Here is a 72,089-nt window from a genome sequence, read left to right on the forward strand (position 1 = left end):
GGTGGCATAATAGTCAACTTTTAGTAGTAATTATTGACCATGTCGGGCACAGCAAGGAGAAAATAATTTCTTCATAATCATATAAATACTTATAATAATATCATTTTTTGTAAACTACCTATTTCAAATATTTTTCATTTTGATTTTGCTTATAAACTAACATGCAAACGATGTTGGATCTACTTACCAACAGTACCAACCGACCTACCTACATATAACAACTCTCACACCTATGTTTAACAAATGAATCAATCTAATTCTGTTTCTATAGCTATATGAGGTAGAGATACCTGATTCACTTACATCACAGCATTGTAAAGAACCATCCCTGTATGAAATTCCACGCACGTAATAAAACAGACGCCAATCCTTTTAGCCACTCAGTTATAATGATCAACACACGGCCGGTATCATCGTATCTCAACTCATTAATCTCTGTATGAACAGGGCTGATCCCTATCTAATTAGTGCGGTGCCAGTGATTTAATTAACGATATAATCTTAATTAGTTATCAACCCTCGTGATAACACTTCCCTGGATGTGTGATTTTCTTTCTAGAATAGTAGAAGTTAATTAAAGTGCGCTGAAAGTTGTCTTAATTGCAACTTTGTTGCTGTAAAGTTCAAATTGAGTGGTAAATGTTAGGAGATTGGTTTTCTTAGTAGTGTAGGTATTGGCAAAACTGGTGATTGAATTAAAACAACTTGTGATTGATTGTAGAGCTATATACGTATAAGATGGTAAATTTGTATCAACAACTCATGGTATTTTTTTTCTATTCACAAAACATAAACGATTGGGGAAAAAATGCGGAATTGGTCATGAGTAGGTACAGATATACACACATATATCATGTCTCTGTGTAAATCTGAACGTAAAACAAAAACATACTGATATAGTTAAAGAGGTAGGTACCAAGCTAACACCTTCGTAGACCTTTAAGCAACATGTTTCCCATTTACAAATGGCTTCAATAACAGCGCAGTTGATGTCGTTAAGTAGTTTGCGCAACACTTAGTAACTGAGCTCGCGTACACAAAAGGTGTGAGTATAAATTAATACTAATTCACGCACTTGTGGTGATACACGGCTTAGTCTTATGTGGCCAGTTGTGAGGTGGGAGAGGTGTTTTAATTGAAGAGGTTGTATATCGTGGTGGTTGCTTATAGAGTTAAGGCAACAGTTATATATTCAATTATATGGTAAAAATACTACTTCAATCTTCTGTCTTCTCGCAGACAGAAGATTGAATTTTAAATCACATACATGGAAGACATTCTGAATTACTCTCCTTCCATCACCGGTTTTTGACTTCTACAGCTGTCGAGAAAAAAACAACTCAACAGCATCCGAAACTTGGTGTTTTAGAAAGATAAAATTGAGAAAATAAATTATTTTCTGAGATCATTTATTTTTCCGTAAACATATATGATTTCTTCTATTTCGTTAAAACTAGAGAGTAGGAAAAGGCCCCAAAAATAAATAAAAAGTTGAAAACACTTGATATTATTGAGTAATGTAGTTTTCAAATCGAGACCGAGTACTTCAGGGTGTAGAGCTTCGTCACTTTTCCGCAAGAGAAACACCGTCGCTTATAGTGACGTTGGTAGGCCGCTTAGTAAAACAAGAACTATAACCAAATCAAACAACTTTTGCAGCTTCAACTATGACCTAGTTCCTGATAGTAAGAAACCTTAAAAACATAGTTCACAGAAGTTCGTAGTTCTCGAGTAATTAAACCATATCGCATTCCACTCTACGTTTCGGAGGTGGGTATTACACAGAACTGACGCACGAACTGACTCTGTGTTGTATTGTACTTCCCAAGGCTTCGCTTTGTGGCAACAAGGTTATGTTCACGGAAAAGCTTTCTTAACATTATAATAGTTCTGAAAATGAGAGTCTGAATATATGATGAGGTAAAGTTAAATACACTATACCTACTTCGTTTTTGTAGAATCTATATGGGTTTTGTTTGATACGATATAGAGACGATTAATGAACGAACAGTTTTCGGGTACAAACCTATTAAAAATGGCTCCACTGCCTATCCGTCTGGACGTCTGTCCATCTGGCAGTCACCAGGCGGTATATCAAGAACTCTTCATGGTTTCACGGTTGTTATTCTAATACATATCAAGATCAAGTTTAAGCAACAGTTGGTGCAGTCATTTTTAATGGATGACTTTCTTTAGACTACTTGTACGAAACTCTCAGCGAAATATGGTATCGAAATCATTAGAGAATCTAGTACAATATAACGCCCATGCATTATTATATTATAAAAGTTACATTCATGGTTTAGCTGACCTTTTCGGACAGATTGTTTAATATATATTTTGCAAAAAGCACTAAACTTAGAATATACCCAGTATTTAGAGCTCCATCTTCATAAACTCTACAAAAAGTGTAACTAACTAGCACCAGACTAAACCCTTCACTTGAATGAATGTAAAGACCATTCTCCAGTGCAGGCGAGGCGAGCGGGAGTTAGAAATGTGTCAGAAACACTCGTCATAACTAGTTATTGATTGGGCCGAGACCGACGCGAGAGAGCGACTCGGAGTAGCAGCGAGACTAGAGCTACGAGAACTGTGTCTTAAGGATGGGACTTCAAACATTTTTTGACTTTATGAAAGCGTTTTGTTTTTACCCAAACGCGTTGTGAAAAAAAATGAATAAAGCACTGGGTTTGACTAAAACTTGTTTGATCGTGTACGCAAAAGTTTTTAAGTGTTGTTATACTACCATATTTATTTATATTTAATTATGACGAATTTATAAACGTGATAATCGTACCAACATTTACTCATAACTGAGACTTTACGAAACATTTACTTTAATCAGTCAAACTCAATATTTGTTATGTTTGCTATGACTAAGAGTATACATATCATTATACAATACGGTTACATATACCTCGATATCTCATTACATCGAAGCACTGCATAAAAACATTTCTTGGTAACAAATCCGTAAACAACAAATCATCATTAAATCTGCAAGTAAATTAAGTCTGCCAGCATTTATTTCATTCCCGTGGGTGTCCGACGGTGGCGCTAATATAACGCCAGCGGACCCCATATATTTCTTTAATTACTGCCAGTTAATATAACTCGCATTGCCAACCAAACGGCAGATCACCGCTTAATAAGACCGTCCTTATTTTTAACTGCCTCATAACGAACCAAGATAAACCGACCACAATAGCCTGCACTTGCTAATAATTACAGAAAAAGACCAACAACTTTTTTACGAGGTTTTTTTAATCTGCTTTAAAAGGTCGTCTAATTAAAAGTTTCTATGTAACCGCGATTTTTATCTCTTAAGAGTTTTTAATTTGCGAATGTATTGTTTTGTTTTTAGATGACTTGCAATGTAAAATGTTCCTTTTTTAATTTATACCAATTAAGACCGCTCGAAATGTCAACACTTATTGCGGTCCAAATTGTTTTATTATTTTGTTGGTGACTTAAAATAAACAAAAGACGACACTTCTTTTGTTTTAATTTTTTTCCTACATTTCTTTATTCTCCTGCCCGTTTTTTACTTTTAAGTTTGTAAAGTTCCAGTTACATTAGATTTAGCTGAATACCATTTAAAACCTATACGTACCGAGATTGCCTATCTGACCTCTACAGTCCATTTATGAGTATTACGAAATTCCTTTTGATGTCTTCTTAATATCAAGGCTAGGAACGTAAGTGGTCTCTAAGAACTATTAGGACAGTCTGGAGTCTAGTCTAGACTCTTCACTTATAAAGTCACATTAATCAGAATTACTTGTCAATTTATAAGGGGTATTAAATAGTTTTAAATTACACGATGTAATATTTCTCAAACATTACTAAGTGATCACTTAATTCCTCTTTTGGGAAAGGAGAAGTTTTGCTAGGCTCTATGTTTGTGTGTCTATCTCTATGATTTTATAATCCTACTATCATTATAAGCACGAAAGTTTGTATGCATGGATGTGTGGACTTTTGGTCCTCTTTCATGCAAAAACCACTGAACGGATTTAGACGAAAAAAAGACATAAAATAGTTTTAATCCCGATTTTATTTTTGACGACCTCCGTGGTCGAGTGGCGTACGCACCGGTTTCAAGGTGTCGCTAGCTCTGAGGTCCCGGGTTCGATCCCCGGTCGGGTCAATGTTAAAATTCACATTTCTACATTGTCTCGGGTCTGGGTGTTTGTGGTACCTGTATCTGAATTCCATAACACAAGTGCTTTAGCAACTTACTTTGGGTTCAGAACAATGTATGTGATGTTGTCCGCATTTTATGTTCCCGAGGCTACAGCTAGTAGGTATCTTATACTCTGATTCTTGGAAAACTGTCGTTTAGAATATAATTACGTAAATTGAAAGTTACTGTGGTCGAGTTAAGTAGTCTCGAGGGCGAGCAGTCACAACTAGTGTTATTTGCGCTGGTTTAGCTTCAACCGCATCGTTGTTCTTACATTAATTAATTAAGTTACGTTAAGTTCAATTGTATTTGTACAACGGAGTTAAACATTTGAGAAGCTTTTTGTTTTTATTATTTTGTTAACTTTCGTTGTTAGCAGTTTATAAAGCTGCGATGTGATAAGATTATTTTGCCAATGTTATTTTAATTATCTATAAATATTAAGCAAAAAAAGTTTACGGGCACTATACGAAATATAAAGCTCCTGAATACATTCGAAGTCTAACTAAACACTTGTAAGTAAATTTTAAAGAAGTTTTTGGCGGTTTTTAATGGAGCGAACGTCGAACGACAAAACGAAGTTTGTTGAACATATCAACAAATATCCTTGCTGACTATAAGTATAGACATACATATATGTACATATACCTATATAACTCCACTGTATGTGTGTATGTCACTGTACAGAAAATCATTCAATTCCGATTTAAGTGTTTTTTTTTGTATGCCTTTGGGTGGCGACCTGGATATTTAAGATCCAAAAAACAGCAACACCGAACAAAGTTCACCGGATCATCCGGTATCAAAATTAAATATTAATTTACACATATTAAAAATACTTTCAAGTGACCCAAAGTAAAAAGTCAACGTCTTCTGTAAATACTGCTTAAAACCGTTCCTCAATCCACACAAGACAATCAGCATAACAATCTTTGTTCGTCAATTGTTCGGTGAGAGTGGTGCCGAAAGCTTTTACGTAAATGACACGTAATCCAACAAACTCCCGAAGCAGAGCTCTGAGAAAACAAGAGGTTCGGAAAGGTGCGTGAGCTTCGCGGGTGGAGGGGATGTGGAAATGTGGACAGAAGGTGAACGGTGAGGTCTTCAGGATATATTGGCAGGTAATTAAGAATGCTTCTGTTACTGTTCGTTCGTCTGGTAACGTGAATTCGTTTGCATGATAGATTGGAGATAAGTTAAGATTGTTTTAAATCGAAAAATAGTTTACGAATGCACGCATCCTCTCACCATTTTTGTATGATATTTAGTTACTTTTTTGCTCGTATTAATGTTTGTCAAGTTTTTAATCATTTTTAACTCAAGCCTCATTCAATGACAATTCTTACGAAAAAATATTTAACCTACAAAAAAGCATGAACGAATCATGAAGTATATAACAAATTCTGATTTTCTATTTTCAGATAACTATTAAGTAAATTAATGAGTTTTAGATATTTGTGGAATTCTCAGAAGAATGTTCGTGTACAGAGCGCACCTTCTGTTCCGTGTTTGCCCAGCGCCCGGGGGAGGTCATGTCAATATTTAGCCGAGCTGCGCGCGCGCCGCTCTCCGGTACACCACCTGATCACACACGCCGCCACTTGATTGTGGAATATTATCTTACGATGCACCACCAGTACCCAACACACGGGTAACGTAATATTTTAAAGATACCTTGAGCGTTGTTTGCATGTTTTTACCTTAATTTCTAATTAAACTTAACTTCTGGAAGTTTTCATGCAAATGAAGATAAATGTTTGCTATAGCATGAATGAGATTTCATAAAAACTTATTAAATATGACACTTACTTAAAACCAATGTATTCAATCAACTATCTTGCAAGAAAGACTCCTTATAGGTAAAACCTGTTACTTTTGTCTAAAATTACAGAACGTCTCCATGCTCGGGTATAGACTTTCAATTAACTTTAACGATGTTCAGCATTAATTACAGAATCTACTTTCTTAATTCAAATTGTATAGGTTTAAAAAGACGTTAAAGTAAGACCGAATTAAAATATTCAATTGAATGGGCCTTGAACAATAAAGTGCAAAATCTTGTTAGAACTGAATAGAAAAATACTGAGTAAAATTAATTACCTCTTTGTACGGTATTCTTACGCTTATTGCTGGAGCGCCCATTTGCTGAACATTTCGTTAAACGACATGTAGTGCATAAAAGGTAATTATCGCACATACGAAAACATGTTTTCTCACTAAATTAATTTACAATAATTGGTGTAATGGCTTCATGGAGGAAATCGTGATCATTAGCAACACGTACAGCACACATTGACACGGCTCCGGCGGCGTGACATCAATAGCTAACTGTGGTATTACGTGACGGGAGCACGGACGGTTCCATTAGTGGCCATGCATGCTATGAACACCATAAATGCCATGTATGCCTGCATAGCACCAAAAACACATATGCGACACGTTTGCGCAATCAGAACGCGTGCTCCGAAAATATCATGCAATGCGATCGTTAACCCTCTACAAATTAGGGTGGTTTGAAAATATACGGCCATTGTCCGAAGGCCCCTGAATAAATTTGATCTTTTTATGGATGCCTCTGGAAGACGCAACGATTTTGTGTAGATTAGTCGGATAAAAGACAGATTTTTACTGAGTACGTGACGGACAAATTTCGATCTAGCGATAGCCTTTCATGGAATGTACTATATATATATATATCATTAAAATTTATAACTGAAGAACGGCTGAATACATTTTCATTAGATTGGTTGCAAATACAACTAAACCGGAGATAAGAAAAAGGATTGAATCATCGGAAAAGTGTAGACAGTTCCTTGAAAGTTGAAAGTATTATGGTAAACTATCCTTAAGCTTACAAATATGAGCACGACGCGGGTGAAACCGTAGGACCATGCTAGTTTCTAATTTCATAGGTACTTATAAAGGCCACAACCTATTTAATAATCGAAGTTTCCTTGAATTATACTTGACAACTATTACACTCATTATTTATTTATTATAATTAACCGGCGCAGCACACGACCCTGTGAGACACCACCCCACATTGTTCGCGTAATTGAAATAATTAACGATCATTCTCGAAAGAAATGAAATACCTACCAGTGTTCTCTGTTGTCACGTAATTTATAAATTAAAAATAAGTTTTAATTTATTTATTAAAAACTAACTGTTGCTCGCGGCTTTACTCACTTAGATGTCGATTATATCCTCACATTACCCTAAATAATTCTAATAAAATTAACCAATGTGCTTGTTGCTACCTCTCCGTGAAATTTTATATAAATCGGTACTCCCATTTGGGCCTGAAGGGATAACAAGCATACACACATTACACACACTGATATACTATCGCATTTATAATATCAGTATGATACATGATTATAAATTATGTTGATTTTTAGACCTTGCTCAGCATTTTCTAGTTGACTATCCTAAAAATTAATTTTAAAACTAATTTGTTCCAAGTTAGTTTAGATAAACAATCGAGTCCAAACAGTCTTAATACCATTTATGTTCCGTCCGAGTTTTCAAAAACAATATTTCATTTCAAGGCTCGACTTTCAAAAATCTCTTCCCTTAATTGTTTTCAGTTTCTTTAAACTTCGTAGCCGTCCGTGTTCAGTGTATTCTTTTATTTTATCCCTTTTAAAGGAATATTACGGATGAACAAGTCCGTTATCTTTTCCTTTCTTATTCTTGTCCATCTAAATGTTGTTTGAGGTCACTGTTAGCGATAGGGTCGCTAATTGAATTGACTTCTTTTTATTTTATTTTAAAACAAATTTGTAAAATAAAAAAAAATGAAAAATTTGCGTATAAGAATACCAATTATTACAGAATTTTGTTAATGTATTTGTAAAAAAGAGCTTTGGACCTAAGGTAGTCGAATTCACTAAGTGTCTCATAAAATGCTAAGATGATGGTGGCTTACAAATTTATTTCCCATTTAAAAGAAAAACAGAAAACTATTACTATTACGCCGATGTCTGTTTCTCTGTCGTACATAGATAAAATTCACAGATATAGTGATTCTTGCTGCTATTATAACAAATCAAATCAAGATCGTACTTCGGTAATTACGTAGGGGCAAAAATTATTGGGTTGCTGAAATCGACATTTTTTTTGCATCTTAAAGAAGAAAATTACAGTGTCGCCAATCTGATTCGCACTTGAAAGGACTTGCTATCACTAGCCTAAGATGGTCACTCTGACAGGTCAAGGACTCCCATCATATCTTCCCCCTATTTTAAGTGGTCAATCTCCTATTACAGCTATAACATTTACGGCAATTAGTTATGTCCCACAATTAGTAATTAGTTAATCCGACCTCAGTTCCCATTATTATCAGATAGCCAGTCTATCGTAGTTGATAATTACATGGCAGCCATCTTGGCTAATTAGATCGGACACAATAGCGTACAGGCTGTGTCATGTCTAGCCACAATATGTTACCAATAATTCGGAGAATAGACCATGGTAAGCATCTCGCTTCTAATTCGGAAACTATGTGTTGCTTGAATCCGTATTGTGTAGTTATGGATAGCAATTTTGGGAAATATCAAAGGGGAATAAATTAATATTATCAAACCATAACATTTTTTTCCGTGGTAGTAAAATTATTCGTCATTAGTTTTAAGGGACAGGCCCAAAGGGCAAACACGGAACCCTATATGTAAAGCTCTTCTTCCATCCGTTTGTCAGCAGCTGTATCTCAGTAACCGTCATAGCTAGACAGTTTCCCGCCGTCAAACTGTCACAACAGTTTGGTGGGTTTATAAAATGTATGTTTTTTTTTTGTTTAATACAATAAAGGATCAACAAATGATACTCTTATAATAGAAATGGACGTTGCGGTTGGTACGGTTATATATTTGAGCGGTGTTTTATTTTCCCTGTACGTAACTCTGAGGACAATCTAATTTTCTTTAAAAAAAACCGTCAATGTACGTTTAGATATTCTTCAGACTATTTTCTAAAACAAATACATTCCTGCTTTAAATTATGACTACAGTCAACTGAAATTTGTAGTATATATTGATATAAAAAATTGGCCTAGTTACAATCAATTTTTCAATATACCCATGTTAACAGAAAATCTCATTTCATTAAATCCAAGTAGGCTGTGACCGTCCAAAGGGATTATATTATTTGGTTTGGCAGCAAATTGTGAAAATACTACGTGTAGGCGAATGTTTGCTATCGAAGGCCTAGGACTCTTAAATAACGGCCTTTTGAGGTATAATCTTTTCTTTAACCTATTGAATCAGTAGGTATATTGGAGTTTATTTTACTTTGTATTAAGTCGTGATTGACTTCAAAAGGTTTTGGATTTTAGAGTACCAATTTTCCTGCTAAAGCTTTGATGTTTTCATAGAGTATGTTCTGTGATTAAAGGTTTACTTTTTCTACAGTTAAGTCATGAATTGTGAGATTTAGCTTAAGTAAGTTCTTAGAGCTCCGTAACCAGCCGTTCCAAATCTTATTAGTAAGGCTACGCTGTCAGTCCGTCTTGGGGTCTGTCCAGCCGTGTGCGTTAGTTTGACACCAAGCTGTTTACCATGAACCGTGATAGATATAAATTTTCACAGGATGTATTTCTCTTGATGCTACAAATGATAGAAATACAAATTGTGATCAAGGAAAGTTCGGCACGGTGTTTATTTGATTGGTGACCAAGTTTTCTTAAATTTTTTGTACCTACTGAACTTTCAGTTTCGGGAGTCGGACTAGCTTTAACCAGTTTTTATTGTTCTAAAGTACCATGTAGTACACCAGTAATTTATTTGACCTAAATCTAATGAGCTTCTCCGCGAGATATAGCAAAACACGCACCTGCCCACCTCCCTGGGGAGCGCTGGCGTGATAAAATCGAATACTTACATAATATCCAAAGCGCCGCACAACAATTACTTACGCAATACCGATTAAATAAAACTATCGAGTATTACCGATTACCATTTGTGAGTCAAATTCACTGAATTATATGGAATAATTGATGAATGCGTTCATGCATCTAAAACGATTATGGGTTAATTGCTCGATGCGGCATCGATTCAGGCCCGCGTTCGCACACCTGCATCGCTCAATGTTTTTCCAACTCAGGTTTTAATTATTCTATTATGTACAAGTAAATTAACAGTCGCTTTTGTTTTGTATTAACGTTACACTCGTTTTGTGGTCGGCTTGCCATTTCGGTTGTGCTGTGTTGTGCCCCGGGGCGTGAAGATCTACTGTGTGAAAACAGTAGGGTTTTTTAACGTATGACACAGTTTTGATTATTTAAATAATGTTTTATCACTAAATAATTAAAAAATAACAACTTATAAAACTAACTTATTGGCACTTTAAGTCGGATTTAATCCATGTGTCTGAGACAAAACGGGTAATTTATAAGGCCGGTGCGTCCAATAGCCTGATCGTTATTAATGATCGTAAATGAATAAGATAGATAACTGAAGTGTTCCGCAGTTTCCGTCAGTCGGTAACGAGGCTCACCTGTCCTGACGCGATGCTCGTCCTGACTCTAATGCTCTGCATAATTAGAAAACTTCGATGAGTTCCACTAAGTACGCCGCCCGATGGCTCACACCAGCTTACCGGGATACTAACCTGCCATGCTCAGCTCAGCTAAGCGCAGGATACTGGAAAACCGTTTAACCTACTTTTTGCATAAGGAACATGAATTTATGTAAGTTGCTATCCAGACGATGCCACTAGTAATATATTTTTGAGCGGTGACCCAGATGTTTAAATTTGTTTCAGACAAATGTCTTCTGAGAGGTGTAGATAGGTGTTGCTTAGAGGAATGAAAGGGAAGGGTAATAAAACACTCAGATCTTAGACTATATACCTATACTTAAATAACAAAAGTGTGAGTGTGGCGAGGAGGCGCGATGAGATCACTGTTGCTGCTGCGGCGGCGCGAGGCGCGCGGCCAGGTGGAGGATGTCGCGCTTCTCCTTGGGGAAGCGCAGCTCGCGCGCGGCCAGGCGCGCGGCGCGCAGCTCGCGCTCGGCCCGCGCCAGCTCGGCGCGGAGCACGCCGCCGCCCGCCGCCGCCGCGTCCCGCTCGCGCGCCGCCCACTCGCGCGCCATCTGCTCGCGCATGGCGTCGTCCAGCGCGCGCGCCGAGTAGTGCGCGACCACCTCCTGCCGCGAGCACTGCCGCTCGCGCATCGCGCGCAGCGACCCGTTCCAGTGCAGCAGCTGGAACACCGTCATCAGCTCTTGGAACTCCAGCATCGTCCGGCCCTTGTTTGCTTCTAGCATGAACCTGCACAAACACAAAACCCGTTTTATTTACTCTACACTACTTTATTATCTGGCGCTTGGGAACAATTATGAAGTTTGCTCATACATACTCCCCAACAATGGGAAGAAAGCACACGCTATTCTTTCTTTGTCTTGCGAGCCGGACGGATCTCGGCCAACTCGATGAAAGGAAAATAATAATCCTTCTTTTATGTCTAACTTTCATTATTTATTCATGCTTCCGTGCCGTATACTTAATGTACTCGTACACTATAATAAATTACATTACCTACAAAGTAATACACTCATCTATCTCTAAGAAAGTTTCGTACATTAAATCTTTGCTTTTTACGTGAAAACATTTACCGTTATGAGAGACCTTATATTTACTTTCAAGTGGAATTTCTAGGACTGTTCACAGACACGCGCTGTGATACCATTTTCTCAATGAAGTGATCACCATAGTACGCAGTACGAACCTGAAAGCTGCGATCCCCGCGCTGGGGTCCTGGTGGTGCGCGGCGGCGTCGCCTGCGAAGGAGGCGCGCGCCTCCGCCACCGCCTTCTCTATGAAGTGCTCAGAGATGCGCCGCGACTCGTGCTCGTTGAACACGCTGTTCATGAGCGCGATCTTCGCAGCACTGCGCCGCGCTTCTGCCTTTGTCGGGCAATTCTGTGTTACAAAACAGGCAAAGTTCAAAAGTTAGTTAACGTTCAGTTTCGACTGTATGGCAGTCCAACGTCGAATGGTTTCGTGCGATTGCAAAAATTGTAAATGACCTTGAAAATGTGTTCTTCATCTTTGATGCTGGACTACCATCCCCTCATATTTTTTTAACCAGTGAATTTGCCAAAATGCCCAACTCCATAATTACTCCAATACTTCAACATTATTTTTAAAGTTTAGCTTAGTTTAAATACTTTATATATCTCAATGTCTCCTTATATAAACCGAACAAATTATCAAGCGTTTACACAAGCGCGAGCGTTATGCAGTGCAACGCGCGATGTTCGATACTTGCTGTTAAAACATGTTCAAGCCTCATTACAATATCAAATATCATCAACAATATATTTTGATACACTGAAGACCTACCTGAAAGCTACCAAAGCAGGCTCCTCCGGGCAGCGTGACGTAGCAGACGTAGGGCGGGTGCGCGGCCGGCACGCTCTCGTAGATGACGAGCGCGCCGCCCCCCGCGCCCGCGCCCGCGCCCCCTCCCCGCGCCGCCTTCACCTGCCAGAACTCCTGCAGCGCTTCCACCACGTTCACTGTTGATAGCACTCCGTCAGCTGCACAACCAAAATACAACTTTAGTATATAGAGTTAGAGTTTAAATTTTGCTAGCACGTTTCGAAAGCTCAAGAGTTAGTGATAGCACCCTGTCAGCTGCACAACATATTTTACACTTTATTGACATAATCTTAGAATTTAAAGCTTCAAGATTCGTTTTAAGCTCAAAAGTTAGTCGCATGGTATTAAATTTTAGGTCTTTTTGTAATGTAGCAAATTTAAAACCTTGGATGATACCTGACCTGTTGGGGTAATAAAGGAAGTTTTAAATACTAAACATAAAACAACGTATTTTTATGGAAATGTTTGAACAACCTTTAAATTTGTTAAAATAATAAATTTTATTTTCATTGTTACGGTGAAAAAGCTAGAGCGGATCAAATTATTTTTTAAGTGAAGGTATGGGGAGAACTCATTATTCAGGTTAAAACCTCTTTGTGTTTTCTGATTCGGAAATCCAATACGTTTCTGAGCACGATCAAAAGCACGGAAAATAATTTTAAACGGAGCCAAAACATTTTTTTTTTAACCTTATGCTGAGAGGATTTTATTTTTAAGCGTGAAAAATGCGAATTCGATTCGTCAAAACACAAATCGGAATTAGTCATAACTATTACTTGGTTGTTTACTGATCTGCGAATCTTATTATCACGCAACATTATCACACCTTTAAAGACGGAGATTATTTACGCATTTTTTTCGTAGTGCGAAGTGCGACCTTTTGCCGAGCGTTCGTGCCTCAGTACAGTCGCAATAATGCCATAACGATTGTAAGTTTTTGACGTTGTACGGGTCTCAGGATCTAACCGATTTTGAAAACTATTTTAGTACTAAAAAGCTAAGTGATCTGTGATAATTATCAAAGCCATGTATTATTAACCCAATGTAGCTGCCACTATAGACCGATCTCAACATAATAATGCGATAAGGTTAAGATCCATAACCCTGAATCCTACTTTTCGCAGAAACATGAAGTGTAAACATGTAACTTAATACCTAAACAGTTACATAGTTCAGAAGTCTAAATGTATTGCTGTTTATCGATCGCATGCGTACCCCAGTTCCAAACAGCGCGCATTTAATACCAACGTTATCTCCTTCCCAACTGTCAAAGCACAAGCATGTCCCGTTTTAAAAAACACATCCAATTTGTCCCGCCATTTGCCCCACAATCATTGCGGGCAATTTGTTTGTAAAAGCCAAGTTTTATTCATATTTCCGCTGGCACTCGTAATGATTATGACTTTTAAAGCGTCGGGATAAACTCGCAGACCAAGAATAACTTGCATATCAGATCAGAAGTCGCCATTACAGCCGGCCTTAATGTAACTAGCGTCCTTATTAGGTTGAGCCTGCTAATGTTGGTCGTTCTCTTTATTACGTTTGCGATACCTGTACCCGGTCGCTGGTCGGGTGCTAAATGATTGACTTGATCTGTAAACTAACTGTACTGTTAAGTTAAAGCGATCGTGTATTTTCTATGGGTACCTGTTGAAGCTTAATTTGTATATACAATTTATATACATATTTTATGTGAGATAATAGATATGTTTATAAAAATACTCAGTTTCTGACGTTGCGTTTCTATTCTCTCAGTGGTAGTGTAAACTTGATCTAATTACGTAGAAGGAAACTAAATAAGCGTCATGTACAATGAGAAATACTTATAAAATGTGTCCCCCTATCCTTTGTATAGGGGTACACTATGGTGTAGTGCCTGCCCTACAGAAAGAGGGGAGTCTAGAAATACCCGCCGAGCACCAATTACGTAATGCTCATGTGTTTATCGCCTGAAGTGGACGCACTAGGGCCGCAATTAGCGCGCCATTCAGCACTACCACTGTTTGTGGGATGTTCTATGTTCGCTCGTTTTAGAATTCCGAAGGAATTTACTGACTTTATGATACTAATCTAATAAGCATGCTAGTTAACCGTAGCTTGAAATTTTCTCTCAATTCAGAGCGTAATGCAATTTACATATCCACGTTTACTTTAATGCTTCACTAACACATAAAATGATGAATTTTTATTGTTCCACCTTGAGTGCGAAATCTCGCTTTGTTACGAAGTAAATATGCAAATGCTTGACAAGTTTAATTTATGAGTCGGCCGTATAAAATTCATCACCCGCAAACACTAAATCCGCGAGTGATTCGGCGAGAATTCCCCATTTGCATGATGACTTTTACAAAAGCAATCAAAATGTTAAGTCCCAAAAATTTGCAAGCGGCGGGGAGCTTTCGAAATTGGCTAAGTATTATGGGATGGGTCTACGCAAAGTTTAAATTCCGATGGATAGTTTTGAACAGTTTTAATCGTGGTCATGGATAGTTCGGCTATCGGGTCTCATTGTAATCGTAATCAGTTATGGTATGGGATCAGAAGGGTAGAGGTTAACCAGGTTATGTGGATATGAGTCGTAACAATTACGATGCCCTAATTATTAACCAAAAATGATCGCATGAACATGAATGTGCAGCTGGATGATAGCGTTGAAACGGAATATATCCAGTTCAAATTTATCTGCTGCATAAGCTTAACGAAGTTTCCCCAAAGTCGGTAAGATAATCTTCAAATACAAATTGTATGCACTAGTTGTGCATACAATCTTCAAGATTCATGTCGACGAATTGCGAAAATGAATCTTATCCCCTTGATATAAACGATATCTGAACTTGCTCATTGGTGGACATTGGCAAAAATGTGGTTTCAACTTACATTTGTAGGAGTTCAGTCATTTCTTCAGATTGGGATTATTAAAACAATAAGCTCATTGAGGAACACGCTTTATATATTAGTTCTCAAAAAAACTCAATGTGACAATATACAATATTACTCCCCCAAGTTTATAATTACATCATCGTCGTCACTTAAATGTAACTAAAACCGACAGAATACTCAAGATTAATTTGTCAACATGACACATAGTTCTTGGGTGTAGACAATATGGTTTTGCTAATTGTGGCACTATTAAGAGCAGTACATTTCAAGTAATGAGACTTCAAACGAAAGTAAAAATTAAAGCGCTCTGCGGTTCTGCCGGCGCGGCGCGGCGTCCCTGTGTAGACATTATTATCTCACAATGAGTCGACTGTTTCAGTCTGTTTCTGAAAGGCGACGTTTGCGAGGGCTCTCAGTCGGCTCCTACCCCCATCCGTTACGATTTCTCAGGATTTCCCCGCTTTGAAATGTCTCCGGAATATCCGGAGGGGGCAATTTAGGCGGACTCGTTATTGAAAAAAGTGAAAAATGATGAAAATATTTCGAAACGATCCAACTTCTGCTTCATTGTTTACCTGTTAATTATTAAAGGGAGGGAAGAATGGTTGATGTTTCAAAAGACAAAATTGACAAAACAAAAAGGCTATTAGGAGTCTGTGACAAAAAAGGTTAAATAAATTATTGTGACCTTGACCCCTTCAAAAACAACTGGCATCGTACATTAAACGTGGCGAGATGAAAGAAGGGTGCAGAGAAGAAGCCTATACGAAATCTAATAAAATAGTACCTAGTATCCACTTTCTACACGAATTGCGATCTCAAAAAGCAGGTGAGTGATTCATTATGAACACAGACCGCGAAATACCTCTCTGGTGCGCACTAAATCACAGAAAGTACAAGTGAACGAACGAAAAATAGGTTTAGTACAAAAATAATGTATATAACTGAACGTTCTAGCCTATGTGCACATTAACATACCCATAACGACACTCGTAAAGCTGACGACAAACGTATGTATGCCAGAGTATTGATTGCCTTGTCACCGTAGTTGTAAGTAACATGTTACACGCTGGTGACATTATTGTGTATCGTAATTAATAATTGTACGGAACCACAGGTTTACTGTTCCGTAATATTTGGATCATCATTTGAGGTTTCATTTGAATTGTTGAATTTAATTGTAGTTTGATGTTATATATTGCTTGTTATTGTTTTTATAATTGATTGCTGTGCGTAGATTGTAACATCAACAACAATGGTAGGGCGGGGAATAAAATGAGGAAAGAATAATAAACAATTAAGGTGATTGATATGCAGCCGTCTTTTCAAATGCTTATTATTATTTTGTCACGTTTCTGGGACGGTCATTTACAGGGTATGATATGATGTTGACTCTTTATTAAGCTACGAATGAAGTGATACAAACCTTTTCTAGAAATATTATTAACTGTTAAAAGTTCACACAGTTCCAACAAAAAGTTGTGCAAGTCGTGACGTAAGCGGAGTTCCAGGCAAGATGGCGAGGAGAGCTCTCCAAGAAGATATACAAGAGAATAGTACTCGGTTGCTCCTGCTAAGTACAGTTAGTATTAATAAAGGTTTTTTTAGGTGTTAAAAACTAGGCTTTATAGTTATTAAAATGAATGACGTTTATGTTAGGCGAAAAACAGTTTAAGAAAAGTTTTGGTTATCGTTTGTGTAAAGCATGTACTTTTTAAATAATTGTATAAATGATGATTTAAAAATCTTGGAATATATACATCATCATCATCATCATCATCTCAGCCTATCGCCGTCCACTGCTGAACGTAGGCCTCCCCCAAAGAGCGCCAACCATCCCATTATGTATGTACATACATATATATTCCAAGATTTTGGTACTGACTCTACAAGGTAATAATTTTAGTTTTATAAAAGCTTGCTATAAATAATATAAAACCATATTACTTTAGGTACAGTGCAATTCAATTAATAAACTACAATTAACAGCACCTATAATAATTAAGTACCAGGATTATAACTCTCATTTAAAGTATATAAATACCTGACTGGAGAATCCTCCCTTAAGTACGTATTAAAGTTTATAGCTAATAATATAAGTAATATAACGGTTGCTAAGCTTATTTTAGCAACAACCGTTTATCGATTATTGCTAATGTAATTTCAACTTGACTTTTAACAAACCATAAAATTCCCGTTATCATTAAAGTATTCAACTTCAACTAGTTGTGCGAATCCACTAATAAAACAGTAAAACATTACGTTATATCATTAGATCGTAAGATAAATAATTGTTCCTGTACACTGCGGTTAATGTTAATCAAGGAAGGGAAATTGCCGATAGCGGCGCGTCAATGGAAACAAAACACTGTATTTACTCAATAGGGGAGAAAATTGCTGGCATATACTTGTACTATTTCACATTACTTTTTATCGGGCTGGTGATCCACTGTACTGTAAGGTTGTGGTCTCATTGAGCACGGAGGAGGAATGAGAGAAACAGAGATAAACGAAGAATGCACATGAAAATATGAATAAATGTTAAACAAATCAGTTTTTTCATATGCTAATAATACATGTATTTTAAGCATGCACTGTTTCGATACATTTCTTATAAGGTGACTAATGACCAAAAAATATATTTTCTATTAGTTTTCAACGTTGCTTTTTATTTTAGAAGTTTGTCGCTGGCCGACAACACCGTTCTATAAAGTCTTCTTCTTTGCGACGAAATCATTCGTAGAACATTCGTATAATACAACGATCATGACATATACAATAAACATGACGCTACCCGCTATGAGCGCGACCACCGCCTTATTGTTCCAATATCAAAGTAATTTGCAGGGAAATTGACAGTTTATTTATTCGATCGTTTGCTCGTGGTATTAAGGACATTTTTATTTTCGAACGCCTTCGTCGTCTTTAAGGTGAGAAAAATCAGTATTTAATCGAAATACTTTATTACAAGCACTGTAATTCGTGAGTTATGTATGGCTTCAATCTGTTTCCTGGTTTTAATCGCAAGCTTTCATGAATCATTTCATACATCGCTATACACGATCGCTATAGCAATCGAGTATTTATCTGCGAGGCTTCTATTATGAATGGCTGTATTGCAATAGTATTGATTCGAAGCCATCATTACCTGGCTATCGTCCGAGCAATCAATCGATCGTACGTGACTACAAGTAACTGTCAAAGCGACTGTAATTGGCACCTGACGTTGATGCCTAACAAAGTAACGTACAACAGAGAGAATGGACGTTCAAACGGTACGAAATATTCCGTCTTTCAATGAAAATTCACCAAAATATTCCACAATTACCGATACTCAAATTTATTTGAAACTCTTTAACCAAAAAGCTGGCTAATTTACAGTAACTAAGCGAGTGTTATTTTGAATAAATGGGAATATCGGTATCCTATTTTAGCCTGTGGTTATGCTGTCAAAAACATGTTACATTAAACATTATGCGGTTATAAATTACTGAACGATACTATGTATAAAGCAATGACGCAAAATGTATTCAGTTACATATGTAGTTATAACATAATTCTTTAACACTAAAAACATTAAGTATACATATAGTTCGACAATTTGTAAGTAAAACTAACTTGTTATAAGATTCAATATGTATACCCAAACTTCCCCCTCAGTAGATGTCTATACATAATATTATGTGTATATAGATCACACAATTAGATAAAATTGCTTTAGACTCTATCACTATCTACTTCTATTAAAATATGATTTACTATTTGACATTTCTATAACATTTTATAGAGGAAACTGTGTCATTTCTCCGTATTGCCACTTGTGTCAGTTCACACGATCTGAAACGCCGATTTAATCATTCGTCATACTACTTACTAGAAAGCTTGTGAATGTATGAACACAATAATGGCACTATGTGGGATTTTATCACGTTATTTTCATATTAAGAGTCAGTTTTCGCAAGTCATTTCACTAACGCGATGATTAAATCTCTATTGCGATCGTTCTCATACATTTGTAAAAGTGTTTTTGCGTTTATTTTGTATAAGTAAAACGAAACTGTCACGCAGATTAATTAATGGTTGCTCGTCGATTTATGTATCGCTGTTATTTAGTATTGATGTTACTTTTACTTTTGACTGGTTTTTATGTTGTTTTGATTAAATTGTCGGCGAGATCTCAAAATCACGTAGTTATTTATTCCGTAACTTGTTAGTACAAAAGTTTCTAAGAATTATGTTTTTTGTGATTGTCGTTATGAACGGGATGTGGCGCTTTTTCTTCAAACTTTCATATGAAACTTTAACTTTATTATTACCTTGTAACTTATTAGTTCGTTTGCAATACAAGTACATTCTTCTACATTATTGTTTTTTTTTAATCGAACTTTTTTATCGACCTTTATATTAGAAAAATGGTTTAACACACTGAAAGCGAATCTACCAACACTAACACACAGTAAAACGCATCAATAAACAAAGATTCATCCACTGCAGTCTCCCAGGAGAGCGGATGTTCCATCAATATAATTCCTAAGTATTTAACACTGGTTGTCAAGATAGTCCTGTCCTTAGGGAACATGGCCGCTGGCTGACGACAGATAATTGGCAAATGACAAAGGTCAGTGACGTAATGATGTCGAGAAACATCAGTCCCTGATGGTTATCGATTGATTGCTATTTTGGTGTTGAATAAGATTAAGAATTAAGACATTTCCTACTCGATTTAGACAGGTGGGAAGTATTAAAGCATAAATGTATTTTTATTCAATCCTTCTATTTACCGACTTCTGATAAAGGAGGTTTCTCAATTCGACCGTGTATATGATTTTTAGCCTTTATTTTTTTATGAAATAATTCAAGTGGTTTACAAAAATTATGAAATGAAAATTCCTGTTTAAGCGAATATAAGGCGCCTAATGAAAACAAATTGAAAATCCGTGTTAAAAACATACATTGTTACCAAGATATTTGTACAATATTTCAGTTAACAATGGCTTACTCTAAAACCGCTGACCTAAATAAAACTAAACTGTGTCGCCAAAACTAGCAAAAGCCGCGCATAATAGACTGTGATTGATGCCGCTTGTAATTTTAATTGCTCGGATTTGTAGCCCGATTCTATACAGGTATTTTAACGTATAATACAACCGTTGCGATTTTGGAATAGGAAATAAAAAAGAAAAGTAACTATAAAAATTATTAGCTCACAAAACACAACACTCATTTGTTACCTACACGTATATTATCGTCATTTCACTGGAAAAGCGATTACTAAATATAATTCGTATCGATTTTAGCACCTACACGTCCATAACGACCTACATAGGTTCAATTTGTTAAAAAAACACGGTTGTTCATCAGATAATACATACAATACTAAAAGCTTTGAAAACACGATAGTCGTTTGAAACCACCCCCTCATCGTATAGTGAACGAAGGTAATTAGCGGCGCATCACTGGGCTGCAATCACGAACAAAGCCTGGCTCCCATACCACTGCCACAGCCACTACTGTACAACCCCCCCCCCTTCCCCCTTGAAGGTAAAGTTCCATACTGGACCGTTGACGTGTTGATACGACAATTATCGAAGTAACACCGGGAAGATGACAATCGTTTGATAAGATCGTGCATTTTCTTACACTGTCGGATTGCCGAATCGTCGTTCCCAACGTCTGCGATTGATGCCACACATTTCATATTCTAACTTTTTTCACATTGGACGGACGTAAGACAGTGAAGGGATGCGGGTCTGTGACTGCACGGAAATCCCCCATGAGGTTCACAAAGTAATCATAACTCACATAAGATAGCCCCATATGTCAACAAGAATCGCAATAAGGAAAGAAATGAAAACTGAAGCAAGATAAAGGCGACCTTGAAGGTTGAAAGGGCATCGCAATTTCAGCGAATCACTTTGACCAATGATCCAAATAAAAAGTAAATGCTTCGGAATTTAAACGTTTCAAATCTGAGACAGACTGTCGTTGGGATTTTTCGGCCTGATTGACAGAGAGAAAGAAGTTTTTATACTTGTGTTGGTGTAACAAAGAGCTCGGTATAGAACATTTATTACTACAAGGTCTGTTACGTCAATAATTAAAAGAATATATTCTAGTCGTAAGTTATGCCATTTTCTAATTCACAGTAATAAAGCTAAAATACGGAGAGGTTAAGTGTACTTAAAAGAAGCGCCGCATCTTACTTAATCCATTACTGCAAAAAGACTTCATAATACACCTCTCAGCCAAAGAAATAGGTCGGCTATCTAAAATAAAATCTTTAGGTACTATTAGATTTGAAAAATCCTATTTAGTTCCCTCTTGAATGGGCTTGGATATTTCTCGCAGATAGATATTAAAGCTTTGCTGAGTCTTTATCGCGTTTATGTCATATTCTCGCTAAAAGCCTTAGTTACTGCCCTCCTAGAGCAAAATATGATAACAAACGACTGTAACAAAACTGTATTTTAATAAAATCTTCAACTATTAAAGATATATCATAAAACTGATAAGATAAAGACATTCAAGCCGTTTCACAAAGGACACTAATCAGTAGTAATGTCAAAAACCTTTATATTACTGGTTTATAACTAATTTGCAAAAGTTAATGAGCTCTTATCATTCGCCTATAAACACATCATTAACATAAATCGACATTTTCATTATAAACTTATTTTTTTTAAAGCGCGAACTAGTTTATGGCACGAGCACCGTGTAGGGTCAACACAAAAACTAAATATAGTTTTGTAACCAATAAATACCGAAAGCGTAAAGTTAATAGTCTGTCTGAGCGTATTTTAAAAATTATAATCGTAATTTGCATGTTTAAGAAGTAAAATTTAATACGTATATGTTTCGAAATTGGAAATTTCGATGATAATATCTTTTGATATTTTGCGTGGCCATGTTTGGAATTAAGACTATCTTATCTTGGCCTCAGAAATCTAATAACACATAAAATTATAAAAGTGAATGCCAAAATATTATTCTACAAGTTTGTTCCATACCAGAGATATGCAAACTATTTCGTATTCTCGTCTCCGGTGCATTGTTATCTAACATAAGTTACCCGGTAGAGTTCAGCAGAGATCACCGGAACGTATTCAGATGTTTAACTTTAGAACATTCTGGCTGAATGTACTCAATTCAAGAAAAGTAATTGAGTTTCTCTCTACTATGACACTTTACAGAACCTAACACAGCTAAAAAAAAACGTTTACTTTTTTTCCATAAGCTACAAACATTCTGTTTCAGACTAGGTAACTAAAAGCTAGCTTAGCTGTGAAATAATATTTCAAAGCACCTTCCGGACGGAATAAAAAGGTTTAAAAAAATGTTAGATTATGAAACAAAGGGAACAATACTTTTTGTTGGGCCGTAGTTGCGCACAGTTACCGAGAATTTGCAGCGGTAATATATTAGTCCAGGAACAAAAGTAGTTAATTATTCTGTTTGATCTGTAACGTAGGGTCGCGATAGCGTTTCATTGGCGCTCATGAAGTTCCATAATTAATGGCTAGTTCGCACACTTCAGCGAAATCTAATAGGAATCGTAATTTCATATGAAATGCGACATTCACCTGGTATTAGCGGAAAGAGATTTTAATTAGCTTTCTTTCTACAATGTTTTATAAATAGTCTTTAAGTACAGCTTTGTAAGACTGGGGTCATTTTAAAGTGGTCCTTCAGTTCGAACTTGACGCTGAGGACCACTTAGGATCTGAGCTTATTTTGTTTTCAGTCAATATTTAAGTGCCTGCCTGTAATTTGTTTTCACAAAGCTTTCATTATTTTTTAAACAAATATAGTATATATTCTACATTGACAATAAAACTGTATGAAATGGGTACACAGATGACGCCATATTGAATTCGGACATGAATCGGAGACACATCGGAGCAACACAAGCGTGAAGCGAGCACAAACAGCGTCCCCCAAATATTCAACACAGAGTCACATTTATTTATTGTGAAAACTGAACATTTATTTACTTATTTCATTTGTAAAAATATTGTCACATAAAGAAATCTGATTCATTTGAACATTTTTATTTTTGTGCTGCGTGTTTTTTGGTAACATAAATTTCGTTTTCTTTATTCATAATCCGATTTAAGCTACACAATGGTTGACACGCTAAGTCGAGGCACGAAACAAATTATAATTAAAAAGTCAATTCTAAATACGTATTAACTTAACCTTTGGTATAAATAAGAAAATTAATAAAAATCCAATACACAAGAACTTTACTAAAGAAGATATTACAATGAATCCAATATAGAACAGTGACATCACTAGAAATACCACCGAAAGTTAAAAGTAACAGCCTTAGAATCGGTCCCGATACCAAACAGATCCGCGGCACAAAACCAGTTGGGAGCAAGGAAACAAATCTCAAATGCCAATCATCTTAAAGAATTAGTTGACTGTTAATTATGTACGTTTAACTTTGTATTGATCACTTTACGACGTCCAATAAATAATTATATCCGTCCAATCATACGAACGTCGGGGTTTTTATTATTTAACTGGACTTACACGGACTGATATTATTTTTTTGTTGAGGTAAAAAATAAGGTCGTGTTGAACTCCGATTGTGGGACGATAGACTTTGTGCGGCTATGAACGTGATTGCTTCCGATTGTATTGATTTAAAATGGATTAGTGAGATGTCTAAGATTTTGTTCGTAGATTGTGAGAAGTCAGCATAGTAACAAGAGTTAGGAGAGATTTAGACTAGGTTTTTACAAAAGTTGCAAACGTGGCAAAATATCACCGAAGAAATTTTATTTTTGATCATTCAATTTTCAAATACTATATTTTCCTGATTATCATTTTTTTAATCTGTAATCCTAACCATACTACACGCAGCGCTACCTCTCAAAATCCAAGTTTATATGTCCTCAACTTCAAATGAATGTCTAGCCATCTGAGAGTCTCACATTCATAACAATTAAGCTAGCATCGAGCTTTATGACGTTCACTAAACTTGAGGGAAACGGAAACTCGCTGAGACATGAGAAACTGACCTGCAGAGACATACAGCTTCTAATGGAAGATATACAATGGTTATTCGAGAATCCAGACGTTTTGGTAGATGGTTCCACTCCAGTACAATATACAGAAGACTGTATTCTAGTACCTATTCACATGACATAAAATAGATAACTAGATAGCAATGTACATGGTGCTTACGTCCTTTTAAAATAATAGAAAGAGTTTCTATACCTACCTACATATTTTTGTGATTTCTCTGAATGGAGGCCTTTTCCCAGCCTATACTTATTACGTACAATTGAGTTACGGAGTTTTGTAAATTAATATTATTTCAACTGACTAATCATACATTTTTAATATCTTATCCACGTTGTATTTTTGGAAAGAAGGCTATGGAGCATTCGAAATTACAAAATAAAGTATGGAACAGTAATGTTCTATACTCCGGGGAAATCATCTGATGTTCCGCACTTATATTTTCTTCAACCAACATGTTTATTACAAGCTCATTAGTAAATGAGCATACATCAGTCTATCTGGGGGTTAATATTTTTAAAACCTCGAAAATATTGCTATCAAGCATACTATGACCAAAAAATGATTTTGTAAAAACCTATTCCGAGCTCTCTTTTCACTTACCTATTCCACGAAGTAATGCTATTTGGACTTAATGTTATTTTATAAAGGGCAAAAAATATTTATCTGTGTTATTTTTACACATGAGAACATCAAACATGGCATTGAATGACAAGCCTAAAAAATGAATGAACGAATGAAAAATTCATAACCTCAAAATGTAGCGAGAAAAATTACAAATGATGTCTTAATAAAAGAAATTATTTCAAGTAATTTGATTTATTAATCGCTGTGAGTGTTAATTCACGTTTTCTCGCAAAGACCCTTATAGCCTTGCTGTCAATCAAGAACTCAAATGACAGCTGTCAACTTGGTATCATTATCGGCAGAGGAAATTAAATTATTCGAATTTCAGTGTTAAAATTGTGAGAGAAAAAATACTGTGATACATCCGCGTGATGATTTTTCACACAATATAATTTAAGTAAGCAAAGATTGATTCACTATTTTGCCAAAACTGTTTAAAAAGTTTGCGCGTCATGATAACTGCAATTTTTGACTTTTAATATTCTCTCTCCAATATCTTTTTTCAATCAGACTCATAGGACCACAAAAATAAAACTTCCGTAAAATAAAAGTGGAATTTTAGCATTCAAAGCCAATGATGCAACTAGTTTCAATATCACCTGATGGTTTGATGTTTGAGAATAAAAATTCAAAGTTCAGCTTATGGCTCACCTGCTATCAAAAATGCACTTAAAGTTCTGGTGCACAAGGTCTTAAATTCAGTGTATGTGGTGTACACGGTTCAATAATACCTATCGCCCAGTAACGTGCTTCTGTGAACATTTATGTAGACATATTATAAGCGAATGCCAGATGTAATGGTGTACAGTTGTTTAAATTGTAACGATCCGAGTTTCTGAAGCGATTTCATTAAGCAATGTAGAGTTCGATTCAAAGTTCAATCGACTAGTATTGTAGTTATTGCTGCAGTTACTGTAGTTTAATAGTTGTATAACTTTGATGTTGTGAGTAAACTGACTTCGTAATTATTGAGTGATATTCGTCACTAGTTAGTCTGTTTTCCACAATAAGGGAGTTGTAGATCTCAAAAATAACTTTGACAATACTAAGAAGCTACTCAAGCTACCTAATCTGTCACACCAGCACATTTAAGGGAAAACTGCTCAAGAATCTACGAACAAATTCAGCAAATACATTTAAAAAGAACAGAAAAATCCTCCTTTATTGCGACAAAAAGCATACGCCGCAAATTAACCCTTTTGGGAATTAAAGAAAATGTTTGCACACAAGTGATCAGTAGGTATATCGTGTTGCAAACGTATCCATTAAGCGGGAATTACTAGAAGAGCCAACTAAAGTGGTAACTTCTCGTCTGTCCGTCCACTGGGACCGACCACCGCCATACATTACGCGAACGATGTTCAAAGATCGACACATAAACACATCAGTATATCGCTGACTAATCGTCCATCAACCTATTATGAACCTTATCTACTTTATATAGAGATGTCATTAGTATACTGGTATTTTCAGCTATATGGTATTTGCTTTGAGAACTCTACATGGGACTGCTTTAGTTAGTATTAAGCGAGAATATCGGTACCGAAGTATTTTTAAGCAACATACTACTGTAAAATGGCACTACTGAGTTCTTGAATCAACGCACTGGCCATGACAAGGATAGCTCAACTCCTAAGCCGCAATATTCCCGGAGTCAGGAGCCCTCAACAAGATATAAAGGCCATCCCTATGCAAACGTATTAAACTCTCGACACTACAACACCTCGTATTTCCATATTAAACCTTAATCTTTGCGAGGAAGTCGAGAGAGGTCGCACGTGTATCGCATACCGCAGTACTAGGTTACCAGGTACATTAACACCCGAAAATAATCCCAGTTATTATTATGCGAAATAATCGTAGGGCGCGCGGCTAGAATAATGAAATACTAGTTAAGGCTGCCTGCACATTTGCGGCGGTACTATTTAGAGCCACTGAGTCGGCTCGTTGCGCGCTCGAGTGCTAGTTTCATGGTTGAACCGTACCAAAGGACTAGGGAAATGAATGCTTGCGTTTATACAAACGTAGGTAAATGTGAAAATGGATTTTACGTAGGTTTATGAATTTCGCCTGCATGAAAATAAAATTTGGCTTGAAACAAAGGTTGTGTTTCTGGAAAATACTAAGCTCAAACGTACTTGGTCAATAAAAGGCATTAACTTTAAAAATCTGGTCCTTTTGGTCTGGTCCTTCAGTCCGCGCGTTTATTCGTCGTTCCTTTAGTCCGCGGGTGTGCAGGCAGTGCTAGCATCGATATTCAGGCATTACCAGTGGGCGGTACACTCTGTATGCTCGTGCCGTAGGAATTCGTAATATGTGAGTCAGTATCATGTTGAGGATATCGTGAGATAGTTTATCGCTAAACTCAATTTATGGGCTCGGTCGCCGTGTTTTATTGTTTTCGCGATTTCGTAATGTAAGTTCGTACTTTGATGTTTAATTTTCGAGTATTGAATTCCTTCGAGTTTTGTTACTTTGAATCTAGAACCAAGGAAATATCTTCTAAAGTCGTTCTATCTGTGAAATATATCTGCTTAGGTAGGTATATAAGATATTATATTACGAATTATATTCAAATTCAAACTTGTGACGAAATTTGTTGCAATAAAATATATTTTTAATGATATATACCAAATGAAATTTGATACAGTATGCATAATTAACTTTTTTAAGTATACAAAAACATAAAGAATGTCTTAATAAACTGAAATATTTAATGAAATGAGTTTTGCATATCACTATTGCAGACGCCGACTATTTATAAAATCGAATCGAAAAACAAAAAAGGAAAAACATCGTTTGTTTTTTAACAGAACATTTATTTCTGTACAGCGTACAATAATAAATCAAATAATGTAACCACTGTCTCGTAGTTTTTGTTACCAACAACACGTGTATCGTAAAACAAAGGGCGTTCGCCTGATGTATGTAGGGGTGGACATTTACTAATGATTCTACCACCCCTACTCTATAAATATGATATTAACCCAAAAAGAACTGTGTACTGATAGAGTAATAATCTTTTGATCCTTCTAAAGTGTATTGCTGTTAACGAGAAACCGATCTTTAAAGAGTACTTGATATAAGTTATTTTTAGTACTATGTTTTTGTAACTACTACAGAATATTTTTTATAACCCAGCTTACACGAAGATATACCATAAATGTATGTATAAACATGACTAGCTATGCCGAAATTATTATTTGTCCATTCGTATTTCGACATCTGTTATTTACACCAAAATAATACCACTCAAAAATGTTTTATCATTAAATCCCGAATCGAAATTTAAAATACACAGGACGTTCGGCACGTTCCAAAACAGAAAACAAACGAAACAAATGAACGTAAACAACGTCAAATTAATTACAGGCAAATATTAATATAGGGTAAACAAGAAAATAAGGGCAAGGCTACAATAACCGGGGTAATTCCTTCCATTGAAGTGGCAACACTGATAAAGACTTTAATTGGTGTTTACACCGTAAAATGTTATCCTCGTATTAATCTTGGTAAGGTGTAAATCCGATAGTCCCTCTGGCATTACAGATGAAGCCATAAATGTACTTCAGAGTATGTAATAGCGTTAGAATAATTAACATTAACAAACGTAAGTCGTGGTGTAAACGAATCACTAGGAATAGACACCAGTTTTAACTGTTAAACTTTAAAGCTGTTACTTTTTTATTTAAACAAAATATTCGCAAAATTGTTGTTTTATGAAATGGGCAAGTTGACTATTAATTTTTGTACTATTTTTTTTTATTAAAATACGATATTACTACGTTACGTTATTACGCAATACGATTTAAATACCTGTTCTTTTTGTCTTAATACGGAGTAATCTCCGAGATCTTTAACTGCCAGTTAAACAAACAATTTACCGTCTAATCGTGATGTTTGATACGTTTACTGAATGTAGTTCCCCTGTTCAATAAATGGGCATATTTAGCTGAGCATTCTGCGATACTCCTAGGATGCTAACGGTTCCATTGTGCAATCACGAGGACAACAAAGGAGGTCCAAGGTCAGATGTTTACGTTAAAATAATATTATCAACATTATTTATTGGATACATCTTGATCTCTCGTAAGTTGTTACTAACTTGTATTATCGATGTTTAGTTTATGTTAATTTTGTAGCGTTTACACGAATTTTAGTTAACAAAAGACTATTGTTATGAATGAGCATATGTTACGTAAACGAAAATAATTAATGACATTTGTTATATTCGCATGTTAGTTGTATTTGCGCACAAACGACTCACTCTAAGACTGTTTGGAAACTTGTTTGGTGTCTGAATGTCATACTTAGAATTATTATACTTTACACTACTTGCATATTTTCCGAAGGTTATGGACTTAAGGCTGAATCCGACAAAAATATTCACAGAAAATAAGATCGAATCTCTGTTTACTTCACACATGGTTTAAGCGTGAGGATACAGCTATAACGGAACAATTTCAATAAAACTGTATCATCTGACATTTATTAGTGTATATTTTGTTTCCTGGTAATTATTTACGACGCGTCATCATAACTCTGATGTTGGACCAACTGTTTTTTCACTCCGAAGTGTTTTTGACCCGGGCTTGATTAATTATAGTTATAGAGAAATCCACTTATTGTATAATAGTTTCGATTTATGCGAACCAACATTCTAGCGGTACTTCGGAATTTGCATAATCAATGCTCTATTTCATTACTGTTACGACTCGATTTATTTGAGAACGTCTAGACATTTGGCAAGAACGTTTTTATTTAATCTCAGGAACCTGCCACCACGTCTTAAAGTGGTATTCTTGTAGGTGTGGAAGCGAGACGTCGTCGCTCTGCGCTACTCTCTACATATATCTACTATCTCCAGATCATTCTGTTTGACACATGATTACGCAGCTTGTTTTACGGAGACATTGTTATTGGAATCTAAATTGCTTGTAACGTGCTTGTTACTGACAGGAAGCAAAATATAGAGGTTGTTATTTTACTGGCGAAACACACGTGAGGTTGGCGTACAGGTAACAAAGTGATCATTTTGTTTCGTCTACTAGATTATTTTATTAAGTTTAAATAAAAAGTTATTCTTGAATAATCAGTAACTTTTAAAACCATCTTGCGTTGCTCTTTATTTTAAATGTTTAGTTTAATAAAAAAAACCGTTTCTGCATGTAAATATTTGTTACATATCGCAGCTAAACAGCGAAATTGTCCTATCGAACCGCACGAGTACACAAGCTCATTGGCAACCGAGAAACAAGATCAAATATTGTTAACACTTTCTCCTAGGTATCCAATATCTATGAACGCAAACTGCTTTCATAGAAAGCTTCAACTAGTTTTCAATATTTGTAAGAAATAATTGGTTTATTAGCGTATATTTAATGACTAGTGATTTTTATATAATAAATTTTCAAAAAAAAAATAAAGAACTGTTTTACCGACCGAAAAAAAATCCAGTCGGTAAAACAGCACAACACAAATTTTAGAAGACGTCAGTTGATATTTAAATTTATATTGAAATACAAATATAATTTGTAGACTCACGTATTCGGATGTCTGGGTAGCAATGTGCTTGTTCCATTTTACGCCGGTTGTGATAGCTATAGATTGCAGCAGAATGTTTTACTAGATCACCTGAACGATTGCACCTGAGTGCAGCGTGTGACCACGTGTCGGGGTACTGCTAAACCATCTCTATCTAGTGTCGAACAAGAGAAATTTAAAAGAGAAAACAGTAGCTGGTAAAAGTTTGCACTTTGCTTGAAAAGGCAATTGATTTCTTATGTCGCTAATTTCTGGATCCATTCGAAACTTATTTTAGAAATTTTTATTGAGTTTATTTCGTCCGTGCTTTAGGCATTTAAGAAATCATCGATTTTTTTTTTAAATTTCAGTTGTTTATTTTATATTTAAAAAAACGTTTATGATTTCTGGTAAGAGTCTTAAAAGTCCATTAAATATAACTCTGCAAAGAAATCAAATTTTATGTTTCTAAAAGATTTTAATGTCTATGTATCCAAGATGATTATATTAGTTTTATTGTTTTTAAGAAGTTTTATACATTATCAAAATAAGGAAAATACGTTAAACCTTAATTTACGTTCGTAAAATAAAACGGTTATCTTTGTGTGAAAATAGTGTTTGCTCTATTTTCTCGAATATATTAATGTAAAAAAAGTGAAAACATTCACAAATTCGTCGTAAACATCATTAGCCACACAATTAACAGCTAAGCCGAACTAATAACATGGGACCGACGAATTATAAATATTAACGAGCAATTAAAACTAATAATTGACGTAAAAACTATGAAGATACACATGCGATAAAGATCGAGAAATCGCGAGATATCTCAATGTATAACACGCTATGTGGGACGATTGGAAAGTCGCAGGTCATTTAATAACTAGTACCTTGCGCTATAGGCCTCGTCTAGCTTCCAACCTGACCACAGTGCCTTTATAGACCATCGCAAACGAGATACCTACTATAAAATCACAATTTGAATTTCCTCAAGACAATTGTATTTTCAAGGTTTGATTGAGCTTAAAAGCACCGTTAGGAGCTGTCCAGATTATCAATAGAACCGTTGAACAAGGCTAAGAGCTAAATATTACGAGGATAACACTTGAATGTCGTGTGGAATTACTGTAACGTGAGTGCGAATGTGCGCCGGGACGCGGGACGGCACAGGTGCGCGAGACGGCCGCGAAACCATTCTCACGAGATTACTGGAGAACGCCTTAGAGCATAACCCCCCACAATCCCTACCGGAAAATTATTTCATGAATGAGCCTTTAAAGTTTTCAAGTCGTAGCTTAAAGTAATAATGGTACTCTGACTACTTTCCTATTGCAATTTGATCAGCTGGTTAAGCCTCCCTACTCAAACAAAGAAAATGTTTGCCGTAAATAAAATCTATCAGAAAATATACACGTGCGAGAAATAAAGGCTAACTCACGAATAAAAGTAACAAAACGCAGTATAACTTCATAAAGACTGGTATAATGCCGAGCCGACTACGATTTCCTCTAATATCGTAAAAAGCCTTCGGCGTTCTGTTCACAGTATTATTTTAATAGACAGAGCGGATATAACCGATTTTATTCGGAACACAACGTTCACTGGACTTGTCTGCAAGTTATTTTAGTTTACGTACCCTTCACTGCAAATGTTCACACCGCGGCAAGTACGGAATAACCATTACAATTACGAGCAGGCTCTATTGAAATGTAAATATTAATGGTAAGTATCAGATGTCTGCCGACTGAGTCATCGGCCCGCTCAACCGCACAAAGAGCGAATTTTATACAACTTCTTAAACAAGAATATTGAGACGATATATCATAAAAGATAGTATTTTATTAATATTTAAACATGTTTTAAAACCTCAAAATGTTTTACTTTAAACCGAAGCAAAAGAACATATCAAAAAAGTTGTTTAACACCGGTTTTTAGTTTTAATAACAACGTAATAATTACATTAATGCGTAGGGGTCGTAAAATAGGATCGAACTCCGGCGAGCCGGCACCCATGCAGCGCGGTCGACACCCGGCTAACAGAGACACAGGTTAGACACAAAGAGGTTTTGCACAACGGAGGTTTGTTTCGTTACGTCCAAGTCAGCAAAGGCAATCCCTGGACGTATAGCAGTTTTCACGGTTGAATATTATATTGGTGACCCGAGTTTAGGCATAAAGACACCCAAAAAAGTACCTTTCTGCGATCTTGGATGCAAATTTTAAATATGGAATGACACTAATGAGGATATTCTGAACAATGGATTAACGTTAGGATAGAATGGATTATCCTAATTTATCGCAAAACGATTGTCTACCGACGGTCCTTGGCCACAATACCTCTCGGGCCAGCGAGCGTCGTCCACAGACATATCTGATAAATCAGGCTGTAAGGAGCACTTTGCGATCGCAGAAAGTCACTTTGTCTTTGGCAGGATTCACGGTGGGAATGTGTTAAAAATAAGTGAGGTTGCAAATATCAGCTGACCTCTGTAGACGTCATCGTAGAGGGGGGCGAGCGCGGCGTCTGGCGCGCCCCAGCGGGACGCCTCGGGGTACACCATGGGGGCGCGCCTAGCGCGACATGGCTCTCGGCAGCGGCGCGTGCGTCTGCGTCGGCCGTCGCGCGCGGACTGAATACACTCGCGAACACCTACACGCCGACACACACGCAGACTCACTACACCCACAGAGCAGTCACAGCCAGTGGACCCAGCGACTGAGGAGTCTTCGACATACGTATATGTACAATGATATAAACGTAAATACCTTGTAAAAATTAGGTATCAATATAACCAACAAGATTCTGATTGGAAACCAAAACGTTATCGACAATATAGTCGATGCGTCATATCTTCGAAAAAGAATCCCAAAATTTTTTATAAGTTTTTTTGTATAGCCAATGATGCAGCAAACTACATGAGAAAAGTGGAAATTAGTATACACCAAGATACACACAAAAACGGTACCAAAATGTATACTACTAAGACGGATCTACGAAGCGTAGAGCTTTATCGAAGCTTTCAAATGAGCGTACCATAGCATTTAGTCTGTGTGCATGTGCAGGCGGCCCCGCTCCCCCCACGTGCTTCACTTTCGCACGGTCCGCGAACCCCGTCGCGACACTAGTTTAATTGCAACCCGCTGCAGCAGAACCGGATTTATTGTCTCCCGGTCGATATCACTTCGACGTTGATGGGAAACCAGAGAAATCGACCAGGGTTCCGTAAGCCTACGCAACCGGTTGCCATAGTAACGCCTAGGCTGTTAGTAATAAGCTGTGAAAACTGAAACAGTTATTGACAGTCCTAATTGCCGGGGCATGGCTGGCATCGCGACCTGCGCATGAGTCGCATACGCAGCCGCCGCCGCACTTGTAAAAGACATCAACGCGCGCGCCGTAATGGAAGCCCTTTATGAAGACATTGAACGATTACACGAGTATTTGTCTGCTCTCTACTAGAAAATTGTGCTATTATAGCTTCTTGCGCTGTAAAGTGTTTTATTTATATACTTTTTGTGTTCATCATTGACTCGCGGTTAACTGGAATTTTGACGTCATTCACTTAAAATAAATTCTTTTACTTTACACGTTTTTCATTTACACAATTCACTCGCACTTTAAATAACTTAAATTATTCATAAATAAAGCTCTCTTCCAAGTAAATACTAAAGTTACTTTTGTATCTAAAAGCCCAAACAACTCACAATTAGGCTCAAGAAACATAAACGATTAAATGAATAAATTGCGCAACTCTAGCAAATGGAAAATTGCAATTTCTTATCGATAAACTGCGCTAATATATTGCACTATGACAAATACAAATAAGCTTGTTCGTATAATTAAATTTTAACTTGTAATTCCCGCTATTACGGGTATCCTGCTGTAAAATTAATACATATGCTAAAGCTTGATAAAATCTTACATAAGTTAGTATTATAGATGAAAAAGATAGTTGTGAGTATCCGGTGAACAGCGGATCGGGTACTAAACGGTATAACTCAGAATATGACATTTATTAATTATGATTTTAAATTAGTTATAATAAGTTGTTACGTACAGGTGAATTGTTTTAGGCGGTTCAGAATTTATGGAATTAAGTATTTCGTTAATCCAACTAGTCAAGTAAATCTATACTAATCTATACTAATATATAAAGCTGAAGAATTTGTTTGTTTGATTGTTTGTTTGTTTGTTTGAACGCGCTAATCTCAGGAATTACTGGTTCAAATTGAAAAATTCTTTTCGTGTTCAATAGATCATTCATCGAGGAAGGTTTAAGGCTATAAACCATCACGCTGCGACTAATGGGAGCGAAGATACAATGGAAAATGTGGAAAAAAACAGGGTAGATATAAATCTTAACTTATATCTTCTAACAGCGCGGACGAAGTCGCGGGCAACAGCTAGTTAACAATACAACTGAGTCTGAATTGTGCGTTTGTCTGTTTTTTGGTTAGTTTAAACACCCTATAAGCGTTCCAATTCCATAAAATTAACCCTAATTAGTTGTTCTAGACCATCTTCAACTCTAACCCAAATACAAATCGAGATATTTTTACTCTTTAAAAAAAAACAAATAGATAGTAAGATCTTTTCTTAGAGTAACTAATTTAAAGTAATACTAATCTAATGCGACAAATCCATTGTTTATACGTATGTACCTACTAGTGCAAGCTCAACAATAGGTGTTAACTTGTGATTAGTCCGGCGTCGAGCTTCGATGCGCGGGCGCAGAGCGGTGAACTATGCAGAGCTGCAGGCCGTAGGGCGCGGCGGACCTGCCCGCGGCTACCGACAAATGTTATGCAGAAGTATCACTTATAAATCAATATTTGAACAAAACAAAAATGTTCGCAGAACAATATTTATTTCCTAAGTTAGAACACTTGTAATTCCTATTATTATTATAAACGCAAAAATTTGGTCCTCCTTTAAGCAAAAAGCACTCATCAGATTTAGACGAAACTTGATACACAGATAGTTTATAATCAGGATGAACATTAACACACAGCTATTTAAATATGAATAGGTATAGTTGATAAGGAAAAATGTAAAACCTCAGGCAGGATTCGAACGTGTGATATATTTTCGAGTTTAAGCACCAGTTGCATTACTAACGAAACTAGGGACAACGCTGGCCCAAGTACATTTACAGAACTTAAGAAGTAGGCAGGACTTTTTCTTCAAAGAAATCGATATCCTTGCAAATAATCTGGCATGTCCTTTCCCTCAGTCTCGTAACACCATGAAGACAAGTGAAACAAAACACTAACCACTACCACAACACCACCTAAATTCTTTACCAAGTCCGCGTGAAGTAAAACTTCTGTATTCCATCTTTTTAAAGCTACCGCAACCAGTTTATGTTTTAAATTCGCGATAAAAAAATATCTGCAGCGGCGCGTGTCATTAGCCGCGATGTCGCCCCCCCCCCCCTCCGCCCGCGCACTGGCCAGCCCCTCGCGCCCCCGCCTGCATTTATTAATCTTATTCGGAGAAATCGACGCATCTGAAGACTACCCGCGCCCCCCCTACCCGGAGGTAAGGATACCAAATGGAAACCGAAAACGGGAATTGCTTTTAAACATATTTAGATGATTTAAGACATATTAGCCTGTTTAGGATGTTACCTGAAGAACGTCAATGAACCATCGGAGATCAATTAATTGGTACGTATTACTTTTAATTTAAGCTTATGACAAAACCAGCAAGAATCCGTCTAGCGTCTCTGACATTCACTTCGAAACAGGGCAGAATGAAAAACTGCTTTCAGAACTCAGACGACACAATTTTAAATGAGTCTCGTTACATCAACAGTTCTAAGTAAACAGATAAAATACACTGAGTAACATTTACCTATCAAACCCCCACATAAACTTTTTTTATTCCGAACCCAGTTACTGGCCATTTCATCTTTTTATACATCCCTTAAATGAAACACGAACGTTCTCAATATAAAAGCATGTCTTCTGTCGCATCGGAGTTATTAATCATAATACTTCGCGGCACAAATATCGGGACTAACCAATTTCATGGTCACCCGAGTGTCCGGTACGCCTGTTCACTCACCGTGCGACATCGCCTTGAATTGATACATATGTATTTATTTATAGCCACCTACACAACCTACATATACATACATGATCGATTTCTGTATGTTGGTATATTGCTTATTTTGAACTTTCATGTGAGCACCCACGCGCAAAACTTTTGCTTGTTAGAACTATTCCAGTTGAAGTATTTAACAGTTTGTGTTAGGCTTCAAGACGGCAAATTAACCACAGAGTGTATTGTACATGACTTATGTCGTACTAGTATTACATATTTAGGTGAAACTTTGTGTTTGTTAGTACGTTCAAACGCCTAAAACTATATGCTACCTTTCAAGAAGGAATAGTGTAATTTAAATTATTAAACTAAGTTCGAATGTACGAATATTAATACTTTAAAGCTGGTGGTTCCAAAAGAAAAAAAAAAGAATTGATACAATATTAATATTCATAGATAGTATTATTATTAGCACTGTAGCCCACAGGGTGCGCTAATTAAAAAGAAATGAAGTATGACAGATCTGTATGCAACAAAAGGTGCTATAATCTTACTTCTGCAAATGAAACAGGTTTACTGTAAAAGGTAGGCCCTAAGATGTGTCTGGCCTATTACAATATTTATAATATAATAGGTTTCATTTTTCATCAATGCTGTCAGAGAGAACAAGCATCTTAGTAACACAGCAGACACCTTATTGCGATGTCGAGAATGAAGGCGCTAACCGCCGCGCCTTGAAAGACACGAACTTGGCAAAAGCATGTCATCATTCAGCCAGTGAGTCATTCGCCAACAGCAAGTCAAAAAAATAACATAACTTTGCTTATTAATATTTGTGATAAAACCTATTAGTTAAACTATTTTTTATGTGGCAATATTATAATTAAATATTAATATTATTTATGAAATTATCTCTTACCTTTTTTGACACTAATTATATTGTTGATGTGCCAATTTAATCTTGTGAATTATTAATCAACCAAAAATATGTCTATCTTATAATTTATTTTTTATTTAGGCATATTTTGGCCTAAAGTATTATAAAGTTATTCACCTTACAAATGTTAACTATGTATCTGTATTACTACAAATTAACGAATTATTATGTTTTGTTTGCAACTAAGAAAAAAATTCTAAAATCTTTTTTTATAAGTTCAAATACCATTGCAAAAAGCAGTCATTAATAAATTAGTATTTTCATTTAATTCAAGACTGATTTGCATGAGCTTTGCAATTATTTTAGATGATGTTACCTTTGAACAAATGTGTTTCAATAAAACCAAAAAAGAAAATATAGTATTTTTCTTTATTTTAACACCTGTAGGTACTAAGCTTAGGAGGCTAATATTTCACAAGTTTACAATGATATAAGAATACTTTTAGTAATATTATTAAAATTTTAAAAAGTTGAGTCCGCATGCTTTGAGATAGTCTTCTGAAAGATTCATAGTATACACTCATTACAAGTATTAATCCTAATTTGGAGACAACTAGATAGCAAAATATTTAATGAAGAAATATAATTTTACAAAAGAATCCTTATTACAATGTCATTTAGGTTTCAATTCTTCGACAATCAGTTATAATAAACATTAATGCTATATTTTCAATGTATGTAGGTATCAAAGATCATAGAAGTATAAGACAAATTTACAATAGAATGTTATTTGCAAATCTATTGTTCTACCAATCTAGGAATTACATAAGCAGGAATTCTAAAATGAAGAAACCACAAATACACGAGACAATAGCAACAAGGTCCGCTTTGCTTCAAGTTTAATTAATAAAAAACATGTACGTTAAAGTCAACTCATCTTATTATCTCAAAATAGTTACACAATATATATACAAGCCTGTATTTGTGCAATAACTTAAAATACAGCAAACTTATCCATGTTTACCATTAACAAATGATAAAGGAAACTAGAAATCTATGTACAGCTAAAGTACAACGGTGTTATGCTTACTGAGGAACCATGAAGACCTATTCACAAGTCCATTGCATCAGACGTCGTAGTTAAGAGTGAGGTTATTTCGCGGGAGCGGGCGCTGTCGGTGCCGCCGCCACACGTTGTTGAGCAGCTGACAGCTGCGGCGTGTTGGTCGCTAGAGCCCTCAGTTGCTTCTCAGCAGCAGCATTCACCATCTTAGTCACATTTTTCTTCATCTTATTCCGTTCCGCCGCACTTTTGCTTTTGACTGGTGCGTTCGGGCGCTTCGCCACTGCCTTTACCTTATTCTTCTTTGATTTCGCCCCAGATGGCAATTTGCTTTTTACTTTTAATTTGCCTTGAGCCATTTTTGCGCAGTTGTAATGTGTTTTGGCTAATAATAAACACTATAACGTGGTCTGACGTTGTTTACCTGAAATGCTGTCAGTTCATTTGACAGTTGACACTTTAAAGGTGCGTTTAGTATCTCCGACGCAAAAACACATACAAAGACCAAAAAATTTACATTATTAGAGCAACAACATTTTATCATTACTTTTTCGTCCCTATAAATGGTATACACAAACATAAACATTAGCTTTAATGTATTGCAAATAAGATTAACAATTTCTCATGCTTGATTATTTTAGCATAGAAAATATTGTTATTTTTTGTTGTATTTTAGTACTGTGGTGTATTGCATTTAAATTATAGATAGAAGATGGAAGGGATAATGAATAAAGCTACAAATAAAGAGACAAAATTTTAATTTATTATACGGACTTTTTTTATTCATAAATCGACTGTTGCAGTATATGAATTCGAGTTTCAAGTCAAGAAATATACATAATATATAATATCTAAATATATTTTATGTACAGACAAATAGAAAAGTAGTCGAGTATAATAATCGGCTATCGATAGAGTCGAGCGGCGAGAGTGCAGGCGACCGGCGGAAAGCGGTGCGGACGAGGGCGCACCTCGCCATAAAACGTCTAGAAAAATAGATAAATCGCTCAAAAACGTCAGAATCAGTCGAAAAGATAGAAGAGTTGAGAACGAGCGACGTCAAAGGTGACGAGGGTAGGTCCTCCAACCCGTCTCACGCGTACTCCGTGTCAGTGGAGAGCGAGCGCTCCGCCGGGGAGCGCCGCCCGCCCGGCTCCGCCGCCGCCGGCTCGCCCGCCTGCGCCTGCGCGTACGCAAGGCTCTTCTGGTAGCTGAACAGCTGTCGCTCCAGAGAATAGTTCTCAGCTTGAAGAACAGCAATTTCACGCCTAGAAGAAAAGTCAAGATCAGTAATTTAAACTGGAAATGTTTGTTTTTTGTGTAATGCTCATTATAATAAATATTTACCTCATTTGATGCGCGTGTAGTCGACATAGGTCGTCATAGACGTGATAGGTAGCTTGAAAGAGCAAGTAAGTATCGCCCCACTCGAGGCGTACACGTAGTTCACCACCCGGATGCAAGAAGGCGCTTCCGGGCCGTGACATGTCTTCGACACGAAGAGCAGTCTCCATCATGAGACCCTCATCAGCACTATCTTGAGCATAGTAATGCTCGAAGGGTGCGCCGGGCAGCTCCTCAGCGTCGGACTCTCCGGCGGCGGTGGTGGTGCGCACCAGCCAGGCCGACCAGCTCACATAGCGCAGGTGGTTGCGCGGCACGTGGTGCACGTCACGATACAGCATGTGCAGCCGCACCATGTCAGAGTGCATGTCGCAGCGCACCGCCCACGCCTGCTTGTCGCGGTCGTAGCACGTGGCTGCGCGACCCGCCGCCGGCACGGCCAGCTCGGCTATTGCACGAGCCCATACTAGCTCTACTGTGAGCCGGACTCCTTTGGCTAGGACCCGCGATGGTGGCCTCGGACTCCATGGTGGTGTTCGCCCGTCAGCGTCGCAAACGCACTCTAAAGGTCCAGAGTGGAGTCTCCTTTCACCCTCCCCGAGAGCAAGAGCGTATCTTACGCGACAGCGTTGTCCTTCTCCTGACAACCTTACAAGACGAAGAGTTAACGGCTCTTTTCCTCCACCGCCGGTGGCAGATACCTGCCAGTCGAAGCCAGCAAACGCTATAGGAGGTGTGTCTAGGCGCGGAGCGCGCAGTTCGCAAGAATATAGGGTGCGGACTCGTGACATGCTGAGTTCCAGTTGGAATTCTCCGCGAGCGTCCGCGAATTTGGTGTTGAGTTCCGCAATAGATACGCATCGCCCTCGACCCTGGGCTGCACAGCCGGCACTGAAACGCACTTGTTTGCCAGAAAAGCCCTCGTTTGCTGTGAAGTGGTCGCGACTGAGGAGCGTGAAAGTAAAGTCAACGTAAACGCGCATGCCATCGCACGCGCCTCGCCAAACCAAGTATACACCTGCAAACAAAAATTGTGTAAGAACCAATTAAGTCTATTTTTATTTATTTGGAGTACAGCTGAGATCAATATGTAGGAACTGACCAAGCGAGGCATCAGTTCGGCTAAAGGCGACTGCCCAGCGCTGGTGCGCGCAGCAGAAGTCCTTGGAGGTGACATCGCGGTCCGGCTCGCGCGTGGCGGAGCGCGTGACCACGAACGTGAACACATGCGTGTCGGCGCGGTCCTTGAGCCGCGTCGCGCGGTACAGCAGCGCCATGCGCCCGCTCCGCACGCCGCGCCCGGGGCCCCGCCTGCGCTAGCGCCTGCCGACAAATACTATAAACACTTATACCATACAATATATGCTATGAACAAATTTTATGACAAAAAATACATATAAAATAATAGCTTCATATAACAGATAGGTACCTAAGTACGTTATGTCAAGTGTAAACTAACTTTACCGATATCCACAAGTTAAAAACTTTATGCTAAACTAACAGACCGTTACCTACGTCAAGATCGCTTTTCGCCTGGGGGACCGGATACGATAGAGGAAGAACCTTTTTAAAATACGAAGCACTACGTCTAGAATTTATGTTCTAACTTTTAGTTCCATTCAGATCAGGTTAGATATTCCATTTTTTCGTATATTAAGTAGTATGTTCAAACGAGCTGACTATTTCTCATTGTAAATTTGATTTTCAAACTTGAATATGATCAAAACAAACATCAATTTTCATTAATTCATTAGTCATCATAAAATATATCCGAAAGTTCCACAAAGTTCTGATGTCCTTACAAAGTTTCCGCAATGCTCCGAGACTTATAATTAGACTTCTAGAAATTTCTCGACTTAAATTACAGAGGTAGTAAATGGCAACGAAGCGCATCCTATAAGTGGTGCCGAGGGAGTCAAATGCGACCCGGGGTACTTGCGTAAAGTAAGACTAATGCTTGACACAAAATAGCGCAGAAAAAATATTAGGGACAGGTGCACTATTATTAGAACAGCGCTGAGCAAAATGTCGCCCTTGAGTGTCATGCAGTTTTTCTACGGCTTGATACTATTTCAATGAAACAAGTATTTTTATTTCGATTATATCAAACAATTTACGTCACACAGAATTCCGATCGACCTAGATAGTCATATGATTTTTTCCTTGTAAGCGCACTATAATACTTGCCTCTATCAAGACTTTAGGAACGAATCTGTTCAATCCATTAAATGGAATGCTCAAGTAATTTGAGGCGTACCTTATCTCTGCCGTTTGACCTTAATTCAAAATATATTCAGGCTACGTGACTGCTTGGATTTGCAGAAATACACGGAAATCTCTGAGAGGAACCGAGGAAGTCAGCATCCCTGCCCGCTATGTAACGTTTTTATTAAGTTACCTCCTCTCGTTACGACTAAAGTTTTCGCCCGAAATAATTCTTTAAAGCATTACATCGGTCGTAAATCTGCACCTGTTTTAGCTGTTTAAGCGTCATTCATTGGCCTAGCCTTTTCCCAACTATGTTGGGGTCGGCTACCAGTCCAACCGGTTTCAGCTAAGTACCAGTGTTTTACAAGGAGCGACTGCCTATCTGACCTCCTCAACCCAGTTACCTGGGCAACACAATACCCCTTGGTTAGACTGGCTGTCAGACTTTTTCAAGCTTCTGACTACCTGTAACGACTGTCAAAGATGTAGGAATAACAGCCGGGACCCACAATTTAACGTGCCTTCCGAAACACGGAGGAACTCGTTATGACAAAGATGGTCACCCATCTACGGACCAACCGCGTCAAGCATAGCTTAACCTGTGATCGAATCATTTACGCAGTTATAGCTTAGCCACGAGCTCCTCTTTTAGCTGTTTAAGCGTCACGCAGTAAAAATTATGATTTGCCTAATAAATTAAATATGGTATTACGTGGACTGTTTTATGGTAAAATTCATTAAGAAAGTGCGATGGTACAAAAGTTTATGAGTCTCTAATAAAAAGAATTAAATAAAAGAAGGCTTAAGTTTTGTTTACTGTTTGCCTTAATGAGTTTTCTCTGCGATAAGTCACTGATCACCGAATGATTAAATACTTTTTGGTCACGTGCCGAAGTTTACCAATACTTGCGAAATTCATTAACGAAGTTCAACCTAAGTGCATTAGTGTCGAGATTACGTATAACTAAGGTATTAATTTATAATTACATGCTTCTAAAGCTAATGCGACTTGAGATAGCAATCTGCGTTAAATCTAAGTGCTTACTTGCTTAGTACATACGTCTGTACATCGTTCGAAGCATAGATTGAACAGCCTAGGTACGGCAAAGCGAGCTAACAAATCCGTGAGCTAATAGGATTGCTAATTGATGATTAGTCGGGCTATTTCCGTACGTATGCACGTGTATGTAAGCCCACGACACCCGTGTGAAAGTGAACTTAGGTGTTACATGGAATTACAAGTAACAAATGCGTGCGTGTAGTTCAAATGTAAAGAAGATTATTTTAGGACTGTTCAGTTCTATTTTGTTGAGATTAAATAGAGAAAGAAACATTTATTTGTAAGAATCTATATCTATACTAATATATAAAGCTGAAGAGTTTATTTGTTTGAACGCGCTAATCTCAGGAACTACTGGTCCAAATTGAAAAAATATTTTTGTGTTGAATAGACCATTAATCGAGGAAGGCTTTAGGCTATAAACCATCACGCTGCAACTAATAGGAGTGAAGATACAATGGAAAATGTGAAAAAAATAGGGCAGGTATAAATCATAACTTATATCTTCTACCCACGGGAACGAAGTCACGGGCAACAGCTAGTGTAGTATAATAGGTGGTTTTTATAGATCATAATCTCGAGGGAGCCTTTGTTTACTTCACCTAGCTAACTAACGTAGATTAAAGCAATGTTTCGTCTCAAAATAGTTAGAAATAAGCTTAAGGTCTTTAAATTAAAAGCACAAGATGATGCACTTTTTATAATTTATTCTCTTTCAGCACTTTCAATCTTCATAAAAGTAAACAAGATTCCTTCAAATAAAACATCAAGAAGTACATTCGCGAGCAACTTCAAAAGACTAATAAGATACGACCGGCAAAGTACAGCCAAAGAAACTAAATTACAGCTTCGTCTGTGTTTAGGAACACCACTCAAAGTACAAATTTCTACGCGAACGTAGAAGAGAGAAAAATCTTGAGAGAATTTCAGTTTTCTAGATTCTATCTTTTCCACGTAGAGCTGTCGACAAATGTTACATCCTTATTCGTAAGAAGTGTTGCAAGCATTAAAAATGTAAAAGCGTTTGCGGAAACGTGTAGAATATTTGCGGTGATACTTCACTAGTTTCGAGTCGGAGCCACATCTGCAGTCGGCGAGTAAACTAGAAGCTGCGAGCTCGCTTTAATTCCGAATAATCTGAGCTTTGCAACGTATCGAGAAATACAACGTACACGTATTTACATCTCCTTTAATTCTTTCACAGATAGTTTTATACCGTCGTTCCAAATCTGAAAAGTGTGTTATATATGTATTACCTTTTTTAATTTGGAACTTATCAAGAAAGGAGGTTGGCAATTATGATGGCCTCGCTTTAGAATTCATGGTTAGCGCCCAACAAGAAACTAGACCCATTCCACACCCAGCTAACTTAGTGTTTGTTTTGTAATTGAGTCTGTTGTGTGGCTTTAATATAGACTAGAAATAGGGCTAGGTCGGTACGAAACTATTTAGTCATTCATTTTTCATTTGTGCTGTGTACCTTTAGTACACAACACAGTACTATCAATAAGTAAGCAAAATACTAATTAAATTACGAAGGTCTAGACTAGATCTGATAATAAATTCTATACAGTTGATTCGTGTGGTATTAATGCGACTTACAATACAATGAGAACACCTAGTGTACACGTATGGGTGCTCTAAATGACGAGAACAATGTATATTCGAAGATAAGGTTGCCTCAGTAGATACCTAGGCGGTCTTGTGTTCGAGAAACTTCGAGAACAATACCACAGATAGATTACTAAGAACCTGAGTCTTAACTGTTCTGGCCTCCATGCATCTCTTAAATTATATTTCAGGTGTGGAAGCGTGACAACGCACTACATCATATAGAGCGGCACCTCGCTTCCACAACTATGATATTATAACTTCAGTACACGGTAGTAGGCCCTCAGAGACAAGACGATTCTCTTTACACAACATGCGTGATTGTGTGTTCACGTTATGCGTCATGAGCGTTTCAATGAATAAAACGAGTAACAATTTATATTCAGAATTTCATGGAAGTTTCTGGAGTCTACTTGCATAAACTTTTTCCAATCGCCGTGGAATATAGAACGTTCTTCAACTTGCTACTTTCACGCATTTTTTTTTCCACCGAACTGCGGCTACAAATTCTACCAAACATTGTATGCAATCGTAAAACAACTTTGTTCTAGAATTATTGAGTTCATTTTCCTAAAGCGCATCCAGTATCCACCTGTAGGCACCTCTTCTAGTTTTATGTCACATTTCGTCGCTCAATCGATATCCACACCCTTTCGCAAAGCATACCGCGATCGTATCACAACGTTCATTCTGTCCTGTCGTATCCTGTCGTGTCCTGTCGTACAGAGTCAGCATCAAAGCACAGAAGGTAACGCCTCTATGTAAAATTATTCAAATCGAGACTCGCTTCAATCTCTTTTTGATGTGGTAACCAAAAATATTAATACATTTAAATTTGAGATGGCATACGTAAGGTAACGTTGATTGCGGAGGGCGGTGGAGGTACGCCGTGTTTCAGTAGCTCATACATACCTGAATATACGTACATATATTATATGTATATAAGCTATGTATATTGATAGAAGTCTCCTGTCTAAGCAGCAATACGTAACTCGCGTCTTCGTTGCTTTATTAAAATGCAAAAGTTTGAGAGTTTCGACTTCACCAAATTATTTTAATTTCTTTATCTGCCAGTATCTTATCTTACTGTTTTGACTTATTATTGTTCTTTCAAGTATTATTTAGATACATTGGTTACAAAAGATTTTTAATAACTTTACTTTAGTAACTAAATAAGAATTAATCGTTATTAATAAGTGACTTTTGGAAAACCTTTTCTAAGTTACAATATGTCACAAACATGTAAGATATAACTACTGTATGTAGCACAAACTTTCAGTCACGTAACAAAATTTAGGAAAAGGTCAAATTTTTTTCATTAAATATAAAAATAATATGGCATCATTCGAAAATCCAACCTCAAGTCCCTTTAAACAGGGTTACAGCTACGAAGCTAACTTAATATTTGAATTAGAGAATAATCATTTGAGCAATTAATACAATTAAAAGTAAAATTACAATGGTTATAATTTTCATTTAATTTCGTCCCAAATAATTCGTCACAGTAATGTTTGGGACCTTTTAGTATTTACTTTTGCAAACAGAAATACTGAAGTTTGAAAACGAAATACGATGTGAATTTCAAATTTATTTTTCCATATTAGGTAATATCATCTGTCCGGCAACAAATATTTCAAAAACGTGTAAACATGGACTGTTGTTTACTACCTACATTGGGACTATAAAGCGAAATTCATCCTCTAACAAACTGGGAGTAAATATGAAATACTGACAAATAATCGAGGTGTTTTGTAGATTAATATTCATCGGCAGAATTGTGGTGTATCAAATATGTATCACAATACCACTCACAACCATTTTGTTGATCACTATCAAAATTGTTTAGTTACGCCTGCCGATAGGTATTCATATTTATTTGATATCCTAAAATATTGTGAAAGGCAGGTTCTAATATTTTGTTTAATACTGGTACTCTACTAAATTAAAAACATTCATTCATTATTTGAATCTCGACATTTTAAATGAAAATTAGTTTTATTTTTTGGAAAGCGCAAAAGCGCCTGACACTTTTTGCATGTTTGTAAAGTGGCCGTCTTACATAATATTCGACAATAACGCAAAGGTGCCTAATTTTAACATACAATTTGTCACCCGACAAGAAAAAATCAAATGATAAAAAACAGCGTAATTACGATTTGCTTTGTGACAAACCCCAATCAGACAACGTAATCACGTCAAAAGGTTTCAAAAGAACACTGAATCTATGTTAAACTAGCCTCGTTTTACTCCAAAAGCGAGAAGAATAACACCCCTATTTTCTAGTGTTCGCAATGTTTACAATTTCACTAGCAATAACGGTACAAAGCTTTCAGTGTTCAAATTCGTCAAACTGTGGCCGTTGTGTACTGAAGCCTGAAAATACATCGTCCGTAAAAAGGCTGACCGCAGTGCGTTCGCTTTTGGCTGAATTTTAAGGTCAGATGCGCCTGCAGTGATAGACGGGGCGAGACATCGAACGGACAGATGGAAAGCGAACACTGTCTGCTTCAACCCAAATTTAAATCTGGAAATGTAAATAAAAACTTTTTATTCGAACTTTCTTCGTTTATTCGGGAAGTAAGTAAGTTTCTGCAGTGGCTTATGTTGTTCAACTGCATGACTTTTGATAGTATTTGTGTATTACAATTGTTAAAAATAGATATTTTAGAGGGATAAGTGTAGTGACTCCTTGATAGAAAGTGGTATTTAATCAACTTATTAAAAAAAGAGTTTAAGTCCGCTATACATTTAGGCAAGTAAACCAGTAACATATCAACAAAAAGACGCAAATCGTACTCAAAATCGACCTTTACCGCGTATTTGCAAGAATGATTTTGTGCTTGTAGGTCTTTTTTAATAATTTTACTATTCCCTTCATTCATAATAACTATAATTAACATAATCTGGCGATTTGAGTAGGCTGTTGCCTGGCATTATGTTGAGCCACAATCGCTATAGGTGGGCCGGGTCCATGAAAAACGGTTTAGATTCATGACCTACTCAAGGCATGCGTGCGGCTTCATAGCACAGACTTGCTCAGGCTCAGGCAAGCAAAAAACTGCATTTGATTACTCATAATAGAAATTCTTTTCAGTGAAGCCAGTTATTAAATGTCTGCTAGTTGTGACAACTAATTAAAAAAAAAGCACCTTCAAAAGAGGTTACATTTATCCTATTTGCAGAACAAACTATTTCATTCCATTTCAATCAAACCACCGAACACACAAATAAACACAACGTAGTAGTTCCAAGCGTACCACATTTCTATAAATCACAAAAGCAAAGGCAATGTCCAATTTGCCGTGAGGCATTCAATGCAAACCCTTTGAACTCCAAACAGACCGAATCAATAGACTGGGTCCCGCTCACGGGTGTACTAGCTCAGGGAGAATTAGGGTGTGTTCGATACCCCTATCTATCTCTTTACGGTATAAAAGGGGTACATATACACATAACTAAAGGCTTACATGAATAACCACGTTAGTCCTAACATTTGGGTACTATTAGGTACATATACAATCCTACTTTTAGATATTATAAACGCGAAAGTTTGTATGTTTGGATGTTTGTTCCTGTTTCACGGAGAAACCACTGAACGGATTTAGACGAAACTGGGTACATATGTAGATAGTTTATAACCAGAATTATCTACTAAGATAGCTTTAATCCCGATTTTATATTCCCTTGGGATCATCTTTAAATTGTAGTGGGTGGGCAACATCTAGTCGTCGATAAAACTCAAAATCTATCTACTATTACTTTCAAAAGTATCATATTAAACAATCTCAGAATAAATGTTTCTTGTTGTGATATTTTAAGTACTCTCAGTCGAATTAAACAGTCAAGTATCTCAGTAGCAATTTCTCTTGAAACAATGTTATGATTACAAGTTTATTCCACCCACGCTTATATTTGATTCATGAGTAGTATTTTGGCGCGCCTTTGCCCGCGAAACACTTGGAATTTTCTTAAAACAACGAATAAGATACCCTTCCTACCCTTTTGGCGGGACAACGCGAGTTTCCGATACCAGAGGATTTAACACTTGAACGACACGTGCAATTCCAAATACGTTTTATTCGTTTCAACTCTATTATTGAGTCAAAAAACAAACGAATGTTTATATACTACTGACTAACTTGAAAAATCAGAACAGCAATTAATATACCTTTTCAAAAACAAAAATGACAGATATAAATACTACCTTACTGTGAACACTCGATAGTTAGGTATTCCCCCTTACGAAAACAATCTGTAAATCCATTTCCACTTCAGCAAAAATATTCTAACAAACAGCTCTCTTTAATGGATGCCGTTCGGAACTCGAATACAATTCAAATGTAGTTCCGAAAAAGAAAACAAATACGCAACGGGAGCGAGAATCGAGTGGCATCCAGCATCCAGGCAGATCGCTGTTGGATCGAGTAACAAACACACAACCGATTCGAACTCATGTTAGCTTGGTCATTATTAAAGCTAGACTGTTTATTTACTTATGTAACTTAGAAGTACGATATTACCACGGTTTGTGATCGCAGCGCGAATGAGGACTTCTAGGATATTGAAAGGGTTACCTTAGATGCTTTGAGAGAACAAATGACTGTATTCATTTGTGTTTTTCTTTGTTAAGCTTTTTTTAAGACCAAGGCGTATTTAAAAAAGAATGATGTTCGTAGCTTTAACGGATATAAGGTTTTGACCCGAACTCTTATCTGTAATTTGGTTTGTGTTACAAACACTTGTGTTACAAAACTTCACAGTGTGCTTCAAAGGAACTATAGACACAATATTTCTAAACAAACATGTCACTCGCAAAAGCGTCCCGAATCAAACAGCTAAGAGGTATTTTCGAACAATCCTTTCATAACTATGAGGTATCTATCAAAATGTAGAGATCGGAAAAAACAAAACAAATTGATTTGTAATTCACTTTGGTACCACGGTAATTTCCTACTCTATTATTTCTATCAGACATTAGTTTTTTAAAACGATAAATAACGATCTTGCCTTCATTTGAACCCGCAATCACTTGCATACAAATCCAACCATCAAAACATTTCATCCTACACCACCATCTCCTACTAATCATTCAGTTGTCACTCATTTCAATCCACCCGGCCAGAGCTAGGAAATGTAAAGGAAATGAATGTCTATTGTGTCGGCGCTTAGCGAGCAAATGATCGCGTCAGACCCGGCCTAGGAAATTAAGCTTATCGGGATTGATAGGTGCTGATGGTATCGGGCCTGTAGTTAAGTACTTAGATGTAGATGCCTAGGTAGTACATGTCAGTTCTAGTATGTGGTGATGGGTGGTAAGCACGATGCTTTGTAATAATGTCGCAAACTTTAAAAGATAGGTATTTTTAGGTTCCGTGAATAGGACGTTAAAGCAGTAAATATTTTTAACTTTCTACGTTTTGATTTGAAAAGTGAAAAACAGAATGTAGAGAAGAAACATGTATCCAGTATATATTTACTAGTACAAGCTAAGATACAATGAATGTGTGCAATTAATTTCGCAGTCATCGCTTTTCTGAACGACTTTTAGAAAATAACGTCGTCATGAGAATACATTCCAACATTAAGCTTAAAGCTTACATTATAATTTATGTTCCCTATAGAACAAACATTGTAATTAGTCGATTATTAATTGCCTCAACTCTAAGTAATTCATGGTTACACCTACGCAGTTCTTGAGGTCCCCGACGTATTCGATAAAGTGGCCATAAACGTTTGGCCTTTTCGCTCGTAATTTAGAACACAATGAAAAGGAAGTGCTAATGTGATTTGAAGTGGCTCGGTCTAGTACCTCCTTGTAGGAAGCGTACCATCTTACTGTTTTCGCTTGAATGAACAATGAAAGTGGCCAGTGACAATGATAAGGTGAGTGGGTTGTTATACTTTTCGTATAAAGTGAAGTTAAAAGAAAGTTTTATAAAGTAAAACAATAGACTTTTGCAGATTATGATTTTGGAATATTTTCTGATTTTTTGTATGTAAGTGTAGTAGGTAGATTGTTTATTACATCGTGTCTGAACAAATGCGCCAATTTATTGCAATGTAATGTTATGGAAATGGTTCGCTTTATTTTAGACACAAAGGAATGCATCTGCTTTATGAATCCACTAGCTGTTGCCCGCGACTTCGTCCCCGTTGGTAGAAGATATAAGTTATGATTTATACCTGCCTTGTTTTTTTCACATTTTCCATTGTATCTTCGCTCCTATTAGTCGCAGCGTTTATAGCCTAAAGCCTTCCTCGATGAATGGTCTATTCAACACGAAAATATTTTTTCAATTTGGACCAGTAGTTCCTGAGATTAGCGCGTTCAAACAAACAAACAAACAAACTCTTCAGCTTTATATATTATAGTATAGAATACTCAATTTTCATTCACGAATGGTTTTAATTTTATACCCACTTACTCTATTTTTAATCTCTTATAATCATATGCGCGATACCTATTCACTTTTAGCTGCGATATCTCAAAGTAACACTCAGCTAATTTTAAATAACTTCCATTATTAATCTCCTGAGTATACTGCACAGTAAAGGAGGATTTATCTAGATAGGAAACTGTATTACTGTTTAATGATCACAATGGCACAGCCCTGAGCCACTATTGAGGTTTTCGACCAAAAAGGGCCTCCTTACAAACCATTGTTAGCTGTGTTACACAAGCGTAACCACAAATAAATGAGCATTACCTCTGTTTGTTACACTTTGTCTCCGTTCTTTCCGAGTGCTTTATACTTTTTTATTACACAAAAATCGACAAAAGACTGTTTCAAAATTGAAGTTAATTTTGACTTGAAATTATTACATGCTTTGCATTATTTTTCAATTATATCGCGGCTGAAGATAGATCTCGATGGCTTGCAATTGGGGAGGCCTATATCCAGCGGTGGATAAATATGGGCTGATGATGGTGATGATGAAGATGATCATAAGCATGTATTCATATTTCATACTTCACATGTATATACTACAACTAGATACATTTATATGATATTCATAAACTACTGAAAAAAAGAATTTAAGCTACTAAACAAAATAAGTACCTAGGTATTACACCGAAATTAAGTTACAAAATTAATTAAAGACCAGCTCTCTAAATATTGAACACATTATAATAACACATTTTTGTAATGTTTTTTTCTCCTTTTAATGTAAACCCTCTTTCCGTGCGATTATGAGTACGATTGTAGCAACTACACCTACAGTTTTAACCTTTTCATAAAAAGGTCGGCACATAACATGGAAATGAATATTTAATTTCATGAAAGTTATTGTTATTTCTAAATATAAATGAAAATAAAGCAACCGAATCGCGAGATAGAATACCACTACAGTGCTTGGTTAAACTTGCTATTCAAAAATTGACAACATTTGCAGTACTCATTTTAAAATTAAACATGGAATGACGCACATCCAGAATAAAAAATGAATCCGTTTATTACACCAAAAACAAACAACCTGTTTTATATGTAACCTCTAAATTAGATGTTTTAAATATGAATTATTTTGGTAAAAATGCAATTAGTATTATTCAAAAGCATGAAAGCGAAAACCGCAAAATAATTAACATTTCATTGCGCTATTCAGCTATGTTACAACAAACCGCACGTTGAAACGGGATTATTTAAATAAAGAATACAAATAGCTTTTTTCCTTTTGCATCTTTCATAAATCATTTGCTGTGTAACCAGCCTGTGACACTATGACATAGTTTGTAATTAATTACTAAGAAGGAAAGTTTAAATAAGTTTTTAACCATAATTTATTGCTTCTGTGTTTTCATAGTGATATTGATAACATCAATTATCAACTTGAGAAGTTGATGTGCCTTTATCATAACGCGTGGGGTTGTTTACGATTTCGATTTAAACGTTCCGTAGAATCAGCAAAAATATTTAAAATTAGAACCTTATTTTCCGCCCCTACGATTTGTGAATGGCTTATAATAAAAATAAATGCCTTCAAGATCCGATTTTATAGGCGTTCTTGTGCTGAAGTTGCGTTTTATTTTTTTATACAAATCTCTCTGGGATAATATAAAAGTGTGACAGAAATGTTACAGGCATTGTGTGCGCGTTTCCCTCACCACGTCATTAAAAAGTTAGCGAGCAGTTAATTAAGTCGAGTTGTAGAATAGCCTGCGTCGAGAACAAGGTATTTTTGTAAAATAAATTTTATTACTCTTAATTTTCTTACTTTTTGTGAAGTAGACTGCGACAATTAATTTAAAGGGCCATTAAAAACTCGTAATATGTTAGTGTTCCCGTGTTGTTTGTAGTCAAAGTTTTTTTATAAAATCTTAATTCTGGTTTAAGTACGGTTGTATAAGTTTTGTAACGTGAGGAAACTCAAGTTTCTACGTCATGCATAATATATGAAGTCGTTACCTCTCCAGCAGATTTTAACGCAATGCTCTCCTGATTTTCACAGACGTCCTTTAAACGTAAAACTTGAACGATAAAATCCTACACCATCACATTTCACTTGAAATGATCGCCGTGAAAATCTACAAAGTCGTCCCTTTTTAAGAAAATAAAAAGCCAAAATCTTTTGTTTTCATATTTTTGGAGGTCCAAACAAGTTGAGACTGAAATTTATTATAATAATGAGAAAAAAACTCAGTCATAACTATGAAAAAAAAACAAAAATACTAATACGGTCCTAGAAATAGGACCAACGACCAGAGATTTTCGTCGAAACAAAAAGAATACATGAAGAGGGTCAATGTAACCCTGCGTTTTTTACCTCTGACGATTAACAGGGTACCTTGTTCATGCTCAACCTTGAAATAAGTAACAAGAAGTTCTTATTCCAATTTGCAGGCAAGGAAAAACAGTGGTCTACATGCATAAAGCATAATAGCCTGTATCCATACGCTAACAAAATTCTCCGATAACTGAAAATGTATCTAACTAATCTTAAAAAGGTCATACAGACTAACTAACGCAGTTAGGTATCGGCAATGGTGATGCTACAAATACGATAGGACTAAAAAAAATGATCGAATGTCAAACAAATTACGAAACAACACTATCAGTCAAACATTACTAATCCATCAACGTAATTTTGTTTTCATGACATGTGTAACCTCTGTCAAGTTGGTACCTATCGAAGGGTCACAATAAAACCTTTTTAAACATTTAAAAATAAAACATTTTGATCGTTACACGAAAATGTATAGCTTCGCGGGAAAGCGAGATAATTGTCATTTATTACGTTTGAGTGGTTGTTCCATTAATATTCGTACGATTGTTTAACCCTTTTACGTTTGATATTATACCTCCTCTTTATATTGTCATACCTGTTTCATATTAATGGGAAATAAATTTAGAATGTCCAGAACTAAGGGGCAGCGAAACTCAGAAGCTGTCGATCTTTTGAACTGGTAATTATGAATTAAAAATACTTTTTTTTTTGTAACAGCTTATTCATATTTCAAATACATTAAATTGCCCTCATAAAATAAAAGAATAATGAAAGTAAAGTTCATGCTATACACACCACCACAGCTCCCCATACAACCCGCAATGAAAACATTCGGTAAGCCTCTTTAACACGATTGAATCTTACCCCTTTTGTACGAATTCATTCAATCTGGCCAAATAAAGGGAAAGCCGTGTAAAATTAATATCTTAAAAGCCTTAACCAGCACTTATCTCGCTTCCTGACCCGAACCACTCCGCAATTTATAACTTTCAGTGAACAATATTAATTAGAACTGCCATCTATAAACATTAATCATTTTATTTTACTTAGCAATTAACTCTGAGCACAATTTCATATGTTACACTCAAAACTTTTATAATATTAAGTGGTTCTCAAGTGTGGCCTATTGACATTCGGTCTTCATTAATTCAAATACAAGAAAACCGCAGAGATTTTAGAGTCATCTCTAAACAATATAGCATTGTAAAACAATCAAGATATTTTTATTTACCCGATGCTTCAATCCTCATTTCTTGTAGCCAAACATTAGGAATAAGTTTTTTTCTTTTTACTTTCATACAAGGACCTACCTTTGCCTTTTATTTTATTACAGAAACTGACAAGAAATATCTCACTTGAAAAAAGAATGGTCTAATAACGGATCTGTCCAATAAAGCTGAAGAAGGCAGTTAAATTATAATACTAAACGAATATGTGGTCTGGTTCGAGTATGTAATCAGTGATTCCCTATTCAGTAGCGTGTAAGTAAATTTAGTATAAGGTACAATGGGGTTGACGTTTCCGTGTGGATAAAAACCATTAAAATATAAATAAAGATTAAAAAAATATATATAGTAATTTTAAGACGTGCACATAGTACATACAGAGGTATATAGCACGTACAGACGTATATAGCCAACGTAAAGTTATAGCGGCAAGCTCAAATTGTATTTTATGAATCATGAAAACCTAAACCTAGTTTTACTTCATTTTTACGAGAAACATAATCCTTAATGAAGTCAAGAATCAAGGCTAAAAAACTAGGAAAACGAAAAGAATTTCAGTAGCTTTTTCCTTCTATCTAAAATATGTTTTTGATCGTAAGTGCTTCGCTGGGTTACACCTTATGAAATGTAAGTGCCAGCCATAAAATTTAAAAGGCCGTTCAAGAAATACAATGTCTACTGGGATTTGAGTGAAGGATTTATTGTTTTACTTCTAGAATAGGTCGGAAGATTAACTGGTTTCTGGTGTCACTTCTGTTAAGGAAATTGGTATATTACGTATACTTCGTAGTCCCAGCTTTCTCGTAACATGCACATGAGAAAGTAGACTCATTAGAATATCTTAATTTTGAGTAATACTGTTTTTTACCAGCCAAATGAAAGAAATTTAAATATTAGCAGAGTGACAAAAGAAAAGAAAAAATCTATGTAAAAGTAGGTCACGTTATTCGTACAACAATTGACATTTGGATCAATACCTTCATAAACTTCAAGTATTTCAAGCGTAAAACTATGAAATAATTTAAATGTCTGTCCCAAACAAATTTAATTACGCACAGCTCAAGTATTTTACCTTCAATCATATTGAAAACACTTGAAATTCTTGACAGCTTTGCCTGAAGACTATCTAGGCTTATTTAATAAAAAATGTGCAATTAGAGTGATCGCATTCGTCGTCGATTTCACGAACTTTGTTTTTCAATCATTCCAATACACCTATTCAATACCAATTTAATGTATTTGCACATATTTTGTGTGGTAAGTCCATTTTGTGTCTATCAGCCTGTTAAATTGTACGTCCGTCTGTCACCATACTGTAGCTCATGAACCTTGATAACTGGTCGGTCAAATTCTCACTACTACTCAATACTACTTCCGCCGTAGTAGTCAATAATAAAAACAAACACCGAAGAGTCGATACGGTCATAAATTTGATGGGTGATTTATTTTTTTCTTTTTTTTTTGTCTTTATGTTGTTTATACTAAACCGTAACTGTCAAGAATTCGGCTATTACTCTAGAGGAAATAATGTGTCATGTGGTACTTATAAAGGAAAACTTAAATTATGACGTCGCATTTCCTTTATACGTTATAAATCAAAATTATGGCAAGTCATCCATAATGCCTGCTTTCCGGGATCAAATACTTAGAAACTTATTTAATCATTTTTCTCATCTACTTAACGACATAATGAAATAACAATTTAAGTGTCTCGTTTTAAATTTCAAACAAAACGCCGCGTCAGCTCATTTTAGAGTAAGTAAGTACATTGTCGAGGGTGCCAAGTCAGTCTTTTTAAAATCATGAGTGCATAACCAATTAATTGTAATTTATTAATAACGTCAAAAGAAACCATGAAACCACCACCCGAGACTTTTCAAGGGTGTGTTAGCAGTCAGCCTGGTGAGACACCTACTCGCGGTTAAGACACCTGGTTGAATGTCAACCACACAATTAGACGACGAAGCTCATGATTAAGGACTCCGGTTGGATGTGTCCAAAAACCGTAAGACTATACCGCTACGCTTAAATAAAGCGTTTATCAAATAAACAGTTTTATCAAATTGTTCAATACGTGTTTGCTTATGTCCTGTCTAGACTGTCAGTTGCCATACACAGATTGTTGACAAATACTGAACAATAGTTGTTTTATCATCATACAGTTCGAAAAAGTCCCTGTTAGATGTCAAATACAAGAACAAGTATTGTTATCATACAGTGACAAAAGTCTTAAGTAATCATACTTAACACCAATTCAATGCCTTCTTTAACATACATAGGTATAAGGTATTTGTTCAAATGGTCGCAGGAATGTATAACATATGTACGTAATTATTAATGAAGTCAAAGGTCAAGGATTATTATTATTCAAGAACGCCACCTTCTATTTAATTATTGTGATATTATTAAATAACTTTCGTGAGCCGGAATCATAATTATTTAAAAACAACGGTTGATTCACGCGTATTTGTTTCTCGCGACCACGCCGCCGCTTTAGCTCATGATTATGGTTGGCTCATGGTTGAGTCCAAAACTAGTCGGGCTATTTCGATAAGTGCGAGTGAGATAGCCGTTCAAAAATTGAATTATTGTTGTTTCCTAAAATAGCTGATGAGTGATCATCTAAGCCGCCAAACCATACTCTTGTGTCATTTATGTTAAGTCAGTTTTCCAAAACAATAAGTCAGGATATATGTATATCATTTAAAATAAAGGATCTTTCAATATATGTAGTAACAGTAGCGAGACTGCAATAGTATGAAAGATGGACTGCCAAATCAAACATTACAGGTTCAAGTCCCAACACGCACCAATGACTTGTTAACAAAGATGAACAAGATCCTCGTGTCAGTTTCGTATTGAACATCAACCATAGGAAGAGAAGATTCATGCTTTCATGCAACAATAAAACATCTTCTATTGAATCGTATGGAAACAACATTACCTACTCTGGAAGGTAAAAAATAGCTGTTTCGCAAATTTTAGTCCGTCCATACAAATATTGATGAGGTATGTCTTATAGGTAATACTAATATTGTTTGAGGGTTCGAGGTACGAAAGCACCATTTAAAATATGACCAGGTTTGTAAATGTTCGCTATTAGCTTTTTCCCTGCTTTTTACTAAAGACTTCCTAGCTTCTACACGTAATATGTTTGGCATATAGTATACGTAGCTGCAAACATTGGAAACGGAACTTCACACAAAGATAATCTTATTGAATAAAAAACATCAAACATTTATAGCCTCCATCAAAACGACTCAAGTATTCTATGAACAAACCCAAAAATAGCAAGGGATTTTTATTACGATATGATCATAAAATGTTACTAAATAAGCTATAAATGTACCTATAGCTTATTGTCTACTTCATCATCATCCTACGCTGTTTCCGCCTAACGGGATGCACCTAAGCACCATTGTTTTACAAGGAGCGACTGTCTATCTGCCCTACTCAACCAAGTTACCTGGGAAACAGAAAAATTCTGTCAGATTTAATAGCTTCTAACTGAAGACTTTCTAAGATATATAAATGACAACCGGGACAGACAATTTAACGTGCCTTCAGAAAAACGGAGGAACTCGTAATGTCATAGATGGTCAATTGGTCACCCATCCAAAAACCGACCGTATTAAGCGTAGATTCACCTGCGATCGAGCATCTTGTAGAGACCGCTTCTTAAGGTCTATCTGAGTAAAAGAAATGTGTTACAAACAAGAATTCATGTTTAACGGTAGGTAAGTACATACCTATAAGAAACCATCAGGATACCACTGCCGGAGAAAAGGCCTCTTTAGAGGAAAAAAAGAAAAAACGAGTTAAATCCACGTTTGTTTTTTATTGTAAGTGACAAGTTAAGTTCAAGGAAAACATAGCACTTTATCCTAAATAAAAAAAAACGCACTTTGGCTTAGCTAAGTAAAACACTCTAAAACTTCAGTATATGGAATGAAATATTGTCTCAATAGTTAGGCATTGACAATTCAAGAATAAGAATCCAAGACCACAACTCATGTAAGTCACACTTTTAAGAAATCTGTGCCACAATAAAAACGTGAAACGTAAATATTCTGACTACATTTACTACAGTATTTCACTAATATCGAAATATAATTCTGATATTAGTAAAATATTTAATTATAAGCTGTTTTTAAACATCAAAGACCCCGTATCACCCTTCACCGCTTTCTAAGTGCTCTAGCTGTGTATTAGTAAGAAACGGCGCAACAAACTCCACAGCACAACAGGCTTTTACTTCTTTTTCTTTGGTATATGAAGGATAGCAAGGCATTGCCATACACCGACCCAAAAACGCGGATGCTACGCGCACGGCGGTTTAGGTTTCGTCAGTGAAAGTCTTACACTACCCATTTCCTCTCCCGAGGAAGTGGCTGTCCAAGAGAATGAAGGCCTTACCGAAAAAAAAGAGGATTTTACTTCTTCTACAATTTACTTGTAAGTGTGCATACACATCACTCCACATAATAGAAAGCAGAACTCCCGAACCTTAATAAGATTTATCCACTACAAACGCAGGCACTCCCCAAATTTGTTTACTCCAATTTACGAGAAAAATACATTATATTTTACTTCCATACTCCAACATCCGATAGGTATGTACTGTGTACCTATAACAAGGATTTACATCTTTCACGTTACGTAGGAAGACGAAAACTGAGGTTTTTGTGTACTTTTTGCTATTTTTATACCTTAGATTTTCTTGGTAAAAAGCTGTCATAATATGTTTTGAAAGTGATCGATGTGGCTTGGGTACAGCCAGAGTGCACTCATGTCCAGAAGTGATTGAGAGGGAATAGCTAAGGCGAAAATAAATCAAGCTCATCCCTTTTCATTTAAAACATTTATACGCAAACTTTTGATTTCAATTATACTGCATTAAATTTCAGCAAAACCTATTTTGCTTTTATGCACTTTCTTGTCGAGGTACAGTCATAAACGAAACATTTACGTAGAACGTATGCTAAGATTTAAACAATACAAGTACGGGACTTGTTTACCTAAACTACTTTTCATAAAAATCAGTATAAAAACACAAAAGAAAATCGGAAAATAATATTTTAGTACCGTCGTCAAAGGAAACACAAAGGCTATAAAACTAATGAACGAATTCTAATACTTTGATGCCTATTTTTAGAGATTGCGTCGGCGAATCATATTTAGTTATACTTCACTGAGCTCACCGCATTGCCAAGAGAACTTGATAAACAGAAACAGCAAAAAAAAAAGTACACGAACTCCCACACAATCTATTTTTAAAGAAATAAGGTTTAACCTCAGCAATAGGAATAAAAAGTGTGAACTTCAGAATTCTGTGCAGACAACGCAAGAAATTTAAAAATCAGGAATATAAATTCATTTTAAAGCGGCCTTGACAAATCTAAATCCGAAATATCCAAGTGCGTTACCGTATCTTCCAAATGCATTAATCGACGGACAATAAAAACTTTATTAATAACAAATTATTGACTTACAAAAAAAAAACCTTACCACCACAACTTAAAACGCAAAAGTCGTAACTATTAAACACAACAACTGTCTCGAATGTAGCACAATTAGTGAGGACTTTTATTTAACAAGCACATTTATTACGGCAGACGCTTAAAACAAATGTACAATTTGTTTGACTGATTCTTCACTTTTTATTAAGTTAAAAGCAATGAAAAGTCTTGCAAGCCCTGTCTAGTTAACGGCAGGCGTCAAGAGGGACTGGTGCTTAGCTATGCGTCACTAAAATCCTATTGCTTTCGTTTTAATTAAACTTGCAAGGTCTGACGCCCATAAAAAAATTATGGAAACCTTTTTACCCTACACGATTTTAACAGAATTAAAAAAATATATTAATGAAATACCGTCTTTATCGTCCCGTAAACTTTTCAAAGTTCCGACGCTAATTACGAATAGGCATTACCTAAAAATGGAATGTAACAAACAGTTATAGATAAGCTTAGGCCTAAAATCATTAAAAAGCAATCAGGCGTAAGCGACAGTAGAAAGCACGTTTACAATGTATGTGTAATGAAAGTATCAGGTATCGCGTTTGTATTAATGATAGACACAATGCCGACGCGATTGTGTCAACAAACAAATCTAATTTGTGCCATAATTTATTTTCAAACATTTCTTTTCTTCGTTCTTTTGTTTATTTTCTTGCACCACACTTTTATCGAGTTCCAAATTCAATTGTGCCAAGCTTTATTTAATTAGGGAAAATTGTTAGGAAAATGACTATTCTCCACAGTATCAGATCATTGACAGCGTCGCCTTTGAGCTCGTGTGTCATGCAATTAGGCGGGAAAACGTAACACCTACCTTTTTAACACATTAATTACATCCAATAAGAGATCAGGTTCCGCTTGTTTTCGTGCACAAAACGTTCAGTCTCTAACAATCATCTTGTCATACAGAAGGTAGACAAAAATAGGAACGTCATGTAAATCTACAAGTTTAGAAGAGCGAATCGATCCAGGTAAGTTGAAAGTGCGGGAGCAAATAAACCTATCGATGTAGTCTATGTAAAATTTTAGAGAAGTTTGGCAGAGGTGGGAAGAGAAAATAAATAGAAATAGCCCGCCAGATTAGCATAGTGTAGATTGAGAAAGATTGGTAGGTGCATTTGAAGGTAAACATTGTAGTGCAGTGCGCAACAGGGTGGCGCGTCGTGCATGCGAGCGTACCTTAGGCGGGCGCCGGGTGCGGGAGGACCGAGGCTCCCAGACTCGGAGAGCCAAGCCAGCGCGCCGCTCCACGCGGACTAACGCACCCGCGCGCCAACGACATCGCTCCTGCACGACATCCGGGGTTGCCACCCCCTATTAGACAGCTCCCTGAAAATACGCTTTACTAACAAACAAAACATGAAGCAGTAAGCACCACAATATACTCTGAAAGTTACACGTACCTATTAAGATTTTTCTAATTTATTTTCTGTTTTTTACAGTCATAACATGAATTGATATATTTTAAAACATACCATATATAACAGCTCTTGAATAGCATTGCAAGGCCGTTTAGGAACTTCAATGATGTTAGCATAAATAACTTCTGCTTTACCACAAAACTTACCTTTAGAATGGGGAAAAAGGATAAAGCAATAAATTGGCAACATTCTGATCCGCCCGCTCCCCTCCGACCTGGCGATGGCGGGGTGCCGAATAATGAAGCAGGGGGAAGAAATTGTGGAGAGGGGAAATGCCGGAAGATACCGTCCGTGCCGGGCCGTGCCGGATGGACAGGCCGCACTGCCGCGGCCGGATCCGACGTCCTCACATGCACCCTTTCACAACTTCCCAAACACAGACATGTGCAAACGATGCGAACAATGGCCGGAACAAAAGAATTTTACGCAGTTTTATTGAGGCAAAGCATAATTTTATGTTTCATAGCATTTCTTTATTAACATGAGGGAGGATACTCTCCACGTCGCCACGTACCGACTCCAGTTTGTTTTACGACTCCTCGGTATTAGCATAAATGTTAACCAGCCTCTTTTATCTGTTTCTCGGCAACCTTCGCCTTTTTAAAACTGTTATTCTTGCATAATCACGATCGCAACATATAATAAAAATATTATTTGAATATTTCATATTACGACGTGCTATTGGAAAATGTTCAGGAATCTATTTTCGTAGGACGCTGCGCTCTGGGAGACGCAAACCAATTTTGAGTTGTGTCATCGACAAATATGATATCAATACGCAATCCAAATAGTTAGCGGGCTTGAGCTCCGCAACGGCTTTGGGACTTCTTTTACGAGCTTATTAAAACAGTCGGAGTTCGTCTCAACGAGGTCGAATAGTTTGCGACATTTCATTAACCCGCAACAACTAAGTACAGTCGTATAACAATTTTATGCCTATTACAAACAATCACGAACAAACCAAGCTTCTCCGTAGACGCGTCGACCACATTCATAACGAATGGAGATCAAATTAAACCTTAACTTCTCGAAACTTGAAACTATTCAATGAGAAACTTTTCAAATTTTCATTGTGCTCGTTGTGTGTGTGCGAGGTTGCTCCGCGGCGCGCACTTTGTTTCAAGTGTACCAACAATCCGAAATGAAAATACCAACATTCAGAACTATAACAACATCATAAGTCGAGGGGGAATAGTTTGTAATGTCGTAACCTATTTAGACATTTATTCCCGGGCGCGCGCTTCCTAACATTTCGATCAGGCTGAACATTATAATGTTGTCGAAGTTACTTAGAAACTCAATGAAAGTCTGTCTGATTTGCAAAATTTCAATGACTTACTAAACGCTTTTTATACTAAGTTAACTACTAGGGTTTGTTACGTCGACTTCCTAATTAAATGTTAGCCTACGAAGTTAATATAATTTTCCTAATTACGAATCCTCCAAGCAGAGCTAGTCCGTAAACCGGCGCCTCGCTTAACAGGTAATAAAAATGTTAAACATTGCAAAAGTAACGTATTTTACTCTCGTTCTATTTTGAAGAAGTTTTAAAAACAATGAAATATTATTTACAAACTTTGTAATAATAAAAGCTTGATTTAATGAATTGTCTTTTCAAATTAAATACTTTTTTATGGCATTTAACGAACAACGTTTTTCATTGCCGACTGTTAATTTTTATGTTTGAAGCAGTGATTGTAGAAGAGTATTTTCAAAACAATTGAATGGACCATGGTCTTGTTTCCTTTGTTTCTGATTTGTTCCCAGAGGTAGCAAATAAATTCACATAGTGCGGGATAACCGCTATCGAAATGCAAATAATAGGGTAACGTGTTAGTAGAGCAGTGCTGGGCCCCAATTCTGCTATTTATAACGGCCGATGAATGATTGAAATTTCGCTTAAAATGACAATTTTCGTATTCTCTTTAACATTTTTCTATACAATAATTGGAAATACAGTGCAGGAGGGTATACTCAAGGTCAATACAATTAAGTTCCAATTATTGTATTGGCAAGATGCTTAAGAGAATAGGAATAATTTCAAATTTAATCCAATTGCCATCATCGGCCATTGTAAAATAGCAGAATCGGAGCCCAGTGCTGTAGCAAACAATCGTTACACAGTTCACAACGTGTATATTTAATCAAATTTTATCGATATGGCGAGTTGTTCTTGTTACTCGATTTTATTCATGCGTGCCCCTGGCCACGTAATCCGACTAAGACACTAATTTTCCCGCTAATACTATGAATACCAGCGTTCGTTTGTAACTCAATTACAGTAACACCTAAACGGATTTATATGAAATTAGTTGCAGACGGAGAAAGGAGGTTGTATTAGTAATAAAGCCTTTTGTTCTAATAATGTATTTTTGATATCTACGAGTAGTAAAGATTGGGGAGTTTTCAAGTGGAGCGAGATAAGGTATATCTAGTTCAAGTTGTGCGATTTAAATAGGTCTTATGTAGGAAAGCAACTTACTTGCGAAAGGCCTTAAATTAAGTGTTACTAGCTCTTCAATATAATTATTCCAAGTAATTTGTTCCAAGCCCAACAAATTGACGTACAAACACGTCACAATGGACTTGATTGAAATATTTTATAATGTAAATGCAATTTTGTTACTGTGAAAATGAATATGAATTAATTTCGTACAATAATCACACCTCATTAGTAACATACAATTACGATTATTGCAAGCAATTAAAATTACCAATAAATGCTGTACATACGTGAAAACATCGACACAGTTTCATTTGGAACTGTTGTTTTATCCACAAATTGTATTTACATAAATTCATAATGATTAAAAGAAAAAATGGTGACAGATCAAAATCAAAGTCATATATTCAAATTAGGCTACTAAGTAGCACTTTTTGAATGTCAGATTGGACAGCACACGGTTTCGCGCACCCTTCACCGCTTATTAAGTGCTTTTGCTGTGAGAGAAGAAATGGCGCCGCCACTTTTTCGTTTTTTTTTCTATTTGCGTCGATTTCCTAAGCCCAAAAACAATTTTTAAAATCACTTTTTTACAACGGCTATTTGGATAGTCCGACAAGCAAAATGCAATAACTAATTGTCGATTGTCAAATTTTACACATAAACATGTACCTATTTCAAAACCTACGAGTGCGAAATGTCACATGGTCTTTTATATTTGACACCATTCCGCTTAGCAAAAACAAAAGCTAGCTTCATTGGTTCACTTTAAATAGAGTCTAGGTAGTCTAACAAAGAGTATTAAAGTGTCCTGGTATCATTACTAAGGGAAATCGAAGTAGGTAGTGAATGAGTTCCTCTCTCACTCGTTTTACCGGTAGCTCGGGATTGATTGGAGACAATCTGGGTTACAATCTGTCGCATAAACAAGAGCTTTCACCGGTAGTGTGCAATATTTACTGGTATAAAATACGGTGCTTATTCTGTTCAATCTAATCTAAATTCTGTTGTTTTCAGCCGATAAAATAAGTAAGAGAATAACAGGTTTGGCTTTGGAAAAAGACGAGGAACACATGAAAACTTTGAAAGTGTTAACACGCTAATAGTTGCTTTTCTAATTAAAGACTATCAGAATTGCAATTCCTATTTTAGATTTACAATAATATCATATTATGGCAGTTACGTTTCTTAGAACTGCTGCCATTTTTAGACATTTAGGTAATCTTGGCGAGGAGGTGTCATCGCTAAAACGTGTTCATTTAAAACAGTGATATTTTAAGTGAACACGTCAAAGACCTTTGTTTCGTCTCTCACAAGTTAGTCTCTTCCTATTTTCGACGCCCGGTCCCCAAAAAGCGATCCCCCATTTCCGTTTAGTTCGTGAACAAGAGAATAACCACCTGATTGAGTTTGAGAACGTTTGAAAAGGATTTCGAGGTTGCCTCAAAGATACATTTTGAACGTCAGCATTTTATTCCCGAGTGGATACGGACCACGTTGCATGCACTGGATATCGCCGGATTTAAATTGATCCTAACTGGAAAATGTAGCACATATTTTGGAGAAAATTGTACCGTCTGTATGAGGTTTTATTTATTTTAGACTTAAACGATGGCTCTCTAGACGGCTGTATAGAGTGCTTTAGGATGAAATGTGTTGACGAAGATACGCGACGAGCACATTAAGTATCACAAATTTACTTCTGCACGAAGTAAAGTATTTTTACTTAGTCGTCATTTGTTTCTTGTAAATTCCTAAAGGAGGTTCGTGTTTAATACACTTACTTTAGTACTTCAGTCTTTAGCTGAAAAATATTGATACATTTTGTCTTTTTCCCTAAAAAAAGGTCTTTTAGCATCTACGCACAATTGAGTGCGACAAAAAATTGCGTTTTTGTATCACACTTACTGTATATCAGTTTTATTTTTCAATTATTAGTCTTTATTGCCGTTTAATAGCAACATTCCGTTTCGAATAGCTCACATAGTTCGGGGCCGGCCGCCCTTTAAGGCGATGACGCGGATCGAAATATAGTTGTGGAGCATTCCTGAAATACACGTAAGGGCCATAAAGGTACCATCGTAAATATGAGTATCACTTACCAAAGTTTTATTATAAGAAATACCAAGGAGGTTACATTGGTATGTAACGCTAGACCTTCTGAAGTAATAAAAAATTGATTCATCAACGTCGTCAAAATGAGAAAAGGTATTAAAGGTCTTACACAAAGTTCTTTAACAGGTCGTGTTAAACTTTTGTCGAAAAAGCTTATTTAAAGTAACTGCTTTGATGGTGCACACTAGTACCCGATGATTATTTCGTAGGTCTCTTGTTTCTGTCGAGTTGAGTGTCATGTCAGACGTCAGACGACATACTCGTAGCTTTCTCTTGCCTTGAGTGCTCTAATCCAAAGCATTTTAAAATATGGTCTTCTCAAGGTGCGGAAAATCCAGTTTCTTCTTCTTGCGACACTTTACTTAATGAACTACATAAAATTAATGGCCTTTCCACCATATCTAAATGTCGAAAATCACCGTTAAAGTAATCCTGTAGGATATGATACACGTACATAAGAAGTTAATTTAATTTATTTAAATAAAAACATTATTATTGACTTTGACTAGTCAAAGTGTAATTCGTCCAGAACAAGCATATTTAAATCACATAAATGAGAGAAAAAATCCAATTTAAGTTTTAAAATGAGTTCCGAAGTTTGGAGGAGAAAAGTTTGCGGACATTGAACACGCTTTTATATATTTATTAATATTTGTACATCGAAGCTTTTTCTGTGATATAAAAAGGAAAAACGATAGGCCGCCTAATATATTTCACATAAATAGAACTGAGAATTCTTGCCCTGAACAAGATAAACCTTATAGAAACTACTATGTGTACCTATCCGTTGTTATTACGTATGGTGAAATTTATTTTTATGAGAATTAATAAAAACCAATAAAAATTATTACAACCCCACTAATTTCGGGTTAAAATGATCCCATGAAAATGTATAAAATGTTTTTTTTTAATGCAATTATGAAATCTGCATTGTTCCTTCTAGTCTAAAAAAACAGAGTGGTGTCCTAGCAAAACATCATAGTGTTTCTTCCCGGGCCCTAGACACGTTTAAACAAAAAATCAATATATTTCTACATAGTATACAAAAAGGTGAATTGTATACAGGGTAAGCGGAGATGGTGAAAAAAAATAATACTTGTCATGTCAACTGTTAAATAAATTAAAAATAAACAAGAGTAAAGATATAATTCCGATTACAAAATTCGTCTTTATTTAACCCGCCAGTCCTATAATCCCTTCTACCTGTTCTTCTACCGCTCTCTTATTGTCTACCCATACGGGAAGACACATATGTTACAATCCTCTATTAGAAATTAACCTTCACTCCGGTTTTCCCTTACGTTACCAGGGTCCAGCTCACCCGTATTCCCGGTTAACCGGGCCGCGCCGTGCGTTATAATTGGATTAACCGTTGTACTCGTCATTCCGACGTTTATCGTCGCCAGTAATTACACGAACGTTACAATTGTTATGTCATATATATAATTGGTTTAAATCCGCCTTTGACGGCCTCGGAGGGAGACATTGCGCATTCTCTTTGGTAACCGATATCAATAATTCAATGAGAAGGGTTGGCACTCAATATCTCTCGGTTTTTAGTGAGTGAGGATATGAATTGTCTGTAAAAAGGCTGTAATGCTGTTGAATGGTCTAATGTGGTCATATGAGTCACAAGTGGATATGTACATAGCTAGCCCAACCCTTAAAACTTTAATTTTTCTTAGTTTAACACTGTCAATAATTGCCGTTACTAAAACTGTAGATACATTTTATTCCATTTTAAATAACACTGTTTAGGAAGTACCTACCATTGCCGTTTGTCAATAATAAAATTGATTCCGCCTTTACTGAAAGGGAATATTTTCTCCAATGTTAATACGGTAGTAAAAAATATTTCTATAACGTATTTTTCGTGAAAATCAGTCCACGTTATAAAATAACTCCACTATATTATAGGTTTGACTGGGTGTGCCTAAGGTGCACTTAAGGAAGTTTAATGCCTACATAAAACCTCCTTTGCGTGTTTTAATTCCTATATTATGCTTTTACGATCCGCTCTTACTGATGACAGCGACCAATTTAATTTAAGTTCTCTTTAAGTTAATGGAGTCCTTTGTAATATGTACCTTTGTGTTATGTTCCTTTACTTTGCTAATTTGTAACTCAAGTACGTCATAGGTTTTTTTCTGGCTTTTCACGAGTAGTGCTGGCCAATGAAAATATTTACAAATTGTTGGGAAACAAATGTATTGAAAAAAGAACGTATAGTTTAAAAATGGAGTCTCGATTTTATGAAGTAACATTAATATACATTTAAATACTAGGCTATTTATAAAGGAACTATGGTAAATATCAGAAATTAAAATGGTCTAAAAATTTAACAACTATTAAAGGTAATGACAATCTGTCAGCCGACTTCATTTTTAATTTAATTAAAAACAATAAAATGTGTCGTCATTTATCACACTGAACCATCAAAACATGACATCAACACCTTAAAATAGAAAACATTTTAATCCAACATAATCTAAAATATTAAAAACGCAACAGCGCATAAAGCACTTAATTCCAAGTCTAAAATAAAACGAAATATCAAAATTGAGGGCAGAGAGTTCAAGTTAATGCGATTAAAAATATAAATGCATAATATAAAATGTTATTACCAACTAGCATTTAGTTAAGCTCGACTTGTTTACGGTACTTTTGTGCTCGTAACTAAGTATTAAAAATGGCTGACTCATCTCGTCTGAAACACACTGATAAATGAGAGCGGGGACTGTAGTCGGTGTAGTGGCACTTGTTTACTCTACGGACAATGTTGGACACAGATTTGTTGGTAATTATACGGGTGTAATACTTTGATAGCTTTTTTTTTAGGAAACTATCTTTTATGTGCCAGTTTGCAATTGAAAATACAGAAATACACTGAAGTGTGACACGATCTGAAGCGGAGCGCAGTAGAAATACGCTGAAAAATAGACAAATTTTTAAAATGGAATCTCATAAAATGTATGACCGCACCAAGCCTTGCTTAACCTCTATTTTAATTTTTATCATTTGTTGTAATAAAAAAACAGAAGTACATCATCAGTGAAAATTTTTAGCTACGACGTTTCATGAGATAAAGTCTGCTGACAAGTTGATAAATGGATAGACAGGGAGGGAGGAGATATAGGAGCCTTAGGAATGAGGGTCTGTTTTTCTCCAACACCCAAAAAGAAAAATTTTATAACTTCGATTTACAAAACTTTGTTATTAATTTTAGTAATTAATAATGTTTATAAAATTGACAATACAAGTAGGTCAATTGCTTCTGGTCATAATAACCCTGCTGTAAACATTCAAAATTACATACCATCATAAATGAGTTATTAAAAGGACATGAAAAATAATAAATGAGGAAATAATAACCTACTATTACCAATTGAACTAGTGTCAAGAAATTCATTCTACATCAACCGGGTCAAAGCAATGTGAGTTGAATGTAACTAAAAAAGGTCGTTACAAACCAGACTTTAATTCATATTTACAGAACTACAATTTCATGTGAATCGTACCGTATAATGTTTTTCATTTAACATTAGCCGCCTAAATGAAGAAGTAAAAGAAAATACATCGGTGGACTCATAAATAAGTTTGTGATGTGTAAACTACCTCTCAAATTGATTTGTCACTTACTAATAAATTTACGACTGTAACGACACATATACCTACAATCATATACACATATGATTGTAGGTATATGTGTCGTTATATAGCGAGAACAAAATGAATTATCTGTTAAAATTTTAATTGTCCTTAAAGCTGTCAGGGGTCGTGAAATACAACCTGATGACGGACGGCCGGATAGACAAACAAACAGACAGTTTTTGTCTTCTGTGTACAGAACCCCGAAAAAAACATCAGTTGATCTAACAAGTCAGTAGTCAGTAGTTACATAAATCAATCTAATGTTTTCCTTGTAAAATTTATTTCTAAATGCAATTGTGATAAGCTTCTTGCTTTATAGATAAAGCGTGTAATGGCTCAAACTGCTTCACAATAAGCACGTAATACATCCTTTCTTCGTAAGTTCCTGACAATAACAGCGAATAGAGTTGATAAGCTCTGCCAACCTACCACCGACCCTCAAATATAGACCGCTAAAGATGTTTGAAAGAGACGAGACTATTAGCCGTGTTGTGCGGTGTCTCACTCTGACAACTAAAGGAGTATTGCTATGAGAAGTGGTGGAAGGTACTCTGCATCCTGTCCCGTCTACTGAGAAATTGCAATTTAACGTATGCGCAATAACGTGGGGCATGTCAACCGCGAACCACGCAATGTTCGCCGACATTATGTTGACAATATTCCACCTTAGACAATACATACGTACATACTTATTATACGGTCGTCAGTGGTGTAGTATTACAAATACGCTGTCACGTGGTATTGGTTATGAGCTGTCTAATTGTGAAAATATGTTTGCGAGCTATATGCTGCGATGCACGATACAGATATGAAATAATTGTGTGATTTTTGTTATAGATTGTGTTGTGAATTAAGCAGCTAGGGTTTCTTTTTATGCACGGTGATTTTTTAGTCGTCTTACAAAAGGAGCCCAGTTCATGTATCCGACGTAAAATACCCCTAGGCGCGATTTTCTTTTTTATCATCAACTAAGACAATAATTACGAAGAAAGATCTGAAAATACTCTTAAAAATGATAAAAACGCCGCCGCTCGCACCCCTCACCATTGTTACAAGGCTCGGAAAGAGCTCGCAACAGAGCTGTGTTTTTAAAAAACTACGATTTGCATCATAATATTGAATAAAAATTGCATTTTAAATTTATTGAAATCTCATAATACCAATTTTTTTATCATGAACGAGTTCTAGTCATTGGATACATGAACTGGGCTGCTTTTGTAAGACGACTAAAAAATCACGGTGTATAAAAATCTAGGTAGGTGGTAAAGCAGTCAAAGGTTTAGGGGTATCTACGGTAGTTTTTCGATTTCAGTCTTAAATAACTTTGATCTAATAAAAAAACTTTCATCTCTAGTAGAGAAAACACAAAAATATATTTTCAATTTATATTTTATTGTTCCGAAAAATATTTCCAAACATCACTCAGATGTTTTCCCATCGACAACAATAATTCGACCTAAGTAACTCCCCTACGTCATAAAATTCACTAAAAAATGGACCTTAACGGCACTTCCACACAATTCTATGTCCAAGGCCATATAGATTATGCTCTCTACTGTTGAGCGTCACTTATCCTCGTCCTAAGCCCGCACTTTCATATTCCAGACGGCACTAAATGCATTTCAAACTGTTACAGAACATCCACAAGCACTTTGCATCCACAATTCACGTCCGACCTATATTTGTAATCCACTTTTATAAACAAGTGTACCAAACAAAAGAACGTCACAAATGAAATTTGTTTTGAAGAATGTTTCCTGTATGTTCACGTAGATAGCAGAGGGTAAGCTAAGGTAAAAGGGGTGCAGCTGGCGCCCCTTAAATTGACCGTGAGATATCAACAGAGCGTCTATAGCGAGAATTCAGTGTGAAATTTAAAAAATATTAAATCTCTTTACATTTTCTGTAAGCCTGGTACCTAGTCTTACTTTAGTTGCTCTTTTTGTCATAACAGGCTACTCTGGTTGGTACACTCTCTCTCTGATTTTATTTTACCTTCGTTTTCCGCTCTTTCCTTATCGCGTGGTAAATAAATGCTGGAAAATTTTATTTTTCTGAACTTGTCATGGTTGATATTTTCTTTTTAGTTTTCTTGTAGCATAGCCAAAAGTGATAGTTGGACTTTTATCGCTGCCTCTTCATATTTT

At 36.3% G+C, this 72,089-nt stretch overlaps 3 protein-coding genes across 3 annotated transcripts; all 3 read right to left on the reverse strand.

The window, feature by feature from the left end:
* Window positions 1-11,024: 11,024 nt before the first annotated feature.
* Window positions 11,025-34,674, reverse strand: LOC113501906 (protein limb expression 1 homolog). The gene is made up of 4 exons (XM_026883218.1): window positions 33,120-34,674; window positions 12,536-12,732; window positions 11,919-12,112; window positions 11,025-11,461 (listed from the first exon to the last, which is right to left on the reverse strand). Exons 1-4 carry the CDS (start codon window positions 33,193-33,195, stop codon window positions 11,089-11,091), a joined length of 840 nt encoding a protein of 279 aa, XP_026739019.1. The 5' UTR covers window positions 33,196-34,674; the 3' UTR covers window positions 11,025-11,088.
* Window positions 34,675-37,970: 3,296 nt separating this feature from the next.
* On the reverse strand, window positions 37,971-39,059 carry LOC113501918. The gene has a single exon (XM_026883229.1). The coding sequence runs from the start codon at window positions 38,980-38,982 to the stop codon at window positions 38,713-38,715; it is 270 nt and encodes an 89-aa protein (XP_026739030.1). The 5' UTR covers window positions 38,983-39,059; the 3' UTR covers window positions 37,971-38,712.
* A 59-nt stretch (window positions 39,060-39,118) lies between these two features.
* Window positions 39,119-42,497, reverse strand: LOC113501917. The gene is made up of 3 exons (XM_026883228.1): window positions 41,070-42,497; window positions 39,971-40,985; window positions 39,119-39,891 (listed from the first exon to the last, which is right to left on the reverse strand). The coding sequence occupies exons 1-3, from the start codon at window positions 41,242-41,244 to the stop codon at window positions 39,717-39,719; spliced, it is 1,365 nt and encodes a 454-aa protein (XP_026739029.1). The 5' UTR covers window positions 41,245-42,497; the 3' UTR covers window positions 39,119-39,716.
* Between the last annotated feature and the right edge of the window lie 29,592 nt (window positions 42,498-72,089).

The sequence above is a fragment of the Trichoplusia ni genome, chromosome 16, assembly GCF_003590095.1.
Source record: "Trichoplusia ni isolate ovarian cell line Hi5 chromosome 16, tn1, whole genome shotgun sequence".
Taxonomy (NCBI): domain Eukaryota; kingdom Metazoa; phylum Arthropoda; class Insecta; order Lepidoptera; family Noctuidae; genus Trichoplusia; species Trichoplusia ni.

What these genes read in the sequence shown, in the direction of transcription:
- LOC113501918 (XM_026883229.1), bottom strand. Translation starts at nt 38,982, where the DNA reads ATGGCTCAAGGCAAATTAAAAGTAAAAAGCAAATTGCCATCTGGGGCG.
- LOC113501917 (XM_026883228.1), bottom strand. Translation starts at nt 41,244, where the DNA reads ATGGCGCTGCTGTACCGCGCGACGCGGCTCAAGGACCGCGCCGACACG. An exon ending in CCGAACTGATGCCTCGCTTG is followed by an intron (nt 40,986 to 41,069) that starts GTCAGTTCCTAC and finishes TTTTGTTTGCAG; the next exon opens with GTGTATACTTGGTTTGGCGA. An exon ending in CTACACGCGCATCAAATGAG is followed by an intron (nt 39,892 to 39,970) that starts GTAAATATTTAT and finishes CTTTTCTTCTAG; the next exon opens with GCGTGAAATTGCTGTTCTTC.
- LOC113501906 (XM_026883218.1), bottom strand. Translation starts at nt 33,195, where the DNA reads ATGGTGTACCCCGAGGCGTCCCGCTGGGGCGCGCCAGACGCCGCGCTC. An exon ending in CTACGATGACGTCTACAGAG is followed by an intron (nt 12,733 to 33,119) that starts GTCAGCTGATAT and finishes TTGGTTGTGCAG; the next exon opens with CTGACGGAGTGCTATCAACA. An exon ending in CCTGCTTTGGTAGCTTTCAG is followed by an intron (nt 12,113 to 12,535) that starts GTAGGTCTTCAG and finishes TTTGTAACACAG; the next exon opens with AATTGCCCGACAAAGGCAGA.